Consider the following 72,089-nt stretch of genomic DNA (forward strand, 5'->3'; position numbering starts at 1 on the left):
TCCTGACAGCTGGAGGAGGTGGCGCTGGGAGCATTGTTAGATCTTCTTTGAGACATAACTTGATTCGATTCCGGTGAATGACTTGTGGCTCATACCCAGGTTGTTGCACTTCATAAACATTAGACTCAGGATAGGGTATGGTCATCACTGTGTACGGTTCTGTCTCCCAGATAGAATCTAGCTTGTTGGTCCTTGGAAACTTCTGTAGCCAGACTTTATCGCCCAACTGAAGTGGCTTCTTGGATCCTTCTCTGGTGGTCAGAGACCCATTCTAGGGAGGCTTATGGAGAGTTGTTTAATGGGGCCTGGAGCCCATATGTCCGGTCTTTAGACAGCTGCCCATGTCGCCCCATCGTCAAGTAGAAAGGGGTATACCCTGTAGAACAATGGAGTGTGTTGTTATATATGTTACGCCGAGCGCTCCGGGTTCCCGCTCCTCCCCGGAGCGCTCGCTACACTCTCGCTCCCGCAGCGCCCCGGTCAGATCCACTGACCGGGTGCGCTGCGATACCGCCTCCAGCCGGGATGCGATTCGCGATGCGGGTGGCGCCCGCTCGCGATGCGCACCCCGGCTCCCGTACCTGACTCGCTCTCCGTCGGTCCTGTCCCGGCGCGCGCGGCCCCGCTCCCTAGGGCGCGCGCGCGCCGGGTCTCTGCGATTTAAAGGGCCACTGCGCCGCTGATTGGCGCAGTGGTTCTAATCAGTGTGTTCACCTGTGCACTCCCTATGTATACCTCACTTCCCCTGCACTCCCTCGCCGGATCTTGTTGCCATTGTGCCAGTGAAAGCGTTCCCTTGTGTGTTCCTAGCCTGTGTTCCAGACCTCCTGCCGTTGCCCCTGACTACGATCCTTGCTGCCTGCCCCGACCTTCTGCTACGTCCGACCTTGCTTCTGTCTACTCCCTTGTACCGCGCCTATCTTCAGCAGTCAGAGAGGTTGAGCCGTTGCTAGTGGATACGACCTGGTCACTACCGCCGCAGCAAGACCATCCCGCTTTGCGGCGGGCTCTGGTGAATACCAGTAGTGACTTAGAACCGGTCCACTAGCACGGTCCACGCCAATCCCTCTCTGGCACAGAGGATCCACCTCCTGCCAGCCGGCATCGTGACAGTAGATCCGGCCATGGATCCCGCTGAAGTTCCTCTGCCAGTTGTCGCCGACCTCACCACGGTGGTCGCCCAGCAGTCACAACAGATAGCGCAACAAGGCCACCAGCTGTCTCAACTGACCGTGATGCTACAGCAGCTACTACCTCAGCTTCAGCAATCATCTCCTCCGCCAGCTCCTGCACCTCCTCCGCAGCGAGTGGCCGCCTCAGGCCTACGACTATCCTTGCCGGATAAATTTGATGGGGACTCTAAGTTTTGCCGTGGCTTTCTTTCACAATGTTCCCTGCACTTGGAGATGATGTCGGACCAGTTTCCTACTGAAAGGTCTAAGGTGGCTTTCGTAGTCAGCCTTCTGTCTGGAAAAGCTCTGTCATGGGCCACACCGCTCTGGGACCGCAATGACCCCGTCACTGCCTCTGTACACTCCTTCTTCTCGGAAATTCGAAGTGTCTTTGAGGAACCTGCCCGAGCCTCTTCTGCTGAGACTGCCCTGCTGAACCTGGTCCAGGGTAATTCTTCCGTTGGCGAGTACGCCGTGCAATTCCGTACTCTTGCTTCAGAACTTTCCTGGAATAATGAGGCCCTCTGCGCGACCTTTAAAAAAGGCCTATCCAGCAACATTAAAGATGTTCTGGCCGCACGAGAAATTCCTGCTAACCTACATGAACTCATTCATCTAGCCACTCGCATTGACATGCGTTTTTCCGAAAGGCGTCAGGAGCTCCGCCAGGATATGGACTTTGTTCGCACGAGGCGTTTTTTCTCCCCGGCTCCTCTCTCCTCTGGTCCTCTGCAATCCGTTCCTGTGCCTTCCGCCGTGGAGGCTATGCAAGTTGACCGGTCTCGCCTGACACCTCAAGAGAGGACACGACGCCGCATGGAGAATCTCTGCCTGTACTGTGCCGGTACCGAACACTTCCTGAAGGATTGTCCTATCCGTCCTCCCCGCCTGGAAAGACGTACGCTGACTCCGCACAAAGGTGAAACAGTCCTTGATGTCAACTCTGCTTCTCCACGTCTTACTGTGCCTGTGCGGATATCTGCCTCTACCTTCTCCTTCTCCACTAAGGCCTTCTTGGACTCCGGATCTGCAGGAAACTTTATTTTGGCCTCTCTCATCAACAGGTTCAACATCCCAGTGACCAGTCTCGCCAGACCTCTCTACATCAATTGCGTTAACAATGAAAGATTGGACTGTGCCGTGCGTTACCGCACGGAACCCCTCCTAATGTGCATCGGACCTCACCACGAAAAAATTGAGTTTTTGGTCCTCTCCAATTGCACTTCCGAAATTCTCCTTGGACTACCCTGGCTTCAACACCATTCCCCAACCCTGGATTGGTCCACAGGGGAGATCAAGAGTTGGGGTCCCTCTTGTTTCAAGGACTGCCTTAAACCGGTTACCAGTACTCCTTGCCGTGACCCTGTGGTTCCCCCTGTAACCGGTCTCCCTAAGGCCTATATGGACTTTGCGGATGTTTTTTGCAAAAAACAAGCTGAGACTCTACCTCCTCACAGGCCTTATGACTGTCCTATTGACCTCCTCCCGGGCACTACTCCACCCCGGGGCAGAATTTATCCTCTCTCTGCCCCAGAGACTCTTGCTATGTCTGAGTACATCCAGGAAAATTTAAAAAAGGGCTTTATCCGCAAATCCTCCTCTCCTGCCGGAGCCGGATTTTTCTTTGTGTCCAAAAAAGATGGCTCCCTACGTCCTTGCATTGACTACCGCGGTCTTAATAAAATCACGGTAAAGAACCGCTACCCTCTACCTCTCATCTCTGAACTCTTTGATCGCCTCCAAGGTGCCCACATCTTTACCAAACTGGACTTAAGAGGTGCTTATAATCTCATCCGCATCAGAGAGGGGGATGAATGGAAAACGGCATTTAACACTAGAGATGGACACTTTGAGTATCTGGTCATGCCCTTTGGCCTGTGCAACGCCCCTGCCGTCTTCCAAGACTTTGTTAATGAAATTTTTCGTGATCTCTTATATTCCTGTGTTGTTGTGTATCTGGACGATATCCTGATTTTTTCTGCCAACCTAGAAGAACACCGCCAGCATGTCCGCATGGTTCTTCAGAGACTTCATGACAATCAACTTTATGCCAAAATGGAGAAATGTCTGTTTGAATGTCAATCTCTTCCTTTCCTAGGATACTTGGTCTCTGGCCAGGGACTACAAATGGATCCAGACAAACTCTCTGCCGTCTTAGATTGGCCACGCCCCTCCGGACTCCGTGCTATCCAACGTTTTTTGGGGTTCGCCAATTATTACAGACAATTTATTCCACATTTTTCCACCATTGTGGCTCCTATCGTGGCTTTAACCAAAAAGAATGCCAATCCTAAGTCATGGCCTCCTCAAGCGGAAGACGCCTTTAAACAGCTCAAGTCTGCCTTTTCTTCAGCTCCCGTGCTCTCCAGACCTGACCCATCTAAACCCTTCCTATTGGAGGTTGATGCCTCCTCAGTAGGAGCTGGAGCGGTCCTTCTACAAAAAAATTCTTCCGGGCATGCTGTTACTTGTGGTTTTTTTTCTAAGACCTTCTCTCCGGCGGAGAGGAACTACTCCATCGGGGATCGAGAGCTACTAGCCATTAAATTAGCACTTGAGGAATGGAGGCATCTGCTGGAGGGATCAAGATTTCCAGTTATTATTTACACCGATCACAAGAACCTCTCCTATCTCCAGTCTGCCCAACGGCTGAATCCTCGCCAGGCCAGGTGGTCTCTGTTCTTTGCCCGATTTAATTTTGAAATTCACTTTCGGCCTGCCGATAAGAACATTAGGGTCGATGCTCTCTCTCGTTCCTCGGATGCCTCGGAAGTAGAGCTCTCTCCGCAACACATCATTCCTCCTGACTGCCTGATCTCCACTTCTCCAGCCTCCATCAGGCAAACTCCTCCAGGGAAGACCTTCGTCTCCCCACGCCAACGCCTCGGAATCCTCAAATGGGGTCACTCCTCCCATCTCGCAGGTCATGCGGGCATCAAGAAATCCGTGCAACTCATCTCTCGTTTCTATTGGTGGCCGACTCTGGAGACGGATGTTGTGGATTTTGTGCGAGCCTGCACGGTCTGTGCCCGGGATAAGACTCCTCGCCAGAAGCCCGCTGGTCTTCTTCATCCTCTGCCTGTTCCCGAACAGCCTTGGTCTCTGATTGGTATGGACTTTATTACAGACTTACCCTCATCCCGTGGCAACACTGTTGTTTGGGTGGTCGTTGATCGATTCTCCAAGATGGCACATTTCATCCCTCTTCCTGGTCTTCCTTCTGCGCCTCAGTTGGCAAAACAATTTTTTGTACACATTTTTCGTCTTCACGGGTTGCCCACGCAGATCGTCTCGGATAGAGGCGTCCAATTCGTGTCTAAATTCTGGAGGGCTCTCTGTAAACAACTCAAGATTAAATTAAACTTTTCTTCTGCTTATCATTCTCAATCCAATGGGCAAGTAGAAAGAATTAACCAGGTCCTGGGTGATTATTTACGGCATTTTGTTTCCTCCCGCCAGGATGACTGGGCAGATCTTCTACCATGGGCCGAATTCTCGTATAACTTCAGAGTTTCTGAATCTTCTTCCAAATCCCCATTTTTCGTGGTGTACGGCCGTCACCCTCTTCTCCCCCTCCCTACTCCCTTGCCCTCTGGTGTACCCGCTGTGGATGAAATATCTCGTGATCTTTCCACCATATGGAAAGAGACCCAAAATTCTCTCTTACAGGCTTCATCACGCATGAAGAAGTTTACTGATAAGAAAAGAAGAGCTCCCCCCATTTTTTCTCCCGGAGACAAGGTATGGCTCTCCGCTAAATATGTCCGCTTCCGTGTTCCCAGCTACAAATTGGGACCACGCTATCTTGGTCCTTTCAAAATTTTGTGCCAGATTAATCCTGTCTCTTATAAACTTCTTCTCCCTCCTTCTCTTCGTATTCCTAATGCCTTTCACGTTTCTCTTCTTAAACCACTCATCATCAACCGTTTCTCTCCTAAACTTATCTCTCCCACTCCTGTCTCCGGTTCTTCAGACATCTTTCCCGTAAAGGAGATACTGGCCTCCAAAAAGGTCAGAGGAAAAACCTTCTTTTTGGTTGACTGGGAGGGCTGTGGTCCTGAAGAGAGATCCTGGGAACCTGAGGACAATATCCTAGATAAAAATCTGGTCCTCAGGTTCTCAGGCTCCAAGAAGAGGGGGAGACCCAAGGGGGGGGGTACTGTTACGCCGAGCGCTCCGGGTTCCCGCTCCTCCCCGGAGCGCTCGCTACACTCTCGCTCCCGCAGCGCCCCGGTCAGATCCACTGACCGGGTGCGCTGCGATACCGCCTCCAGCCGGGATGCGATTCGCGATGCGGGTGGCGCCCGCTCGCGATGCGCACCCCGGCTCCCGTACCTGACTCGCTCTCCGTCGGTCCTGTCCCGGCGCGCGCGGCCCCGCTCCCTAGGGCGCGCGCGCGCCGGGTCTCTGCGATTTAAAGGGCCACTGCGCCGCTGATTGGCGCAGTGGTTCTAATCAGTGTGTTCACCTGTGCACTCCCTATGTATACCTCACTTCCCCTGCACTCCCTCGCCGGATCTTGTTGCCATTGTGCCAGTGAAAGCGTTCCCTTGTGTGTTCCTAGCCTGTGTTCCAGACCTCCTGCCGTTGCCCCTGACTACGATCCTTGCTGCCTGCCCCGACCTTCTGCTACGTCCGACCTTGCTTCTGTCTACTCCCTTGTACCGCGCCTATCTTCAGCAGTCAGAGAGGTTGAGCCGTTGCTAGTGGATACGACCTGGTCACTACCGCCGCAGCAAGACCATCCCGCTTTGCGGCGGGCTCTGGTGAATACCAGTAGTGACTTAGAACCGGTCCACTAGCACGGTCCACGCCAATCCCTCTCTGGCACAGAGGATCCACCTCCTGCCAGCCGGCATCGTGACAATATATCTCCAGTAATTCCGGCATCAGTTGGGGCCACTCTTCGTGTCTTGACACAGAGGTAGCTCATAGAGCCCATTCCCCTTGGGATGGTAAGCCGCTGTCCGGAGTTTCTTACATGCTTGGAATTGACATAAATCTTGGAAGAGTTGGGTCTCAAAGGCCGTTCCTTGGTCCGTTGGGGCAGACTCCGGACACCCAAGGGTTTGCACCATATTGGAGTAGAACATCTGGGCCGCTATCTTGGCTGTGAGATCTTTGACGGGTACAACGACAACTCATTTAGAGTAATGATCCACCATGGTGAGAGCATAAGTATATCCGAACCGAGTAGGAGACAATTTGACGTGGTCTAGCGCGACCAATTGGTTGGGCCTTTCACTCTGGATGGAGTGGAGGGGTGCTCTTGTGTCCTTGTGCACATTCTTGGTCACGTTATAGACTGCACATTCACTGCACCATTTCTCAATGTCACTCCTCATTCTGATCCAATAGAATCTTCGCCTGACAGTAGCTTTGGTCTTATGGACTCCAAAGTGTCCCGACTGGTCTTGGTATGCGTTGAGGACCATCGCCACGTCTCTTCCGGAACCAGAATCTGATTAACTCGATCACCAGAGTCCGTATGAAAAGGATTTCGGTACAACAGTCCTTTGTGCAGAAACAGGCGTTTCAACTCGTAGTCACACTGGGCTCAGTGTAGACGGGTCGGCACCTTTTTTGCCAGAAGGTAGTCCAACAGATCCCCCATGACTCGACTTTTGTCTTGAAGAGTCTTCAGGTGTATAGTTCTTCCTTAACTTTTTCGGAACTGGGTTCACCATCCATGAGGGCGGTTACAACATTCTGGATCACGAATCACGGATAAAATGGGGGCATCTCCACATCTTGCCACACGTCTTCGACAGGTGGTTCTTTGCCAGGAGTCATTCGAGACAGTACATCGGCATTGATATTTGACTTGCCGCTTCTGTACTTGATGGTGAAACTGTAATTGCTAGTCTTGAAGCCCATCACTGCTCAATGGCACCCAACTTGGCAGTGTTTAGGTGGGCCAACGGTTTATTGTCCGTGTAGACAGTAAATGGCGTGACAGCCAAATAGTCTTTGAATTTTTTGGTCACGGCCCACACCAGGGCGAGAAGTTCCAACTTGAATGAGCTGTAATTGGCATCGTTCTTCTCTGCTCCTTGCAGGTTGCGACTGGCATAGGCAATTACTCGCTCTTGTCCTTCCTGGACTTGGGACAGGACAGCTCCCAGACCCTCAAAACTGGCATCAGTACACAGCCTGAACGGCTGACTGTAGCCTGGAAACGCCAAGATGGGTGGCTGCATCAGCATACATTTAAGAGCTTGGAACACTGTCTCTTGTTCTTCGGCCCATTCAACAGGTAGTCTTCCATTGTTGTTCTCCTTCGCCGTACCCCTTAAGAGAGCTGTGAGGGGTTCTGCAATCTGGGCGAAGTGGGGAATGAAGCAGCGGTAGTAGCCGGCAAATCCCAGGAAGCTCCTGACATCTTTCACCGTGCGCGGGGTAGGCCAGTTCTTAACAGCTTCCACCTTTTCAGGATTGGGCTGGACCCCTTCTGCACTGACAACATGACCCAAGTAATGGACCTGAGGCTTGAGCAGGTAACACTTGGACGGTTTAATCTTTAATCCATGCTTGGAAGACGTCTGACAGATGACTGAGGTGTTCCTGGTAGGACTTGGAATACACAATGACATTGTCCAGGTACAATAGGACACTTTGAAAATTCAGATGGCCCAGGTACCTTTCCATCAGACGCTGGAACGTAGCAGGTGCATTGCACAGCTCAAACGGCATACTTTTAAATTCGAACAGTCCCATGGGTGTCACAAAGGCAGTCTTCTTCCAATAGTTCCCCCACACTAGGTAGGCAGCATAGTTCCCCCCACACTAGGTAGGCAGCATAGTTACCCCACACTAGGTAGGCAGCATAGTTCCCCCAGACTAGGTAGGCAGCATAGTTCCCCCCACATTAGGTTGCCAGCATAGGTCCCCCCACATTAAGTTGTCGGCATAGTTCCCCCACATTAGGTTGTCGGCATAGTTCCCCCACATTAGGTTAGTGGCATAGTTCCCCCCACATTAGGTTGGCAGCATAGTTCCCCCCCACATTAGGTTGGCAGCATAGTTCCCCCACATTAGGTTGGGAATATACCAGTCTATACCGTGTAGCCGGGCCCTCGGAGGTGACCATTGACTAGTCACTCTGACTTGACAATAGAGTACTGTGACTGACTTGACTGGAGACAGACTAAGCTGTGACTTTAGCTTACTTGTAGCTTGTGGCTGCAGACTTGACTTGAGGCTCCTATGACTCCAGACACACTCTTAGGCTTGACTGCACCTCAGCAAAGACTCAGGAACTAGAGAGAGAAGAGACTCCTCCCAGGGCTTTTATGGGGGAGATTCTCGTGGAGTCCCATTGGTCACCCTTAAAGGAGTAGTCCGGTGCGCACTTTTCTTATTTTATCCGGTCCGGGCTGCAAAAAAAAAAAGGAAAACAAACATTCTCTTGCCTGCCTACGCGCCCGGAGATCCGGTACAGGTGTTCGGTCGCCGGGCTATTTGCTTCTTACTTCCTGTTAGCCCGGTACGTCACACGGAGCTTCAGCCTATCACTGGCCGAGACGGGACATCGCTCCGGGGCCGCGTAGGCAGGCAAGAGAATGTTTGTTTTCTTTTTTTTTGCAGCCCGGACCGGATAAAATACGAAAAGTGAGTGCCGGATTACTCCTTTAAGTCGCCTGGTCACTGATACCTCCTAGGTAACAATCACATGACAACTCACATGACAACTTGTGATCACATGTTAACCTTTCTTATAGATACAACATTATTATATACATAACATAGGGGATAATATACAATTACAGTAGAACAGATGTAGGGGGGCCCAGGGGACACTGCCTGACAGGGCAGCAAGGGTACGGGGTAACAACTCCCATACCGGGTCACACTTATTGCCCACTTTATTAGGTAAACCTTTCTAGTCCCAGGTCGGTCCCCTTTATATTTTTCTACAAGGTGCTGAACAAATTCCTTAGAAATTCTCCCCATATGGACATGATGACATCACACATTTCCCCCATATGGACATGATGGCATCACACAGTTCCTCCATATAGACATGATGACATCACACAGTTCCTCCATATGGACATGATGACATCACACAGTTCCCCCATATGGACATGATGACATCACACAGTTCCCCCATATGGACATGATGACATCACACAGTTCCTCCATATAGACATGATGACATCACACAGTTCCTTCATATGGACATGACATCACACAGTTCCTCCATATGGACATGATGACATCACACAGTTCCTTCATATGGACATGATGACATCACACAGTTCCTTCATATGGACATGATGACATCACACAGTTCTTCCATATGGACATGATGACCTCACACAGTTCTTCTATTGGATGAGATCTGGTGACTGTGGAGGCCATTGGAGTCCAGTGACCTCATTGTCCTGTATGAGATGATGTCATGTGACATGGGGCATTATCCTGCTGGAAGTATAAACAGAAGATGGGTCCACTGTGGTCATAAAGGGATGGACATGGTCAGTAACAAAACTCAGGTAGACTGTGGTGTTTATACGAGGCTCAATTGGTACTAAGGGGCCCAAAGTGTGCTAAGAAAATATTCTCCACACCATTACACCACCACGAGCCTGAACCCTTGATACAAGCAATACCATCTTTAACGCAGGGCAAAAGGGGCAGCTGACGTGGGCCCTGCCATTCCTAGGGACCCAAAGCTGCTAGATGCCGCCGGTCCATCTGCTCCTTTCTTTGGCTGGTACCCCGGCGAGGCCCCCTCTATGGTCAGTTCCCCAGGCCCCGGACGCTGCCATTTTAAGACATCCGTGCGCAGGCACGCCCGACATCACGGACATGTCCCTGCCCCGGCTGCTCTGCAGCAGAGGGAGATCCCGCTGCTGCTGAGAGCTCCAGCTGCTGCTTCTATAAGGTGCTGACAGAAGGATGAGTGAGAGTGGGCTAGTTTCGGCTTGGGATGAATTGTGATAAATGTGGAGGGGGGTGCTGAGGATTATGGAAGATGATGGGGGTGCTGAGGACTGTGGAGGATGACAGGAGGGATGCTGAGGACTGTAGGGTATAACAGGGGGATGCTGAAGACTATGGAGGATGACAGGGGGTGCTAAGGACTGTAGAGGCTGACAGTGGGTGTGGAGGACTGCGGGGTATAACAGTTGGGTGCTGAGGACTTTGGAGGATGACGGGGTTTGCTGAGGACTGTGGAGGATGACAGGGGGAGGTGCTGAGGACTGTGGAGGCTGACAGTGGGGTGCTGAGGACTATGCGGTATAACAGAGGGTGCTGAGGACTGTGGAGGATGACGGGGGGAGGTGCTGAGGACTGTGGAGGATGACAGTGGGGTGCTGAAGACTACGGAGGATGACAGGGGGTGCTGAGGACTGTAGAGGCTGACAGGGGGTGCTGAGGTCTGTGGAGGATAACAGGGGGGAAGCTGAGGACTGTGGAGGATGACAGGGGGAAGCTGAGGACTGTGAAGGCTGACATGGGGTGCTGAGGACTGTAGAGGCTGACAGGGGAGTGCTGAGGACTGTGGATGACAAGGGGATGCTGAGGAATGTGGAGGCTGACAGGGGGTGCTGAGGACTGTAGAGGCTGACAGGGGGGTGCTGAGGACTGTGGAGGATGACAGGGGGATGCTGAGGAATGTGGAGGCTGACAGGGGGTGCTGAGGACTGTGGAGGCTGACAGGGGGGTTGCTGAGAACTGTGTAGGCTGACCGGGGGGGGGGGGGTTGAGGACCATGGAGGATAAGAGAGGGGGATGCTGAGGACTCCGGAGGATGACAAGGAGGATGTGATGAGGACTGCAGAGGATGACGGGGATGCTGAGGACTGTGGAGGATGACAGGGGGGGTGCTAAGAACAGTGGAGGATGACAGGGGGATGCTGAGGACTGTGTAGGATGGCAGGGGGGAATCTGAGGACTGTGGAGGATGACATGGGGTGCTAAGGACTGTAGAGGCTGACAGTGGGGTGCTGAGGACTGTGGAGGATGACAGGGGAAGCTGAAGACTGTGAAGGATGACAGGGGGATGCTGAGGAATGTGGAGGATGACAGGGGGTTGCTGAGGACTGTAGAGGCTGACAGGGGGGTGCTGAGGACTGTAGAGGCTGACAGGGTGTGCTGAGGTCTGTGGAGGATGACAGGGGGGAAGCTGAGGACTGTGGAGGATGGCATGGGGTGCTGAGGACTGTAGAGGCTGACAGGGGGTGCTGAGGACTGTGGAGGATGACAGGGGGAAGCTGAGGACTGTGGAGGATGACAGGGGGATGCTGAGGAATGTGGAGGATGACAGGGGGTGCTGAGGACTGTAGAGGCTGACAGAGGGGGTGCTGAGGACTGTGGAGGCTGACAGGGGGGGTGCTGAGGACTGTGTAGGCTGACCGTTGGGGGGGTTGAGGACCGTGGAGGATAAGAGACGGGGATGCTGAGGACTGCGGAGGATGACAAGGAGGATGTGATGAGGACTGCAGAGGATGACGGGGATGCTGAGGACTGTGGAGGATGACAGGGGGTGCTAAGAACAGTGGAGGATGACAGGGGGTGCGGAGGACTGTAGAAGCTGGCAGGGGGTGCTAAGGACTGTGGGGCATAACAGGGGGGTGCTGAGGACTGCGGAGGATGACAAGGAGGACTGTGAAGGCTGACAGGAGGGTTCTGAGGACTGTGGAGGATGATGGGGGTGCTGAGAACAGTGGAGGATGACAGGGGGATGCTGAGGACTATGGAGGATGGCAGAGGGGTGCTGAGGACTGTAGAGGCTGACATGGGGTGCTGAGGACTGTGGGATATAACAGGGGGGTGCTGAGGACGGTGAAGGATGATGGGGGGAGGTGCTGGGGACTGTGGAGGTTGACAGTGGGATGCTGTGGACTATGGAGGATGACAGGGATGTGCTGAGGACTGTAGAGGCTGAAAGGGGATGCTGAGGACTGCGGGGTATAACAGGGGGTGCTGAGGGCTGTGGAGGATGACAGTGGGGTTCTGAGGACTGTAGAGGCTGACAGGGGGGTGCTGAGGACTTTGGAGGATGACGGGGGGTGCTGAGGACTGTGGAGGATGACGGGGGTGCTGAGGAATGTGGAGGATGACAGGGGGGTGCTGAGGACTGTAGAGGCTGACGGGGGGTGCTGAGGGCTCTGGAGGCTGACAGGGGTTCTGAGTACTGTGGAGGATGACGGGGGGTGCTGAGGAATGTGGAGGATGACCGGGGGGATGCTGAGGACTGTGGAGGCTAACAGAGGGGAAGGGAGGGTGCTGAGGGCTGAGGAGGCTGACAGGGGGGGTGCTTAGGAATGGAGGCTGACAGGGGGGGTTGAGGACCGTGGAGAATTAGAGAGGGGGATGCAGAGGACTGCGGAGGATGACGGGGGGGGGGGGGGATTGAGGACCGTGGAGGATAAGAGAGGGGGATGCAGAGGACTGCGGAGGATGACAAGGAGGGGGTGATGAGGACTGCGGAGGATGACGGGGGGATGCTGAGGACTGTGGAGGGTGAAGGGGGTGCTGAGGACTGTGGAGGATGACGGGGGGTGCTGAGGACTGTGAAGGATGATGGGGAGGGGTTCTGAGGACTGTGGAGGATGACGGGGGGTGCTGAGTACTGTGGAGGATGACAGGGGGGATGCTGAGTACTGTGGAGGATGACAGGGGGGTGTTGAGAACTGTGGAAGCTGGCGGGGGGTGCTGAGTACGGTGGAGGATGACAGGGGTGGATCTGAGGACTGTGGATGCTAACAGGGGGGGTGCTGAGGACTATGTAGGCTGACAGGGGGTGGTTGAGGACCGTGGAGGATGAAAACGGGGGATGCTGAGGACTGCGGAGGATGAAAGGGGAGATGCTGAGGACTGTGGAGGATGATGAAGAGGGGTGCTGAGGACTGTGTAGGATGACAGGGGGTTCTGAGGACTATGGAGGATGACAGGGGGGTGCTGAGGACTGTGGAGGATGACGGGGGGTGCTGAGGACTGTGGAGGACGATCAGGAGGGTTGCTGAGGACTGTGGAGGATGACAGGGGGTGCTGAGGATTATGGAGGATGACAGGGGTGTGCTGAGGACTGTAGAGGTTGACTGGGGTTGCTGAGGACTGTGGAGGATGACAGGGAGGAAGCTGAGGACTGTGGAGGATGACGGGGGGGGTGCTGAGGACTGTGGAGGATGACGAGGGGGGGTTGCTGAGGACTGTGGAGGTTGACGGAGGGGGTCCTGAGAACTGTGGAGAATGACAGGGGGTGCTGAGTACTGTGGAGGATGACAGGCGAGATGCTGAGGACTGTGGAGGCTGATGGGGGGGGTGAGGACCGTGGAGGATAAGAGAGGGGGATGCGGAGGACTGCGGAGGATGACAAGGAGGGGGTCATGAGGACTTCGGAGTATGACGGGGGGGGGGATTGTGGACCATGGAGGATAAGAGAGGGGGATGCTGAGGACTGCGGAGGATGACAAGGAGGTGGTGATGAGGACTGCGGAGGATGGCGGGGGCACTGTAGGAGTGTGGAGGATGACGGGGGCACTGTAGGAGTGTGGAGGATGACGGAGGGCACTGTAGGAGTGTGGAGGATGTCAAGGGCACTGTAGAAGTGTAGAGGATGAATGGGGCACTGTAGGAGTGTGGAGGATGACGGGGACACTGTAAGAGTGTGGAGGATGACGGGGGGCACTGTAAGAGTGTGGAGGATGACGGGGGGCACTGTAGTAGTGTGGAGGATGACGAGGGCACTGTGGGAGTGTGGAAGATGACGAGGGCACTTTAGGAGTGTAGAGGATGACGAGGGCACTGTAGGAGTGTAGAGGATGATGGGAGCACTGTAGGAGTATGGAGGATAACAAGGGCACTTTAGGAGTGTAGAGGATGACGGGGGCACTGTAGGAGTGTGGAGGATGACGGGGGCACTGTAGGAGTGTGGAGGATGACGGGGGCACTGTAGGAGTGTGGAGGATGACGGGGGCACTGTAGGAGTGTAGAGGATGACGGGGGCACTGTAGGAGTGTGGAGGATGACGGGGGCACTGTAGGAGTGTGGAGGATGACGGGGGCACTGTAGGAGTGTAGAGGATGACGGGGGCACTGTAGGAGTGTGGAGGATGACGGGGGGCACTGTAGGAGTATGGAGGATGACGAGGGCACTGTAGGAGTGTAGAGGATGACGGGGGCACTGTAGGAGTGTGGAGGATGACGGGGGGCACTATAGGAGTGTGGAGGATGACGGGGGGCAATGTAGGAGTATGGAGGATGACGAGGGCACTGTAGGAGTGTGGAGGATGGCGGGGGCGCTGTAGGAGTATGGAGGATGATGAGGGCACTGTAGGAGTGTGGAGGATGACAGGGGCACTGCTGCTCTGTGCATACTGCTGAATCACAGCAGTGGAATTCTGCCAATGGAATGGACATACACCCAAAGAATAAACATGGGCATTCTAAGAGGCAGCACACGTCCACGTGGTCCTATTAGGTGGCACCTGCTGCAAGTTTGCAGTTTGGACGAGCTCTTAGGGGTCTGGAATTCTGCCAAACAGACAAAACATTGTCTGGCAGGGTTGTGTTTAGGGGGCACAGTGTATGGTAGTATTATATTCAGGGGGCACAGTATTTGGCAGTATTATAATGATTATTGTTGTCATACAGAGGATGAGGATCTGCTGACATAGTGAGGAACCTATGATGTCTGGGCGTCAGACTCTACAGAGAAGATGGAGCTGGAAGAAGTCCTGACGTTTGGACCAGATGAAGAAAAGAAAAGACAACAGAGAAGACGTCACTCAGTTCATTATATCTTTGTGTATTCTCCTGACTGTCCCATCAGAGCAGTATGAATATACTATAAAGCAGAAAGAGGCAGAGCTTCCCATGGGATGGCATTGCTGGATTCTAGGTGTGTTCATGTAGGAACAAAAACTAGCAAAACTGCTCACCTTTGGTAGTTGGTGTATGAGCCACAACTACTGTGTCCGTAGGTATCCAAGGAAGTGGTGCCGCTTTTCCGGGGTCGATGTGGAGAGATTCCAGGCCGATGGTTATAATGGAAAGAGTCAGGAAAAAAAACGGAATGATAGCGCAATACACTCAGATGTTGGTTTAAATAATAATCTTCTTTATTAAAGCCAAATCACAACGCGTTTCAAGGCTTACACATGCCTCTTCCTCAGGTAAAAACAGGCTTACATACATGCAGAGTAAAAGTGTCTGTTTAAAAGGATTTTCTTGGCGCCAAAAATTGGGAGGCCATGCCCCCTGGGGGCGAGGCTACGGACCTGATGTCAGTTTAATGTTAGATGACTAAACACATATTTAAAACCGTAAGACCACGCCCCCTGGGGGCGGGGCTACGGACCTGACATCAGTTTAATGTTAGATGACTAAACACGCATTTAAAATTGTGAGGCCATGCCCCCTGGGGGCGGGGCTACAAACCTGTTGTCAGTTTAATGTTAGATGACTAAACACATATTTAAAATCGTGAGGCCATGCCCCCTGGGGGCGTGGCTATGGACCTGACGTCAGTTTAATGACTAAACACGCATTTAAAATAAACTTAAAATAGCATAATGGAGTCCAGTGGTTTAGGCATGCAGATAGAACAGTGTGAAAACAGGTTTTGTTAGTGACAATAAACACATGGGTTTTTTTTCCTTGTAATGCGCTCCTGTGTTGAGGAGCCGGTCCTGTTAGGGTACCGGCATGAGAAGCGCTAGCTGGTGCTCCTGCGTATGTGCCAACTGTGAAAAATACTAATGATGACGATTCTTGTGTTACGGCGATCGGAGCTGGAATTGAAGACATGCTGGGCGCTGGTGCGCAGGCGCCATCTGTGCAAGATACTAGTGATGACAGTTTAGATGTTGCAGGGATGGTGTGAGCCTCTGGAGAAGCCATAGCTTGCGCTGTGTGGGGGGGGGGGGGGGGACAACCTGCAACAGTTTGTATAATGAATAAATGAATGAGATGAAAATATATATATAAATACATATATACACATACATTTACACACATACATACATATAAATAAATAAATAAAAAAAATTATAAATAAATGGTCTCCTTATTTGGTGTATGTGTCACGTTTTTTTGAAATTGTGATTTTGAGGAACTGGGTTAGTAGAGGATTTTGGTATGTATACACATGTATAAACCGTAGATGAAAATGGAAGAAAATGTTGGACGGTGGTGCATCACCGGACTACGTCCATACATTTTTTTTCCTGCATCTCTTTCCATCAGAGCAGTAGTCACTTGTAATTTCTTCCCAATCTGTGGCTCTCCAGCTGTTACAAAACTACAATTCCCATCATGCCTGAGGCTCTCCAGGCATGTTGGAAGTTGTAGCTTTACAAAAAACTGGAAAGCCACTTAAACTAATGGGATTTTAGACTATGCAGCCCATTTTATTTTGGTGGGGGGGGGGGGCGACTGTTGAGACCCCCACCACCCAAAAATGGGCTGCATTGTCTTATATGCCCAGGCCTATTTTTGGTCCCAGGCCAGCCCTGCTGGCAGGAGACATTGCGCAAGTGACGTTCCTCCGCAGATCCAAAAAAAATAGCTTGCCCAGGGTCCAATCAAAATTAAACACGGACCTGGATACAAGATAGCATGGATCCATGTTTGCATGTTGTTTACTCCAAATGTTGACCCTCCTGTCTGAATGTCACAGCTGGAATTGACTCATTAGACCAGACAACGTTCTTCTAGTCTTCTAGTGTCCAATTTAGTGAGCCTGTGTGAATTGTAGCCTCACTTTCCTTTTTTCAGCTGATAGGTGTGTCCCCTAGTGCAGTGTTTCCCAACCCAGTCCTCAAGGTACACCAACAGTCCAGGATTTAAATTTTTCCCTGTTCTATTCCAATGAAGTAACTGAAAAAAAACGGAATGTTGGTGTGCCTTGAGGATTGGGCTGGGAAACACTGCCCTAGTGTGTGGTTTTCTGCTGCTGTAGCCCATCTGCTTCAAGGTAGGATGTGTTTTGAGTTCAGAGTTGGTATTCTGCATACCTTGGTGGTAATAGGTGGTTATTTGAGTTACTGTTGCCCGTCATGTCCAATCAGTCTGCCCATTCTCCTCTGATATCAACAAGGTATTTTTGTCCACACAACTGACGCTCACTGGGTATTTTCTCTTTTTCGGACCATTCTCTGTAAACCTTAAAATTTTACGTGAATATCCCAGTAGATCAGCAGTTTATGAAATACTCAGACCGGCCCATCCGGTACCAACAACCATTCAATGTTCTCAGTCACTTAAATCTCTTTTCTTCCCCATTTTGATGCTTGGGTTGAACTTCAGTAACTTGTCTTGACCTGATTAAATATAATAGTGGCAATCATTCTCTTCCTCCGTTTTTTGTGATTGATTCATTATATCATGGACGCCTAGAACTGGAGAACACGTAGGGCTGGCTTCCATGTGAGGCCTGAAGCCTAGTCACAAAGTTCACACCTCAGGCACAGAAGTTCGATGACACATAAAATGAGGTAATATTTTCTCAATTAAAATTTACGGCCTCATTCGGGGACATAAATTACAGTTCAGAGACTGTGAAGAGACATTTTTGTGGCAAGAGGCAAAGTCGCACTGCGAGACCGGGGAATTGTCGGGACCATTTATAGAACTGCATGAAGAGAATATAGTAAATAATGAAGATCAATGTCAGAAAATAAACAGATCGGGGCCGTGTGATGATTGGGACTGTCACCATGTGGCACCACCGGCTCTGCGCCAAGCACAGCACTATCTGTAATGACATCATACACATGGTGCTCCAAGGACTTGTATGGGTTTCCTCCTGTTTTTCCCATAGTGCAGTAATATACAGTATGTGGCTTTTTGGCTTCTAATTGTGTTGACCTTACTGTGTATATGGTCATGTTAAGAGGTGAGGGTTTGGACAACAATTGGTCACATTGAAGGGTAGTGCAAACAATGGCATATCTACCATAAAGGCCAACCATGCACCTGTTGTGAGGTCTGTGGTCAGAGGGGACCTAGCATTGAATTGAATTGGATAAGACATTAATACTAGATAGTTGTAAGAGTGGTAGTCGGACACTAAGTACCCTCACAAATCAGTGCAGTTTGCATGTTCTCCCTGTGTTTGTGTGGGGTGAGGAATTTGGGAAGGATTTTAGTAATTAGTGTACAGCACTGCAGAATATGATGGTGCTATATAAATAAAAATTATAATAGATACAGTATATGTATATTCTAGGAACATACCATTAATTTTCCAGTGACATTTTCTGGAAGTTTGTTCCAAGCATCTACTACTTTTTCAGTAGCGTAATGTTTTCTGACATTGTCAGAACCACATGATTTCTGTCTGGTCTAGGGGGTCTGGCTTCACAGCCACACCTCCCCTCCACTCCCTGTGTAAGGATCTTGGAGAAGTCTACTCATCACATAATGCTGCTCTTTTCCTGCTGTAGATCTTATTACTTACTGCTGCCATTTAGAGAAAGAAAATACATGTACAGTGTGTGCTGCTGACTGTGTTTACAACAACACATTATTCACATAGATAGTAAAAGCAATTGGCTGGCAGCCATTAAACAGAGCCTCACTGACAGGTGGGATTTGTAGTCTGGGCTACAAGCAATGAAAAAGAATATTCAGGAGATAACGGGGCCACAGGAGTTGGCAAAATCACATAGATAACTACAGTGAACACAGTACAGGTATTGTGGTGGCTTTGGGGAATTTTTATTTTTATTAACTTCCCCAGAGCACCCCTTTAAGTACTCACCGATACCAATAACTGATTCCTTTTTGTTAAGTACTCACCAATACTTTTTAAATGTCATGTGACAGCAGGGGAGGCTCTAGACTACGTAAGGCAGTAGGCAAAACATGAACATGAGGCCCTCACTGACTGATAATTAAAATATATCCCTGGTAGGTAGGTAGGAAATCCCTCCTATTAGGTAGAAGCCCTCAGTAGTTGGGTAGGTAAGGAATCCCCCATTAGTTAAAAGCCCCCAGTAGTTAGATAGGTAAGTAAGGAACCCCCCCCCTATAGGTAGATGCCCTCATTAAAGGGGTACTCCGCCCCTGGCATCTTATCCCCTATCCAAAGGATAGGGGATAAGATGTCAGATCGCCGCGGTCCCGCTGCTGGGGACCCCGGGGATCGCCGTTGCGGCACCCTGCCATCATTGCTGCACAGAGCGAGTTCGCTCTGTGTGTAATGACGGGCGATACAGGGGCCGGAGCAGCGTGACATCATGGGTCCGCCCCTCATGACATCACGGCCCGTCTCCTTAATGCAAGTCTATGACAGGGGGCGTGACAACCACCACGCCCCCTCCCATAGACTTGTATTGACGAGGGGTGGAGCCGTGACGTAACGATGCTCCGGCCCATGTATTGCCCGTCATTACGTGCAGAGCGATCTCGGTGCTGCAGCAGCGATCCCCGGGGTCCCCAGCAGCGGGACCCCGGTGATCTGACATCTTATCCCCTATCCTTTGGATAGGGGATAAGATGTCTAGGGGCGGAGTACCCCTTTAAGTAGTTTCTACAGAAAGGTCCCTCTTCTCCTGCACTTTTGTGCCTTTAACGGCCATTCTCGTGACAGGGCACAATGGGCAACAATGGGTCCTGAAAGCTCCTATTTACTATTATGGGGCCAGTTGGATGTCGTTGTTTTTTGATGAGAATAGCGGGAGAAGAAGACGGAGCAAGCTGTATTTTTTCTCCCACTATTCTCCCTGGCTCCCCCGACGGACGTCACACTGCAGTGTCCATCCCAGCTTTCTAGTTGCTTTCCATTCTGGCATCCAGAGTTGGTCCCTAACATATATCCTTGATGGACACTATGAGAAAGATCTTGTGAAAGATCCTGTTCTTGGCGCTATTAAGACCTTAAATGGGCACTGTCATTAAACGTGATTTTTAATATTGGATTCCTCGTGCCAAATAAATAACTTTTGTAATTGGCTTCCATAAAAATAAAAAAACACATTCCGTCTGGTCAAAATCTCAAATTTTGGTCTCCTGCTTGTAATGGCAGAAGACCAAGCTCAGGAAGTGTTTCACTGCACTGAGCTTGATTAACAGCTGCAAAGAGCCTCACTGAAAGCTGAACAGATTAAAAGCTGCACAGACTAAAAGCTGCACAAAGCCTCACTGAAAGATACACAGACTGAAAGCTGCACAGAGCCTCACTGAAAGATACACAGACTGAAAGCTGCCCAGAGCCTCACCGAAAGATACACAGACTGAAAGCTGCACAGAGCCTCACTGAAAGATACACAGACTGAAATCTGCACAGAGCCTCACTGAAAGATACACAGACTGAAATCTGCACAGAGCTTGAGGTCATCACAGCACTGCAACAAAGCAGGCTTCAGTGATGTCATGCCTGCTGGGAAACACCCACTTTCTTCTGCTGGGAGATTGTACTATGTGAGCAAGAAGAAAAGTAAGATACACAGCTTTTTAAAGCTCTGATTTTTTTTTTTAAGGGTAGGAGGAGTGTTAGGATTAGTTAGGGAACATAGCCTGCGTTAGTTTAGAAAAGTTGGTTTCTAAAGGACTCAGCCCATTTTCACCTTAACCTCTTAAGGACCGAGGGCGTATCCATACGCCCGTGGGAATTCCGGTCCCCACCGCTAGCCGGTTGGGGACCGGAGCCGGATGCCTACTGAAATCGTTCAGCAGGCATCCCGGCATATCGCCCAGGGGGGTCATTATGCCCCCCCATGTCGGCGATGGCCACAGTCAATTCAGTCCAGCGATCTGCGGCGATTCCGGGTCAATCGGGTCTCCAGTGACCCGGTGACCCGGAATTACTGACTGATCGGGGCCGTCTCTGACGGCCCCAAACAGCCATAGCCTGCAGGGGTGAGGTGGCACTGGTGCCACCTCACGATTGCCCTGATTCGTCGGCCGGATTACCGGCCGACCAATCAGGGCACCTGCTGCGGGTGTCACTCCCGCAACCCGCTCTGCCCCTCTTCCGGAGGACGTGAGCGGGTGCGGGACGTGCACCCCGGGTGCTGAGAACCCCGATCCCCGGCGTCAATGTTGGGATCGGGGCCCCAGAAGCGGCGACGACGAGGGCTGACCTGTGTGCCGGCAGCAGCAGGAGGTGAGTGACAGCCTCCTGCTGTTGCTTAGCAACAGCTCCCAGCATGAAAAAAGGGCATGCTGGGAGCTGTAGTTATGCAACAGCAGGAGGCTGACCACCACAACTCCCATCATTCCCTTATGGGCATGCTGGGACTTATGGTTTTGCAACAGCTGGAGGCACATTTTTTCTATGGAAAAGTGTACCTTCAGCTGTTGTATAACTACAACTCCCAGCTTGCACAAACAGCTAAAGTGCATGCTGGGAGTTGTAGTGGTGCATCTGCTGGTTGCATAACTACAACTCCCAGCATGCCCGTTGGCTGTCGGTGACTGCTGAGAGTTGTAGTTTTGCAACAGCTGAAGGCACACTGGTTGTGAAACTCAGAGCTAGGTCACAAACTCAGTGATACATAACCAGTGTGCCTACAGCTGTTGTAAAACTAAAACTCTCAGCATGTACAGTCTGTCAGCGCATGCTGGGAGTTGTAGTTTTGCAACAGCTGGATGTTCCCCCCCCCCCCCCCCCCCCATTGTGAACGTACAGGGTACACTCACATGGGCGGAGGTTTACAGCAAGTATCTGGCTGCAAGTTTGAGCTGCGGCAAATTTTCTGCCACAGCTCAATCTGCCTGCGAGAAACTACTGTGAACCCCCGCCCGTGCGACTGTACCCTAAAACACTACACTACACTAACACAAAATAAAATAAAAAGTAAAAAACACTACATATACACATACCCCTACACAGCCCCCCTCCCCTCCCCAATAAAAATGAAAGCGTCTGGTACGCCACTGTTTCCAAAACGGAGCCTCCAGCTGTTGCAAAACCACAACTCCCAGTATTGTCGGACAGCCGTTGACTGTCCAGGCATGCTGGGAGTTTTGCAACAGCTGGAGGCACCCTGTTTGGGAATCACTGGCGTAGAATTCCCCTATGTCCACCCCTATGCAAGTCCCTAATTTAGGCCTCAAATGCGCATGGCGCTCTCACTTTGGAGCCCTGTCGTATTTCAAGGCAACAGTTTAGGGTCACATATGGGGTATCGCCGTACTCGGGAGAAATTGTGTTACAAATTTTGCTTTTACCCTTTTTAAAAATGTAAAATTTTTGGGAAAACAAGCATTTTAGGTAAAAAAAAACCTGAGGGGTCTAGTTTCCAAAATGGTATGCCATGTGTTTTTTTTTTTTTTTTTGCTGTCCTGGCACCATAGGGGCTTCGTAAATGCGGCATGCCCCCAGAGCAAAATTTGCTTTCAAAAAGCCAAATGTGACTCCTTCTCTTCTGAGACCTGTAGTGCGCCAGCAGAGCACTTTTCACCCCCATATGGCATGTTTTCTGAATCGTGAGAAATTGGGCTTCAATTTTTAGGGGTATTTTCTGCTATTACTCTTTTTAAAAATGTTAAATTTTTGTGAAAACAAGCATTTTAGGTAAAAATTATTATTATTTTTTTTACATTTGCAAAAGTCGTGAAACACCTGTGGGGTATAAAGGCTCACTTTATCCCATGTTACATTCCCCGAGGGGTCTAGTTTCCAAAATGGTATGCCATGTGTTTTTTTTTTTTTTTTGCTGATCTGGCACCATAAGGGCTTCCTAAATGCAACATGCCCCCCAAAAACCATTTCAGAAAAACGTACTCTCCAAAATCCCCTTGTCGCTCCTTCCCTTCTGAGCCCTCTACTGCGCCCGCCGAACACTTTACATAGACATATGAGGTATGTGCTTACTCGAGAGAAATTGGGCTACAAATACAAGTAAACATTTTCTCCTTTTACCCCTTGTAAAAATTCAAAAATTTGGTCTACAAGAACATGTGAGTGTAAAAAATTAAGATTGTGAATTTTCTCCTTTACTTTGCTGCTATTCCTGTGAAACACCTAAAGGGTTAAAACGCTGACTGAATGTCATTTTGAATACTTTGGGGGGTGTAGTTTTTATAATGGGGTCATTTATGGAGTATTTCTAATATGAAGACCCTTCAAATCCACTTCAAACCTGAACTGGTCCCTGAAAAATATCGAGTTTGAAAATTTTGTGAAAAATCGGAAAATTGCTGCTGAACTTTGAAGCCCTCTGGTGTCTTCCAAAAGTAAAAACTCATCAATTTTATGATGCAAACATAAAGTAAACATATTGTATACGTGAACCAAAAAATTTTTTATTCGTAATATCCATTTTCCTTAAAAGCAGAAAGCTTCAAAGTTTGAAAAATGCAAAATTTTCAAATTTTTCATAAAATTTACGGATTTTTCACCAAGAAAGGATGCAAGTATCAAAAAAATGTACCACTATGTTAAAGTAGAATATGTCATGAAAAAACAATCTCGGAATCAGAATGATAACTAAAAGCATTCCAGAGTTATTAATGTTTAAAGTGACAGTGGTCAGATGTGCAAAAAACGCTCCGGTCCTTAATGCCAAAATGGGCTTGGTCCTGAAGGGGTTAAAGGGGTACTCGACTGGAATTTTTTTTTTTTTTTTTTATTACTGATGTCAGAAAGTTAAGCAGATTTGTAAATGACTTCTATTAAAAAATCTTAATCCTATATAAACTATATGTTCCACAGGAAATTATTTTCTTTTTGAATTTCCTTTCTGTCTGACCACAGTGCTCTCTGCTGACACCTTTGTCCATTTTAGGAACTGTCCAGAGCAGGATAGGTTTGATATGGGATTTGTTCCTACTCTGGACAGCTCCTAAAATGGACAGAGATGTCAGCAGAGAGCACTGTGCTTGTGAGGTCAGCAGAGAGCTCTGTGTTCCAAAATGAAAATAATTTCCCCTGTTGTATTCAGCACCTGATAAGTACTGGAAGGATTAAGATTTTTAAATAGAAGTAATTTACAAATCTGTTTAACTTTCTGGCACCAGTTCATTTAAAAAAAAAAATGTTTTCCAGTAACCCTTTAATGACCCCTTCTAAAAATCATAACACTTTCAATTTCGCACCTATGGACCCATATAAGGGCTTGTTTTTTGTGTCACCAATTGTTCACTGTAATAACATCACTTATTTTATAACATAATTTGCGGTTAAAAAAAAACAAAAAAAAAAACAAAAAAAACATTATTTGTGGGGTGAAATTAAAAAAATTGGAATGTTTAAAATTGTCAATTTCTGACCCCTATAACTTTTTTATTTTTCTGCATACAGGGGAATATGAGGGCTAATTTTTTTTGTGCCTGGGTCTGTAGTTTTTATCGGTACCATTTTTGTTTTGATGGGACTTTTTTATCCCTTTTTATTCATTTTTTTTATGGTATATGAAGTGACTTAAAGTGCACAATTTCGGACTTTGGTATTTTTTTACATGCACGCCATTGACCGTGCGGTTTAGCTAACCTTATATATTAAAGAGTACCTGTCACCAAAAAAACGTTTTATATTTTGTTAATCAATGTATTAGAAACAACTTTCTAATAACATGTGATCAACAAAAATGTATCTTTATAAAAAAAAAAATTTAACTTTTCAAAACCGACCATTAGGGGTCTCCCTACATGTCCCGGCTCATTGATTTTGGACTCATGGAGGCCAGGCAGCATTAGTCATTCAGAAAGGCGGGAGCAGCGGAGTGCACTGCAGACAGGCGGGAGCAGCGCTGTTCATGGCAGACACCCTCCCGCAGAGCCCGAGGACCCCATCACCAACCCCCCCCCATTAGTACGAGCAGCGCATCAACACCCCCACCCCCATGAGTACAAGCAGGACTGCGGTGCCCGAGTCCACATCAGGATCGCGGCTCAGGACACCCCCACCCGTCCGGCACCAATTACAAGCAGGATAGTGAATGGCATATGGATGTATATACTTACAGTGTATTGCCCAGGTAAATTCAACTCCATCCCCATGTATGGTATAGGTTCCCCTCCCACCAACCTGCAGCAGAAGAAGGGCGGAAGTGAGCCCCGTCAGGCTTCAGCTGACGTCACACCTGCTGGGCCACTCCCCCTTCCTCTCTCACAGAGGGCAGCAAACGGAGCAACAAAGAAGGGACTGATGAGGTAGGAAAAGGGCTTTTAGAAAAAAAAAAAAAAGGTAGGATTAGAGTCAGGAAGAGTCAGGGACAGATTTGGGGGGGGGGGAATTAGGGACAGATGAGTTCATGATAGGTACTCTCTAACAGTTCAGACATTTACGCACCCAGCAGTACCACAGATAATTATTTTTTATTTAAAAAATTGGAAATGGAGGGTGATTCAAACTTTTATTAGGGGAGGGGCTTATTCACATTTATTAACGGTTTTACACTTTTTACCTTTTTTTAGCTCCCATAGGGGGCTATACCATGTACTGATTTGCATATGCTATGCCACTGCATTGAACAGCAAGACTGATTGAACAGCAAGGAGGCAGGTAAGGGCCCTCCTGCCATCCTCTCAGCTGATCGGGACATCGCAATTTCATCGTGATTGTCCCGATCAGCTCCACTGAGCTGCCGGGATGGTTTTACTTTCATTTTAGATGCTGCACACAACTTTGCTCTCGACGTCTGAAGGGTTAATGCCAGGCATCGGCCCGATCAGTGATGCCCGGCATTAATCCTGGGTCCTGGCTGCTGATAGCAGTCGGTACCCACCGGGTTTAACCCATGCTCAGCCTGTCAGCGTGTTTTAAATGTCAGTAACGGGACCAGGGTGTACATGTCCCCCCTGTATCCTTGACAGGTTATATTTTAACATATTTGTAAGCAGGACCTGGCGCTGGCTTATGTAGCTCCCTTTACTGAAAACTTTTTGGCATCCTCCAAGCTTTGTTAGGCCAGGTTTGCCTTTTTGCCGATGACACAATAGTTTGTAATAGGGTTGATATTTCTAGAAGTGTCTCTTACATGGAAAATGATTTATCTTCTTCTGGAAAAAATGTCTAAACAATTGAAACTGCAGTTTCCAAATGTAAAATAATCCACTTGGGGAGATATCATTTTTTTGTCTGAGTATCACATTGGCCATTCCAGGATTTCATAAGAGAAAGATGTTAGGGGGGTTCCCCAATGTATAGAGGGTCCCTCAACATACGATGGTAATCCGTTCCAAATGGACCATCGTTTGTTGAAACCATCGTATGTTGAGGGATCCGTGCAATGTAAAGTATAGGACAGTGGTCTACAACCTGCAGACCTCCAAATGTTGCAAAACTACAACACCCAGCATGCCCGGACAGCCAACGGCTGTCCGGGCATGCTGGGAGTTGTAGTTTTGCAATATCTGGAGGTCCGCAGGTTGAAGACCACTGGTATTGGAGGTTATATTCACGTGTCCCCGCCACTCCGGACTGTCACCGCTGCCCGGCATGTCGCCTTCCATCGCTGTCGCCGCATCCCTGGGGTGTCCCCGACGCTCCGGCAAGGCCTCTGCTTCCCCGGCATCCGCGCTCTCCATCGCCGTCATCACGTTGCTACGTACGCCGCTCCTATTGGATGACGGGACGGCGTGCGCAGCGACGTGATGACGATGATGGAGAGCGCCGACGATGCAGGGGATCCCGAAGAGGACGCGCCAGATCCCCAAGGACAGGTAAGTGATCGTCAGCGGACCACACGGGGCAGCGTAAATGGCTATCCGGTGGCAGCTGAAGCAGTCTGCGCTGCCGGATAGCCGTTTATGCGATGGCCCCGACATACAAAAGCATCGTATGTTGAAATGATCGTATGTCGGGGCCATCGTAGGTCGGGGGGTCATTGTACATCCAACAAAGGCTACACAGTGGCATCCATCACCCATAGGCACTGAAAATAAGTGGGTTTTTAGGTGGTCAATTGTCCTTTTCTCAGGAGTCTTTCCAATATATTCTTTTCTACAGACACAGGTGTCATGGTGTCAGGGCTATGACTGGGCACAGGAAAAAGGGCAGCTTTAGGCATCGTCTACTAGAAGAGAGACCAGATGGAGCCAGATCAAGAATTACATTGTACCTGTATGCTGGTACCCAGGCTGTGAGTGATAGACCCAGTTGGGTTTAAATAGCCAGGCCTTCATGAGCTCATCAACAGAGCCCAGGACTAGGAAATAGAGATGAGCGAATTTACAGTAAATTCGATTCGTCACAAACTTCTCGGCTCGGCAGTTGATGACTTATCCTGCATAAATTAGTTCAGCTTTCAGGTGCTCCCGTGGGCTGGAAAAGGTGGATACAGTCCTAGGAAAGAGTCTCCTAGGACTGTATCCACCTTTTCCAGCCCACGGGAGCACCTGAAGGCTGAACTAATTTACGCAGGATAAGTCATCAACTGCCGAGCCGAGAAGTTCGTGACGAATCGAATTTACTGTAAATTCGCTCATCTCTACTAGGAAACATAAGAAAAAATGTGGTTGTTGTCATACAACAGAGACTGAACTGCAATGCACTGAACTGAGATTTGCTATGATGGGACTCTTGTCTATGGCAGAGGTCCCAAACCCAGTCCTCAAGGCCCACAAACAGTCCAGGATTTGAACTTTTCCATGTTCTATACTAATGGAGTAACTGACAAAAACTGAAGAGTATTGTCAAATCCTCATACCAAACCCCTCCTGCTCTGGACAGTTCCTGACATGAACAAAGGTGTCAGCAGAGAGCACTGTGGTCAGACTGAAAAGAACTACATAATTTCCTCTGGAGCATACAGCAGCTGATAAGTAGTGAAAGGATTAAGATTATTTAATAGCACGTAATTTACAAAACACTTCTACTATATACCCTGTGACACAATGACAGGAATGGTCAGGAATGACAGCAATCACTATATTTCCCCAAGGTGTCTGTCATATGTAGCTACTATGTTTCAAGAAGAGCATATTTCATCCCAGAAAATCTGGGTGAGATATGAGGAATCCAGAAATAGTTGAATCCATAGGAGGCCATAGCTGCTGAGTAGTGTTGCTCGCGAATATTCGCAATGCAAATTTTATTCACGAATATAGCACCATATATTCGTAATTACGAATATTTTTTCTTCACAGTACACATCACAGTGATCATCCCTCTCTGCTTCCAGTTTGTGTGGTGTAAGAAGGCTCTAATACAGTGGTCCCTCAACATACGATGGTAATTCGTTCCAAACGAGCCATCGTTTGTCGAATCCATCGTATGTTGAGGGATTCGTGCAATGTAAAGTATGGGAAGCTGTACTCACCTGTCCCCGCCGCTCCCAATGGTGTCCCAGCCGCTCCCGATGGTGACCCCGGACCTCCGCTGGGCTCTCCTGGTCTTCTCCGGTCCTCCGCTGTCTTCTCCGGTCCTCCGCTGTCTTCTCCGGTCCTCCGCTGTCTTCTCCGGTCCTCTGCTGTCTTCTCCGGTCCTCCGCTGTCTTCTCCAGTCCTCTGCTGTCTTCCGCAAGGCCTTACTGGGCCTGCGTAGTGACGTCATTACGCCGCTGCGTACGCCATTCCTATTGGATGACGTGCGCAGCAGCGTATTGACGTCACCGGAGAGGGCCGAGAAGACACCGGAAGACCAGCGCTGTACCTGGAGGGCACCCCGGAGCATCGTGGAGGGGTAAGTAATACTTACTGCACCACACGGGGAACATTAAGCTGCTATCCAGCAGCAGCTTAAGCATTTTGCGCTGCCGGATAGCACTCGGATGTCCCCGACATAAAAAAGCATTGTATGTCGATGCTGACATCGACATGCGATGGCCTCTGAGAGGCCATCGTATGTCGATTTGATCATATGTCGGGGCCATCGTAGGTCGGGGGTCAATGTACTACTGTGTGAGACTGCCGTGCAAATTTTCGCATATGAGAAAATTAGCATATGCTAATTTTCGCATAAACAAATTTTCGCATACGCTAATTTTTTTATATGCTAATTTTCGCATATGTTGATTTTCGCATAAGCGAATTTTCACATATGCGAAAATAAAACGCGAATATTACGAATATGCAAATTTTGCGAATATATGACAAATATTCGTCCATATATTTGCAAAATATTGTGAATTCGAATATGGCCTTTGCCGCTCAACACTACTGCTGAGGACTTTGGTAAAGTACATTTTTTGGCCTGGATTTTTTAAGAATGAAAGGAAGGTTTGTTGTGGGGCTTTTAATTCCTGGCCAGCTCAGTTTTTTAGTTGGGCCCATATGAGCACAGGTGCTGAAGACAGCAGATTACTGGGTTTTAAAATAAGCTGTAACTCAATCTGCAGGAGTTGGAGTCCTGATATCTGGAGGCTCAAAAGGGGACATCTTGACATGTGTGAGTAACACATTTAATGATTGTTTTATTTGGTGGCTGGTTGTTAACCACCTGTATAAAGTGACAGGAATTACTATATTTCCCCAAGGTACTTATCATATGTAGCTGCCAGGCTTCAAAAACACATATCTTCTCCAGGAAAAGCTGGGTAAGATATGAAGAATCCAGAGATAGGTAAATCTCCAGGAGGCACAGTTTACAGAAAAAAATTATATAATGGTTTTGGTAGGAGGCCATAGCTGCTGAGAACTTTGGTAAAGTCTATTTTTGGGCCTGGATTTTTTGGGGTTTGTAGTGGAGCTTTTCATTCCCTTCCGGCCGGTCCCAGTTTTCAAGTGAACCCAAATCAGCACAGGTGCTGAAGACAGCTGCTTACTGGGTTTTAAAACAAGAGATAACTTAATCTTCAGGCTGAGGCTGTGAAGAACTTGAACCTGCGATGGGACATAATATCTGCAGCCTCTAAGGGGGACATTTTGATAACTGTTTTGTTGGGTGGCTGGTTGTAAGCCGCCTGTATAGAGTGACGGGGATCGCTGTATTTCTGTCATATATAGTTACCAGGTTTTAAGAAGTGCCTAACTCATTCAGGGAAAGCTGGGTGACATATGATTAAACCATAATTTGTTGAATCCCTAGGAGGCCATAGCTGCTGGAGTCCTGATACCTGCCTCCTCGTAGGGTGACATTTTGACGTGTCCCAGTAACACATTTAATGACTGTTTTGTTGGGTGGCTGGTTGTAAGCCACCTGTATAGAGAGAGAGAAGATTATTGTAGATAGTGCTTGCATTTTGAAGACTGGATTTGTTTTGGTGCTGAAAAATGAAAACAGGAGAAGCCCCTTTTGAACTTGACTTCTGTGTAACTGTCCATGACAGTTTTTTGCTGCTATTCGCCTGGTTCTGTGGAGCTAATCTCCCACAAGCCTTTAACATACATTGTGTATTTTAATCCGTCAAAGTCCGCTTTCTGACAAACTCAGCTCCGATACACATAAGAACATGAGTAAAATCCAACTATACAAAGTAAAGAAAATCTGATACGCACGTGCACTAAATTAATGGCTTGAAATTTTTTTTATTTGTGTTCTTGCAAGAGACGACATCACGTGAAATGAATTTAGCGCAGAGCGGCCTTTGCACAAACAAAGATCCTGGAAAAAAAAACGACCTTTAGCCTGGATCAAGGTGTTAATGTGTGGGTTATGTATTTGAAGTCTTGGCTTGTTTTTGTTTTAATCTCTTAAGCGCAAAAGTTGGAGGCCACCGCCATATATTATACTTGGAAGACCTCCCGGTGATGTCATCGCAGGTATCCTTCCACTCATCCCCCTCTTGCGCTGATTGTAGCGATGATGTCACCTGGAAAGCGGCCAGTTACGGGAGCGCGGTCGTACCATCTGCTGTGATAGTAAACATTGAACTGATCTGAATAGATGACTTTCTTTCCAAATCCACTGTGAAATGTAATTCTTTATTTGCTACATAAAACCAGCATGGGTCTGGCCCGGAGCTGCGGCAATGATTTCTACATTAGAGTCTTTATTGTCCCAGAGACTTGGAAATCTGAAAGTGACTCAATATCGACTTTTGCGCGCTGACATAGCACATGTTGCCAGTATAAAATACTTTAACCCTTTAAGTTGCCAGCATGGAGCCAAAAGTCTAGAACAGTGCTTCCTAACCTGTGTGCTTCGAGCAGTTGCAAAACTACAACTCCCAACATGGAGTAACTGAGTGATGTCATCATGTCCATATGGAGGAACTGTGTGATGTCATCATGTCCATATGGAGGAACTGTTTGATGTCATCATGTCCATATGAACTGTGTGATGTCATCATGTCTATATGGAGCAACTGTGTGATGTCATCATGTCTATATGGAGCAACTGTGTGATGTCATCATGTCCATATGGATGAACTGTGTGATGTCATCATGTCCATATGGAGCAACTGTGTGATGTCATCATGTCTATATGGAGCAACTGTGTGATGTCATCATGTCCATATGGATGAACTGTGTGATGTCATCATGTCCATATGGAGAAACTGTGTGATGTCATCATGTCTATATGGAGCAACTGTGTGATGTCATCATGTCCATATGGATGAACTGTGTGATGTCATCATGTCCATATGGAGCAACTGTGTGATGTCATCATGTCTATATGGAGCAACTGTGTGATGTCATCATGTCCATATGGATGAACTGTGTGATGTCATCATGTCCATATGGAGAAACTGTGTGATGTCATCATGTCCATATGGAGGAACTGTGTGATGTCACCATGTCCATATGGAGGAACTGTGTGATTTCATCATGTCTATATGGAGGAACTGTGTGATGTCATCATGTCTACATAGAGGAACTGTGTGATGTCATCATGTCTATATGGAGGAACTCTGTGATGTCATCATGTCCATATGGAGGAACTGTGTGATGTCATCATGTCCATATAGAGGAACTGTGTGATGTCATTATGTCCATATGGAGCCAAAAGTCTAAAACAGTGCTTCCTAACCAGCGTTCCTCCAGCTGTTGCAAAACTACAACTCCCATCATGCCCGGACAGCCTTTGGCTGTCCGGGCATGATGGGAGTTGTAGTTTTGCAACAGCTGGAGGAACGCTGGTTAGGAAGCACTGTTTTAGACTTTTGGCTCCATATGGACATAATGACATCACACAGTTCCTCTATATGGACATGATGACATCACACAGTTCCTCCATATGGACATGATGACATCACAGAGTTCCTCCATATAGACATGATGACATCACACAGTTCCTCTATGTAGACATGATGACATCACACAGTTCCTCCATATAGACATGATGAAATCACACAGTTCCTCCATATGGACATGGTGACATCACACAGTTCCTCCATATGGACATGATGACATCACACAGTTTCTCCATATGGACATGATGACATCACACAGTTCATCCATATGGACATGATGACATCACACAGTTGCTCCATATAGACATGATGACATCACACAGTTGCTCCATATGGACATGATGACATCACACAGTTCATCCATATGGACATGATGACATCACACAGTTGCTCCATATAGACATGATGACATCACACAGTTTCTCCATATGGACATGATGACATCACACAGTTCATCCATATGGACATGATGACATCACACAGTTGCTCCATATAGACATGATGACATCACACAGTTGCTCCATATGGACATGATGACATCACACAGTTCATCCATATGGACATGATGACATCACACAGTTGCTCCATATAGACATGATGACATCACACAGTTGCTCCATATAGACATGATGACATCACACAGTTCATATGGACATGATGACATCAAACAGTTCCTCCATATGGACATGATGACATCACACAGTTCCTCCATATGGACATGATGACATCACTCAGTTACTCCATGATGTCGGCCACTCCTGCGTCTCTCTTAGCCATTTCGGATTGGGCCAAAGAGCACGAGACAGCCTTCCAAGTCCTGAAACACCTATTGACAGAGCCACCCGTCCTGGCGTAGCCAGACTACACTCAGCCGTTCTGGCTGTACACCGATGCAAGCTTCGAAGGTTTGGGGGCGGTCCTATCCCAGGTCCAGGAAGAACAAGAGCGAGGGATAGCCTATGCCAGTTGTAATCTGCGCGGAGCAGAAAAGAATGATGCCAATTACAGCTCCTTAAAGCTGGAACTCCTTGCCCTCATATGGGCTGTGACTAAGAAGTTCAAAGATTACTTGGCTGCCACGCCATTCACTGTCTATACGGATAATAATCCGCTGGCCCACCTGAACACCGCAAAACTGGGTGCCATTGAGCAACGATGGGCTTTAAGGTTGGCCAATTATGACTTCACCATCAAGTACAGAAGCGGCAGGTCCAATGTCAATGCTGATGTATTATCTCGAATGTCCCCAGTGAAGAACCACCTGTCGAAGACGAGTGGGAAGACGTGGAGATGCCCCCAGAATACTGCTACCACCCTCGAAGAGGGCAAATCTAGGTCCAAGAATGTCCAGAAAGACTTATACACCTGGAGGACTCTGCAAGACGGAAGTTGAGTCATGGGGGATCTGTTGGACTACCTTCTAATGAAAAAGGTACCAACCTGTCTACGTCAGGCTTGGAGCGACTACGAGTTGAAGCGTCTGTGGCGACAAAGGAAGCGACTGTACGTGACGCCAAAATTGTGGTGAGCCACGGTGAATGGCGGGACCACGGGGTGTAGTGGTGTAGGTGGAGGGGGCAAGATGGTATCAATCCCAGGGGCAAGGTGTTGTTAACCCCTAATGTTCGTGACGCCAGAGTGGTTTTTGAGTTCCGGAACCACACGAACAGTATCTCCACTATTCCAATGGCTAGGCAGTGAAAGGAGCGTCCACAACCAGGTTATGGTTTAATGGAGGCTTTACTGAGTTAAGACAGGTGTTAATATCTTCACTGCTAGGCCAGAATCACGGAAGAGTAGACCAGTAACATGGAAAGGGCCAAGCAGCTTGCTGGGACTTGTAGTTATTGTAATAGACTTTAGTTCAGTGGAGGCCATTGGATTCATGTGACCTCATTGTCCTGTATGAGATGATGTCATGTGACATGGGGCATTATCCTGCTGGAAGTATCATCAGAAGATGGTTCCACTGTGGTCATAAAGGGATGGACATGGTCAGTAACAATACTCAGGTTTGCTGTCATGTTATTTATCATGATCAATTGGTACTAAGGGGCCCAAAGTGTGCCAAGAAAATGTGTGGTGTTCCAGCACCAAAGGCTGTCCTGTGGGCTAAAGAGTGCATCAAGCATCCCTGCTGTCTCTGCGTTGGGCCCTATGCTTCCTAGCCTGACCTGTCGTAATGTGATATATTGTTATGTCATGCTATGCCTTAATGGTGCACTGTACCTTTAAGGGATTTAAGTGACCCTTATGCCCCAATGGGGGACCCACAAACCTAGCCCTTATGTAATGTGGGGGGGGGGGAAGCTAGTCAGTCTAGAGTTGCAGTTAGGAGAGAGAAGAGTTCAGGAGTGGAGTGCAGGTACTGTGAGGTGAAGCCTAAGGAAAAGAATATCTCAAAATTCTACAGCCACGCCAATGTCAAGGAGGCCCTGGCGCACAGGCGAATGTCAAAGTGTGGCTGGAAGCGAAGCTCTTGAGGGAAAATCACATCTACAGTCAGTCAGTCAAGTTAAGTCTCAAGTCAGCGTGGGCTACAAATAATCTAAAAGCTACAGCAACTACAACTCCCAGCAAGGCGTGAGGTTCCCCGGGTTACCCTCTACAAATCCATCTGCACTAAAGCCTGTATTGATTCAGTCATTTCAGCAACAGTAAAGATAGTTATCTGTAACCGTGCATCAGGGCATTCATTACCCCGCGCCTGGCCCAGGAGAGGCTATCTCATCCTCGGACCGTGGAGGTTAACGGTGCCCTGGTGTCACAAACTTTACCTTACACCCTACCTTCAATCACTCCTATTACCATTAGAGGCACCACAGCCTTGTTTCTGGGGTCACAAACTGTGTGTTATAGCACCCACACTGTGGGCACCACAAATGTCCCCCCACACCATTACACCACCACCAGCCTGAGCCGTTGAATCATAGCAGGATAGATCCATGCTTTCATTTTGTCTATGCCAAATTGTGACCCCGCCATCTGAATTTCACAGCTGGAATGGAGACTCCTCAAACCAGACAATATTCTACCATCTTCTATTCTCCAGTTTTGGTGACCCATGTGAATTGTAGCCTCAGTTTTCTGTTCTTAGCTGACAGGAGTGTCACCTGATGTAGTCTTTTGCTGCTGTAGCCCATCTGCTTCAAGGTTGGGCGTGTTGTGTGGCCAGAGATTGTATTCTGCAGACCTTGTTTGTAACAATTGGTTATCTGAGTTACTGTTGCCTTTCAGTTATCTCAAACCAGTCTGCCCATTCTTCTCTAACATCAACAAGTGATTTTTGTCCACACAACTGCAGCTCACTGGATATTTTCTCTTTTTCGGACCATTCTCTGTAAACCCTAGAGATTGTGGTGTGTAAAAATCCCAGTAGATCAGCAGTTTCTGATATTCTCAGACCCACCCGTCTGGCACCGACCACCATGCCACAGTCACTTCCTTCCCCTTTCTTCCCCATTCAGATGCTCTGTGTGACCTTCAGCATGTTGTGTTTGCCATGTTTACATGCCTAAAGTTGCTGCCTTGTGATTGGCTTATTTGTTTTTTCTGATAACAAGCAATTGAATAAGTGTACCTAATTACGTGGCCAGTGAGTGTATAGCGACTGTGTGGCACAAAGGGGGAGATTTATCAAAACCTTTCCGGAGGAGTTGCTGAGTTGCCCATAGCAACCAATCAGATCGCTTCTTTCATTTTTGAAAAAGCCTCTGAAAAATATAAGAAGCGATCTGATTGGTTGCTATGGGCAACTCAGCAAATTTTCCTCTGGAAAGGTTTTGATAAATCTCCCCCCAATGTACATAAATGTGGTCTAATCTAAGGTCCAGGCTTACTTACTTACTGTTTTTGTTTTATGAGTTTAGTTAGATGGTGTTTATCTAGAATTGTGTCTTAGATAACAATCAGATGACATATGTTATTGTTATTTGTGATCAATGTTTAAATTCAGGTAATTCTCAAGCTTTTACTTATTTTTTCCCCCTGCACTATGGATGTTTACCTAATGTGTAAAAAAAAAAAAAACTTTTAAATAAATAAAAACAAATAAATAAACAGTACAACTATTTGTGCGTGGCAAATGTAACTATATTGTGTGTTTGTCAATAATTGTTTAATGACATAGCAATCAAACTAGAGGGTTCACTTACTTTTTCTTGCAGCTGAACATACGTGTTACAGTGCATTTATAGAGGTCATGTTTATGCATCATGCAAAGTGTGTGTATAGACCAGTGTTTCCCAACCAGGGCACCTCCAGCTGTTGCAAAACTACAACTCCCAGCATTCCCGGACAGCCTTCAGCTGTCCGGGCATGCTGGAAGTTGTAGTTTTGCAACAGCTGGAGACGCCCTGATTGGGAAACACTGGTATAGTCCCTTTATAGAGTCTGATACATAATACTGATTAGTACATAAAGGTCAAGATGTAGCAGAGCTGAGTTACTCATTAAAGGGGTACTCCGGTGGGAATTTTTTTTTTTTTTTTTTTTAAATCAACTGGTGCCAAAAAGTTTAACAGATTTGTAAATGACTTCCATTAAAAAATCTTAATCCTTCCAGTACTTATCAGCTGCTGTATGCTCCTGAGGAAGTTCCTTTCTGTCTGACCACAGTGCTCTCTGCTGACACCTCTGTCCATGTCAGGAACTGTCCAGAGCAGGAGCAAATCCCCATAGCAAACCTCTCCTGCTCTGGACAGTTCCTGACACGGACAGAGGTGTCAGCAGAGAGCACTGTGGTTAGACAGGAACAAAATTCAAAAGGAAAAGAACTTCCTCTGCAGCATAAAGCAGCTCATAAGTACTAAAAGAGTTAGGATTTTTAAATAGAAGTCATTTACAAATCTGTATAACTTTCTGGCACCAGTTGATTTAAAATAAATTGTTCTTCACTGGAGTACCCCTTTAAAGGTCAAGATGTAGCAGAGCTGAGTTTGTCATTGAACTTACTGAGGCCGTATGATAACTTTATCACTTAGACTAATGAGGTGGCTATACCTGCAGCCTATGTTAAAAAAAAAATACCATTAAAGGGTTTTTCCGGTGAAAAAACATTTATTTTATTTTTTTAAATGAACTGATGCCAGAAAGTTAAACAGATTTGTAAATGATTTCTATAAAAAAAAAATCTTTACCCTTCCAGTACTTTTTAGCAGCTGTATGCTACAGAGGAAAATATTTTCTTTTTTTTCTTGTCCACAGTGCTTTCTGCTGACACCTCTGTCCATGTCAAAAAATTTCCAGAGTAGAAGAGGTTTGCTATGGGGATTTTCTCCTGCTCTGGACAGTTCCTGATATGGGCATCAGGTGTCAGCAGAGAGCACTGTGTACAAGACAAAAAAGAAATTTAAAAAGAAAAGAATTTCCTCTGTAGCTTACAGCTACTAATAAGTACTAGTACTAGTAAAAGGTAAAGATTTTTTAATAGAAGTCATTTACAAATCTGTTTAACTTTCTGGCACCAGTTGATTAAAAAAAAAAAATGTTTTCCACCGGAGTACCCCTTTAAGATAACACTATGAGTTGTACCCAATGGAAAACTCAGCTCTGCCGCATCAGGAAAACCATTCAAGCTGTGCCAAACACTTTAGTGAAAAATAAAAGGGGGGTTATTATTGTAAACAGAAGGGTTGCCGGGCCCATAACCTTGCGTTTCATGAGTCTTAGTGGCTCAGGTGAAATGAGATCAGCATTCATAACTTTACTGAGGTTTCCAGCATGATGCAAACTTGGCACCGGGAGCCTATGTACAAACAGGCAAATGTTTCCCTCAAAATTTTTTCCCCCATAAATTATTCTGTCCGTTCATATGTCATCATTAGTGATTTCTGGGAGACTTCGGGGTGGTATCATGTCTATGCATTTTCACACCTCCATGTAATTACCCACAATCCTTTCATTAGCGGTTCTACAGGCTTTAAAGGTGTCACTGGAAAAGTAATGAGCAAACATGACAACATTTAGCACTTTCGAAACCTCCCAGTTGTTAACGTCTTAAATAAATAGATAATAAATACGTACTTACTCAGTCCGGGACAGGGGAGAAAAATGCATAGGCGGCGACGTTGGAAGGGGGTCAACGGTAAGCAGATGGTAAGGAGGCCACACACGGAGCACATGTATGAATACACAATGGGTCATGTGTTAGTCTTAGGTCACGGATTAATTTAGAGCATCTATAAAGCTACAGTAAACCTCTTCTCGACGTGTTTCAGGGGTCCCGACACTTATTAGTACAAACATGACAATGGATGCCGGCACCATCTCACAGAAAGTCATTCTTCGTTTACGTATGATTTGCTGCAAAAAGATCATAGCAATGTATAAACCACGCAAAAATAATACATGGAATGTGGATAAAACAACCGACATGTTTCTGAACCATAGCCCCTTACTCAGGATGTATCGATCTATAATACATTGATCATTTCATTTGCATGTTCCATGCATTATACTTTTTTCTTCTTTTTTTTTTTTATACCTGTTACTTTTTTTATGAACTTCTATCACCTTTTTTATGAACTACTAAACTTCTTATTTTTTTCCTTTGCTCTTTGGATGTTTACTTATTTTTTTCCCCTGCACCATAGATGTTTACTTAACATGTCAAATATAAGAAATGAACACTACAACTATTTACATGTTGCAAGTTTAGGTGTACAGTGACCCCCCGACCTACGATGGCCCCGACATATGATCAAATCGACATACGATGGCCTCTCAGAGGCCATTGCATGTCGATGTCAGCATCGACATACGATGCTTTTTTATGTCGGGGCCATCGCATTAAGTGCTATCCGGCAGCGCAAAATGCTTAAGCTGCTGCCAGATAGCAGCTTAATGTTCCCTGTGTGGTGCGGTAAGTATTACTTACCCCTCCACGATGCTCCGGGGTGCTCTCCAGGTCCAGTGCTGGTCTTCCGGTGTCTTCTCGGCCCTCTCCGATGACGTCAATACGCTGCTGCGCACGTCATCCAATAGGAATGGCGTACACAGCGGCGAAATGACGTCGCTACGCAGGCCCAGTAAGGCCCAGGAAAACAGCAGAAGACCGGAGAAGACAGCAGAGGACCGGAGATGATCAGGAGAGCCCAGCAGAGGCCCGGGGTCATCATCGGGAGCGGCGGGGACACCATCGCGAGTGGCGGGGACAGGTGAGTACAGCTTCCTATACTTTACATTGCATGAATCCCTCAAAATACGATGGATTCGACAAACGATGGCTCGTTTGGAACGAATTACCATCGTATGTTGAGGGACCACTGTATTGTATTTGTCTATAATTGTTAGACAGCAATCAGACCAGAGGGTTTACTTAATTTTTCTTGCATTTGAACATATGTGATACAGTACATTTGCCCTCGCAATGCCGGTAAAGGTCATAACCATGGCAAAGTGTGTTCATAGAGTCTATAGAAGTGGTCTCAACCTGTGGTCCTCCAGGTGTTGCAAAACTTCAATTCCAGAATGCCTGAAATGTGGATAAAACAACCGACGTGTTTCTGACCAATAGCCCCTTACTCAGGATTTATTGATGCATTATACTTTTTTCTTCTTTTTTTTTTTTTTACACCTTACTGTCACCTTTTTTTTATAAACTTCTAAACTTCTTTAAATAATCAGTTAAATCCATACTATATATATATATATATATATATATATATATATATATTATTATTTTTATTATAAAAGGGTATATATATATATTCAAAAACAATGCAGCACTACTTCACCATTAGATGCCCGGTGCCAGCGCCCCGACTCGATCAAAGTCCATGTAATAGAAAACAATGGCGCAGCACTCCAAAATTGCAAAAAAGTGTAAAAATTTATTCCTTCATGTCAAAATTCAAAGCGACGTTTCAGCTCCCCACTGGAGCTTTTTTCAAGCATGCTTGAAAAAAGCTCCAGTGGGGAGCTGAAACGTCGCTTTGAATTTTGACATGAAGGAATACATTTTTACACTTTTTTGCAATTTTGGAGTGCTGCGCCATTGTTTTCTATATTTATATATATATATATATATATATATATATATATATATATATACACACACACACAGTACAGACCAAAAGTTTGGACACACCTTCTCATTCAAAGTTTTCTTTATTTTCATGACTATAAATATTGTAGATTTACACTGAAGGCATCAAAACTATGAAGTAACACATGTGGAATTATATACATAACAAAAAAGTGTGAAACCACTGAAAATATGTAATATTCTAGGTTCTTCAAAGTAGCCACCTTTTGCTTTGATTATTGCTTTGCACACTCATTCTCTTGATGAGCTTCAAGAGGTAGTCACCTGAAATGGTCTTCCAACAGTCTTGAAGGAGTTCCCAGAGATGCTTAGCACTTGTTGGCTCTTTTTGCCTTCACTCTGCGGTCCAGCTCACCCCAAACCATCTCTATTGGGTTCAGGTCCGGTGACTGTGGAGGCCAGGTCATCTGGCGCAGCACCCATCACTCTCCTTCTTGGTCAAATAGTCCTTACACAGCCTGGAGGTGTTTGGGGTCATTGTCCTGTTGGTCCAACTAAACGCAAACCGGATGGAATAGCAGCCGCTGCAAGATGCTGTGGTAGCCATGCTGGGTCAGTATGCCTTCAAAATAAATCCCCAACAGTGTCACCAGCAAAGCACCCCCCCCCCCCCCCCACACCATCACACCTCCTCCCCCACACCATCACACCTCCTCCCCCACACCAGCACACCTCCTCCCCCACACCATCACACCTCCTCCTCCACACCAGCACACCTGTGAAGTGAAAACCATTTCAGGTGACTACCTCTTGAAGCTCATCAAGAGAATGCCAAGAGTGTGCAAAGCAGTAATCAAAGCAAAAGGTGGCTACTTAGAAGCACCTAGAATATGACATATTTTCAGTTGTTTCACACTTTTTTGTTATTTATATAATTCCACATGTGTTAATTCATAGTTTTGATGCCTTCAGTGTGAATCTACAATTTTCATAGTCATGAAAATAAAGAAAACTCTGAATTATATATATATATATATATATATATATATATATATATATCTGGTCAATCAAACAAAGATCCAAGAAATCTTACTATTAAGGGGAACATTTACCAAGGTATTTAGAGCCTTGTTTTGCATACAAGAGTCACACAAAAAGTCTCACCTGCGTCTAAGCACTTTTTTGTGCGACTTTTGTGAATAAGCAAAAAGTTACAAACAGCCTTACCTAAGCAAATTTCAGTTTTCAGGTGTTTATGATGTGCAAGAGTCGCACGTAGGCAAAAAAAAGCTGCAAACCCCCTTCAAAATGTCCCAAGTCTGCTCCCGGTCTGACCTGGAGTACAAACAGTGGCGTTGCTAGGGTTGGTGTCACCCGGTGCGGTAGAAAATGGTGTCACCCCCATACCTACCCCCTCCCCCCAGTAAGTTTTTAGCCTGTTGTGACAGACACCACTGTTGTAGCGCATTGTGAAAAATTCCAGTATAATAATCAGATATACCAGTTGCCACAGAATAGGAAAGTGTTAAGGAAGTTTTCACCATTTAAATATACAGCTCCCAGAATTACTTAAAGGGGTACTCCACTGGAAAACATTTACTTTTATATCAACTGGTGCCAGAAAGTTAAACAGATTTTTAAATTACTTCTATTTAAAATATTAATCCTTACAGTACTTATCAGCTGCTGTATGCTCCACAGGAAGTTGTGTAGTTCTTTCCAGTCTGACCACAGTGCTATTTGCTGACACCTCTGTCCATGTCAGGAACTGTCCAGAGCAGGATAGGTTTGCTATGGGGATTTGCTCCTACTATGGACAGTTCTTGACATGGACAAAGGTGTCAGCACAGAGCACTGTGGTCAGAAAGAAAATAAATTAAAAAAGAAAAGAACTTCCTGTGAATCACTTATACAGCAGCTAATAAGTACTGGAAGGATTAAGATTTTTAAATAGAAGTAATTTACAAATCTGTTTAACTTTGTAGCACCAATTGATAAAAAAATAATGTTTTCCAGTAGAGTACCCCTTTGAGCAGTGGTGAGGTTATGCTGGGAGTTGTAGTTTCACTCACCATAACTGTAGAACTTACAAGTGACTACAGCTCTGATAGGACATAGTGAGGAGAATGTACAATGATATCAGTGACTACAGGTGACGTCTTCTCTATAGTGAGGAGAATACACAATGATATCAGTGATTACAGGTGACGTGAGTAGAATGTACAATGATATCAATGATTACAGGTGACGTCTTCTCTATAGTGAGGACAATACACAATGATATCAGTGACTACAGGTGACGTCTTCTCTATAATGAGGAGAATACACAATGATATCAGTGACTACAGGTGACGTCTTCTCTATAGTCAGGAGAATACACAATGATATCATTGACTACAGGTGACGTCTTCTCTATAGTGAGAAGAATACACAATGATATCAGTGACTACAGGTGACGTCTTCTCTGTAGTGAGGAGAATGTACAATGATATCAGTGACTACAGGTGACGTCTTCTCTATAGTGAGGAGAATACGCAATGATATCAGTGACTACAGGCGACGTCTTCTCTATAGTCTTCCCTTATCTAATTCAGATGGTACATACCGCCAGGACTTGTTCCAGCTAAAACTTCTGTCTGCAGAATGTGACGCCCAGACGTCTCCTCTCTATGTCAGCGCATTCTCATCCTCTATATGGAAACAGTTATTATTATAAACCTGCCAGACACTGTATCCTCTAAATATAATACTACTATACACTATACTCTTTGATTATAAATCTTCCATACACCATACCCACTGAATATAATACTACCACACACTGTACATTCTGAATATAATACCAACATATACTGTACACTCTGAATATAAATCTGCCACATACTGTAACCCTGAATATAATACCGCCACACACTGTACCCTCTGAATATAATACTACCACCCACTGCGCCCTCTGAATATAATACTACCACCCACTGCGCCCTCTGAATATAATATTACCACCCACTGCGCCCTCTGAATATAATACTACCACACACTGTGCCCTCTGAATATAAATCTGCCACATACTGCACCCCTGAATATAAATCTACCACATACTGTACCCCTGAATATAATACCGCCACACGCTGTACCCACTGAATATAATACTACCACATATCGTACCCTCTGAATATAATACTACCACCCACTGCGCCCTCTGAATATAATACTACCACAAACTGCGCCCCCTGAATATAAATCTGCCACATAGTGTACCCTCTGAATATAAATCTGCCACATACTGTACCCCTGAATATAAATCTGCCACATACTGTACCCCTGAATATAATACTACCACCCACTGCACCCTCTGAATATAATACTTAGAGATGAGCGAACTACAGTAAAATCGATTCGTCACGAACTTCTCGGCTCGGCAGTTGATGACTTTTCCTGCATAAATTAGTTCAGCTTTCAGGTGCTCCCGTGGGCTGGAAAAGGTGGATACAGTCCTAGGAGAACTAATTCACGCAGGATAAGTCATCAACTGCCGAGCCGAGAAGTTCGAGACAAATCAAATTTACTGTAAGTTCGCTCATCTCTAATAATACTACCACAAACTGCGCCCTCTGAATATAATACTACCACAAACTGTGCCCTATGAATAACATTGCCATACAGTGCACCCTCTGAATATAATACCACAACCGCAGTAACACCCCTCAACATCCGTTAGCTGATGCTATTACCACGGGAGGGGGGGTATTGGTGGTGTTGCTAGTGGATGATGGGGGTGCTACTACTGGGGGGTGTTGCTGGAGGATGATGAGGGTGCTACTGGCCATCCCCCCTGGCAGTACCACCCCCATCATCCATCGGCAGGATCATCCTCCTGGCAGGAGCACCGCCATCATCCACCACCAGGATCTGCTGATGGAGGTGCTGCTGCTGGGGGGTGGGTGTTGCTGGTGGATGATGAGGGTGCTACTGCCAGGGGGGAGCATTAGGTAGGCAGCAGTTCCCCCACATTAGGTAGGTAGCAGTTTCCCCACATTAGGTAGCATCTTTTCCCCACATTAGGCAGCATAGATTCCCCACATGTGGTACCAGTTCCCCCACATTAGGTAGGTACCAGTTACCCCACATTAGGTAGCAATTTCCCCACATTAGGTAGCACAGATTCCCCACATTATGTAGCAGTTTCCCCACATTAGGTAGCATAGATTCCCCACATTTGGTAGCACAGATTACCCACATAAGGTAGCACAGATTACCCACATAAGGTAGCATAGACTCCCCACATAAGGTAGCACAGATTTCCCACATTAGGTAGCATAGACTCCCCACATTAGGTAGCATAGACTCCGCACACTTGGTAGTAGTTTCCCCACATTAGGCCGCAGGTTCCCCACAATGGGTCAAAGTCTCCCCACATTAGATCGCTGGTTCAACTGCCATGCAGTGTGACGTCAGGCCGGCGCAGACGTGGGAGCGGAGGCCGGGCACAGTGCTTGTAACGGCGAGGGGATGTGATGACGGACGGGCGCACAGTACAGGTGAAAGAGGGGGGGTTTCTGACGGACGGAAGGGCGCACCGCACACACAGCGCGGGGGGGGGGGGGGGTGCTGACGGATGGGTCAGGCACAGATGGGGGGTGTCTGTGTAGCGGGGGGGGGGGGGGGTGCTGCGGAGCATCTTGGTGTCACCCCATTAGGTTGGTGTCACCCGGTGCGGGCCGCACCCCCCGCACCCGGGTCGCAACGCCACTGAGTACAAAACTCCAGTACATGAGCAAATTTTAAAAGTCTCACAAAAGTCTCAGCTGCAACCTTTACATTTTGCTTATGTGCTCCAAATGTATCAACCCCCTGAGTCAGTATAATAAATATGTAGCAAGAAAATGAATGCCTTCAGAACTTGCTTACCAAAACAAACAATGATAAATGTCCCCCTATGTTCCTACATATGTCACCACCTCTTCCATAGATAATAATTATTTTAATCCCCATTGTGGCCAAGTCACCGCCATGAAAATCCCTAATGCTTGGGAAAGGCTGACAATATTTTGATGACTTTTCTGAATTTGTCCGCATGTTTTTTTTCGTCCAGTAGATTAGTTCCAATAGTCCACATCCACATCTGAAGTACCACAATTAAAGGGGTACTCTGCTGCCCAGCGTTTTTGAACGCCCCTCAATGCAAGTCTATGGGAGGGGGCGTGACGGATGTCACGCCCCCTCCCATAGACTTGCATTGAGGGGGCGGGGCGTGGCATCAAGAGAGGGCAGTACTATGACGTCAAGAGTTCCCAGCATCAGCTCCAGCGTTCCGAACAGTTTGTTCCAAACGCTGAGCAACGGAGTACCCCTTTAATGTTCACCTGTTGCGCATAATGATGCAAAGGTGGGACCCTTCAGACAGTGGCCTATCTCTAGCATGGAAGGACATAGGCCTCATCATCTGTCAGAACAGGAATCTGGGTCCCCCCATAAACGTAATTTGGTTGTCCTATCCTGCTGAAATTGACCAACTTTTCTTAAAGGGGTACTCCGCTGGAAAACATTTTTATTTAATTTTTGTTTTCAAATCAACTGGTGCCAGAAAGTTAAACAGATTTGTAAATTACTTCTATTAAAAAATTGCTGTCGCTGTATGCTCCACAGGAAGTTCTTTTCTTTTTGAATTTCCTTTCTGTCTGACCACGGTGCTCTCTGCTGAAACCTCTGTCCATTTTAGGAACTGTCCAGAGTAGAAGCAAATCCCCATAGCAAATTTCTCCTGCTCTGAATTCCTAAAATGGACAGAGGTGTCAGCAGAGAGCACTGTGGTCAGACAGAAAGGAAATTCAAAAAGAAAAGAACTTCCGCTGGAGCATCCAAAACTTATAAGTACTAGAAGGATTAAGATTTTTTAACAAAAGTAATTTACAAATCTTGATTGAAAAAAAATGTTTTCCAGTGGAGTACCCCTTTAACCCCTTAAGGACCCAGGACGTACTAGAACGTCCTGGCACCCTGGGCTTTAAGGACCCAGGACGTACTAGTACGTCCTGGTGTTTCTCCGGTCTCTGCCGTGCCCCGGGCAGAGATCGGAAGCAGATGCCTGCTGAAATGCTTCAGCAGGCATCCAGGGCAAACGCCGAGGGGGGCCATGTAGGCCCCCCATGTCGGCGATCGCCGCAAATCGCAAGGGAAATCGCCCTTGCGATCTGCGGCGATACCGGGCTGATCGGGTCTCTGGGAACCGACCACCCGGTAATTTCGCATGATCCCGGCTGTCACAGACAGCCAGGACCATGCTAATGTATACCTCCTCCCATACCCTCCGATCTGTCGGTTAGTTAACCGACCAATCGCAGGAGGGGGGGCGGTTACTTCCTCCCGTCCTGCCCGGCCCCTTGAAGTCCGGAGAGGACGGGAGGAAGACCGGAGGACGCGGCGGGGGACGGGGGAGTGCTGGGGACCGGCCCCGGTACTTACCTCGTCCCTGAAGACCCGGATCCCGGCGAGGAAGATGGCAGCGGCGGCGACAGGTGAGTTGATCTTCAGCCGCGGTCGGGCCCTTTACAGCAATGCACGTCGCCGTAAAGCGACATGCATTGCTGTAATGGGACCCTGTAAACAACAACTCCCAGCATGCCCAGACAGCCCTTGGCGTCTGGGCATGCTGGGAGTTGCAGTTTTGCAACATCTGGAGGTCCACAGTTTGGAGACCACTGTGCCATTCCAGATGTTGCAAAACTACACATCCTCAGCATGCCCTTACTGTCCAGGCATGCTGGGAGTTGTAGTTCTGTAACATCTGGCCCTTCAGATGTTGCAGAACTACAACTCCCAGCATGCCTGGACAGTTTTGGCATACTGGGAGTTGTAGTTTTGCAACATCTGGAGGGCTGCAGCTTGGATACCACTACACAGTGGTCCCCAAACTGTTCTCCTCCAGCTGTTACGTAACCACTACTCCCAATATGCCCTTCGGCTGCCTGGGCATGCTGGGAGTTGTGGTTTTGCAACAACTGGAGGCACACTGGTTGGGAAACATTGTCTGTTTCCTAACTCAGTGTTTCCCAACCCGTGTGCCTCCAGCTGTTGCAAAACTATAACTGACAGCATGCACTGATAGACTGTGCATGCTGGGAGTTGTAGTTTTGCACCAGCTGGAGGTCCCCCCCTGTGAATGTACAGGGTACATTCACATGGGCAGGGGGCTTACAGTGAGTATCAGGCTGCAAGTTTGCGATGCAGCAAATTTTGCGCTGCAGCTCAAACTCGTAGCGGGAAACTCACTGTAATCCCCCGCCCGCGTGACTGTATCCTAAACGCTACACTAACACAAAATAAAATAAAAAGTAAAAAACACTACATAAACACATACCCCTACACAGCCCCCCTCCCCTCCCCAATAAAAATGAAAATGTCTGGTACGCCACTGTTTCCAAAATGGAGCCTCCAGCTGTTGCAAAACAACAACTCCCAGTATTGCCAGACAGCCGTTGACTGTCCAAGCATGCTGGGAGTTTTGCAACAGCTGGAGGCACCCTGTTTGGGAATCGCTGGCGTAGAATACCCCTATGTCCACCCCTATGCAAATCCCTAATTCAGGCCTCAAATGCGCATGGCGCTCTCACTTCGGAGCCCTGTCGTATTTCAAGGAAACAGTTTAGGGTCACATATGGGGTATCTCCGTACTCGGCAGAAATTGCCTAACAAATTTTGGGGGGCTTTTTCTCCTTTCACCCCTTATGAAAAGGGGAAGTTGGGGTCTACACCAGCATGTTGGTGTAAAAAAAAAAAATTTTACACTAACATGCTGGTGTTGCCCTATACTTTTCATTTTGACAAGAGGTAAAGGGGAAAAAAGCCCCCTGCAATTTGTAATGCAGTTTCTCCTGACTACGGAGATACCCCATATGTGGGCGTAAAGTCCTCTGGGGGCGCACAACAAGGCCCAGAAGGGAGAGTGCGCCATGTACATTTGAGGTGATTTGCACAGGGGTGGCTGATTGTTACAGCGGTTTTGACAAACGCAAAAAAGAAAAAAAAAACACATGTGACCCCATTTCGGAAACTACACCCCTCACGGAATGTAATGAGGGGTGCAGTGAGAATTTACACCCCACAGGTGTCTGACGGATCTTTGGAACAATGGGCTGTGCAAATATAAAAATTTGTACAGCCCACTGTTCCAAAGATCTGACAGTGGGGGGGTAAATGCTCACTGTATCGCTTGTTACGTTCCTCAAGGGGTCTAGTTTCCAAAATGGTATGCCATGTGGGGGTTATTTTGCTGTCCTGGCACCATAGGGGCTTCCTAAATGCGACATGCCCCCGAGCAAAATTTGCTCTCAAAAAGCCAAATATGACTCCTTCTCTTCTGAGCATTGTAGTTCGCCCGTAATGCACTTCATGCCAACTTATGGGGTACCTCCATACTCAGAAGAGATGGGGTTACAAATTTTGGGGGATATTTTCTGCTATTAACCCTTGCAAAAATGTGAAATTTGGGGGGAAACACACATTTTAGTGAAATTTTTTTTTATTTTTTTTTTTCACATATGCAAAAGTCGTGAAACACCTGTGGGGTATTAAGGCTCACTTAATTCCTTGTTACGTTCCTCATGGGGTCTAGTTTCCAAAATGGTATGGCATGTGTTTTTTTTTTTTTTTGCTGTTCTGGCACCATAGGGGCTTCCTAAATGCAACATGCCCCCCAAAAACCATTTCTGAAAAACGTACTCTCCAAAATCCCCTTGTCGCTCCTTCCCTTCTGAGCCCTCTACTGTGCCCGCCGAACCCTTTACATAGACATATGAGGTATGTCCTTACTCGAGAGAAATTGGGCTACAAATACAAGTATACATTTTCTCCTTTTACCCCTTGTAAAAATTCAAAAATTGGGTCTACAAGAAAATGCAAGTGTAAAAAATGAAGATTGTGAATTTTCTCCTTCACTTTGCTGCTATTCCTGTGAAACACCTAAAGGGTTAAAACGCTGACTGAATGTCATTTTGAATACTTTGGGGGTGCAGTTTTTATAATGGGGTCATTTGTGGGGTATTTCTAATATGAAGACCCTTCAAATCCACTTCAAACCTGAACTGGTCCCTGAAAAATAGTGAGTTTGAAAATTTTGTGAAAAATTGGAAAATTGCTGCTGAAATTTGAAGCCCTCTGGTGTCTTCCAAAAGTAAAAACACGTCAATTTTATGATGCAAACATAAAGTAGACATATTGTATATGTGAATAAAATAAAATAAATATTCGGAATATCCATTTCCCTTACAAGCAGAGAGCTTCAAAGTTAGAAAAATGCTAAATTTTCTAATTTTTCATCAAATTTTGGGATTTTTCACCAAGAAAGGATGCAATTTACCACAAAATTTTACCACTATGTTAAAGTAGAATATATCACGAAAAAACAATCTTGGAATCAGATTGATAAGTAAAAGCATCCCAGAGTTATTAATGTTTAAAGTGACAGTGGTCAGATGTTCAAAAAATGGCCGGGTCCTAAGGTGTAAAATGGCTGGGTCCTTAAGGGGTTAAATATTCACCAACCATCATATGTTTATTGGGTCAGCCTGACTTTCTTCCAACTGTACATGATGCGGAAAGGAATATACAGTAGGATTTAAACATGGCAAGATGTTGTGACCTTTTGTAGATTTGAACCCAATCAATAAGATTTAAGTTCCACAGATGAAAGGTCACCTTAACTTGTAAGTCAACATGGACCCTATTTTTAAAGGGGTACTCTTAGGATAGGGGATAAGATGTCTGATCGCGGGGGTCCCGCTGCTGGGCACCCCAGACATCCGGTGCACGAAGCGAACTTTGCCCCGTGCCGGATGACTGGCGATGCAGGACAGAGGCTCACGGTGTCACGGCCACGCCCCGTATGTGACATCACGCCCCATCCCATAGACTTGTATTGAGGGGGCGTGGTCGTGACGTCTCGAGTGGGGCGTGACAATGACGTCACGATCCTCCGGCGCTGCACTCGATGCTCTAAACGAATGCTGGGTCAGAAGGGAGATTGCGGGGGTCCCCAGTGGCAGGACCCCCGCGATAAGACATTTCATCCCCTTTCCTTTGGATTGGAAATAAGATGTCTAGGGGCGGAGTACCCTTTTAAGCTTTTCAGATACATGGAACCAGTAAGTCAACATGGACCCTATATTTAAGCTTTTCAGATATAAGGAACCAGTAAGTCAACATGGACCCTATATTTAAGGTTTTCAAATATAAGGAACCCGTAGGTCAACATGGACCCTATACTTAAGCTTTTCAGATAAAAGCAACCAGTAAGTCAACATGGACCCTATATTTAAGGTTTCCTGATACAAGGAACCAGTAAGTCAACATGGACCCTATATTTAAGCTTTTCAGATACAATAAACCAGTAAGTCCACATGGACCCTAAATTTAAGCTTTTCAGATACAAGGAACCAGTAAGTCAACGTGGACCCTATAGTTAAGGAATGCACATATCATGCAATGAAGATAAAATACCTGATTTTTCCGAATTAAGGAAAGCTAAGATCACTTCTGCCGTTCCCCTACTATGGAAAATGTTACAAAGGCCGGCTCTGCTGCGGAGCTTGTTTTTACTCGGTCTTTAAACATCCTCTCGGTGAGTAGAAACATTGAAACTTCATAAAATTATCATTTAAGTAAATATCTCTGTTAATTTGTTTATAACTCTCAGTTGTAGCAACGACCCATAATATTAGTAATCGGGCGGAAACCGTGATAGCGCGACGGAGAAAAGCAAAGATTTTTTCCATGCAGAAATTAAAGTTTTGTGGTAAAGCTGATAAGACGGATTAAGGAAACAGGCTTTTTTACAGACTACAATGTCCACCATTGACAGATACTTATATTAATCTGGTAACTGTCAAGATCTGAGATAAGGACCTGTTCTCAGCCAAACTCGTGTTAGAGAAAGACACAAGGAGCTGCATCTGGCTATCTTTATGGGAGAAATTCAGGATCTACAAAAAAACCTAGCCTAGTGGCAGAGGCGTAAGTTAAAGCTCCTGGGCTTCAATGATAAATACGTAACTGTACCCAACCCATCGTGTCCCCTTTATAGTAGTATAAAAATCATTCTATGTAGTATGGTTACACCTTATCTCACCATAGGGGATGACTGAACCTCTGTACTTTCTACCACTATGCCCTGGTCGAGAAGTGAATGGGGACATGCTAGGATTGATATTGTAGAACAGTGGTCCCCAACCCAAGTCTTTAAAGGGGTACTCTACCACTAGACATGTTATCCCCTATCCAAAGGATAGGGGATAACATGTCTAATCGCAGGGGTCCAGCCGCTGGGGAACTCTGCGATCGCCGCCACAGCACCCCGTGCATGGAGCGAACTCCACTCTGTGGCGGATGACTGGCAACCACAGCCGTCACGCCCCCTCCATTCATGTCTATGGGAGAAGGTGTGACGGCTGTGTACTAGCCATCAAGCCACCTCCCATAGACATGAATGGAGGGGGCATGACGTGACGTCACAAACACGGAAGCCCCAGCTTCCGTGTTCATGAACACAGCAGCACCAACCCTGAGATCACAGAGGGTCCCAGCGACCGGACCCCCTTCGATTAGGCATCTTATTCCCTATTCTTTGGATACGGGATAACATGTCTAGGGGCAGAGTACCCCTTTAAGGCCCACCAACAGTCCAGGATTTGCATTTTTCCCTGTTCTATTCCAATGAAGTAACTAATAGAGCACTTTGAAAAAAATGGCACAAAAAGTCACAACTGTGATTTTTTTGGTCAGTAAAGTCGCAGAGCAGAGGAGGAATCCTGCACAAGGGTGTTTTTGCGTATGTGAGCTAAATTGATCAACCACCCTTGCAATAGTATGATAAATACCGTATTTATCGGGGTATACCACGCACCAGCCTATAACACGCACCCTCATTTTACCAAGGATATTTGGGTAAAAAAAGTTTTTTACCCAAATATCCTTGGTAAAATGAGGGTGCGTGTGTGTGTGCGTGTGTATACCCCGATACACTGTTTCTTACCCCGCAGAAGCCCCCAGGAAAGGCAGGGGGAGAGACGCCGTCGCTGCCCACTTCTCTCCCCCTGCCTTTCCTGGGGTCTAGAGCGCTGCTGCCGCCGCTTCTTTCCCCCCTGGCTATCGATGCCGCTGCCCCTTCTCTCCCCCTGTCTATCGGTGTCGCTGCCCCATTGCCAGCACCAACAGACAGGGGGAGAGAAGGGGCAGAGGCACCCATTGCCGGCGCCGCTGCCTCGTTGCCTCCCCCAACCCCGGTTGTATAATTACCTGTTGCCGGGGTTGGGTCCGCGCTGCTTCAGGCCACCGGTGTGGCGTCCACTGCGTCGTTGCTATGCGCTGCGAGACGCAATGACGAGTGACGTCAATGACGAGAGAAGTCCTATCAAAAACACAAGTCTCCCCTCCACAGTATATAGGGATGCTGTATGCATCATTTCTTACTTTACTGAGGCAATGGAGTGTCAGTTGTGTTGCCAAGCGTAACCATATACACTCGTTACACTCACTGGGCTGGGTGCTGTGCATGTGGCCAACAGAACCCAGGATTCCCAGCCAGTCCCCTTACTGGGTACTTCGCCCCTAGACATCCAAAGGATAGGGATAAGATGTCTGATCCCAGGGGTCCACCGCAATCTCTCCTGCAGCACCCCCTGCAGGAGAGATCGCAGGGGACCCCGCCCCCATGATCAGACATCTTATCCCCCATCTAGAAGATTTTTTTTCTAATGGATTCACCAGTTTGATTCGGATTTAGTGGCCAATTCAAATTCAGCCCAACACTTGCTGATCTCCCATACTGGTACTTGTCGGGCCTTAAACTGTGTAGTAGTCTGCAATCCGACAATGACGCATTCAGATTAGAATGGTCATTGAGAGCCATTCTAGCTGGATCGCAGACTGCTACACAGTTTAAGGCCTGACAAGTACCAGTATGGGAGACCAGCAAGTGTTGGGCTAAATTTGAATTGGCCACTAAATCCGAATCAAACTGGTGAATCCTTTAGAAAAAAAATCTTCTAGATAGATAGACAGATAGATAGATAACCATCAAGTCTAGTACACAGTGTTTCTGTAATCTTTGTGCCTCTTCTCTGCTTCATCCCTATTGAGGCCCAATAACTATGTCAGGGGCCACATACAAAACTGACCCTCTAACAAGATTAAATACATTCTTTAAAATCCCTAAAACACATAACCACACTGTTGTAGTTTTATTTCATTTTTGTAATATTCACTTCCAATTTTCCTATTATTTTTTGTTATTGAGACGGACACTAATTTGTGGAATTTTCCCAAATTTATGAAAAATATCAAATCCGATTAATAACAAAGAAAACCAACTTTCACTTTGATTATAGCGAGACGCCTCAGCTGGGAGCATCAAAGTGTTTTTACAGCTCCCACCTAGACCATATGTAACATTCCTGTACAAACCCATGTGACTATTAAGGCAACAGATGTCTTGGTCTATAATATTCCCTGCTGGAATGTATGGTTTTTTTGGGGGGCAATTATTCAGGCAATTTTAAATGTGATGTCTAAGGCAACGACCAAGACTCAAGTCATTCTTATTTCATAGTATCCGTATGGTAAAACTTATAAATATACACACACATATATTACAATTGTTGACTATACTACTTTATTGCCTTGTTCACAGGTGCAAAACCATGCTGAAATGATGCTATCATCATATGCAACTTCATGCTGCCATTTCATGCCGCCGTGGGTTAAACTGCATGCGGTATCTGTAACATTAGAACTTACCCATTCCATTTGGAGTCTACAGCTCCTAGACGAGTGATGGCGAACGTATGGCACGCGTGCCACAGTTGGCACGCTGAGCCCCCTCTGTGGGCACGCGGCCATAGTTCACCAGCCGGGGCAAACCGTGACATCTCTGTGTCCAGTAAGATCTTTTCGGAACACAAGGATGTCCAGGTTACCTTTCTGCAGCCCCGTGTTAACTTTAAAAACGCAGGGGCTGACGGGAGGTAGCGCACACAGGGACGTCACTGAAGTCCCATGCGTGCGCCCATAGGAACGGAGGAGCGGAGCATCAGAGCATCGAGGAGGAGGACGCGCGCTGACCAGCATGGTAAGTTACCAGCTACACTTCAGCTTCGGTGCTCCGACCACCGCTCCTCGGGTCCCGGGACCTACTGCTATGACCTATAGGCCATAGCAGTAGGTCGTGGCCCCTGACCGGAGTAGCGGTGGACGGAGCACTGTGAGGCAGTACACAAACATACAGCCTCCAGCCATACACTGTATATGGATGAAGGCTGTATGTCTGTGGGGGAACTATACTGCACCTAATGTGGGGGGACTACAACCTAATTGTCACGATGCCGGCTGGCAGGTAGTGGACCCTCTGTGCCAGAGAGGGATTGGCGTGGACCGTGCTAGTGGACCGGTTCTAAGCCACTACTGGTTTTCACCAGAGCCCGCCGCAAAGCGGGATGGTCTTGCTGCGGCGGTAGTGACCAGGTCGTATCCACTAGCAACGGCTCACCTCTCTGGCTGCTGAAGATAGGCGCGGTACAAGGGAGTAGGCAGAAGCAAGGTCGGACGTAGCAGAAGGTCGGGGCAGGCAGCAAGGATCGTAGTCAGGGGCAACGGCAGAAGGTCTGGAAACACTGGCAAGGGACACACAAGGAACGCTTTCACTGGCACTAAGGCAACAAGATCCGGCAAGGGAGTGCAAGGGAAGTGAGGTAATATAGGGAGTGCACAGGTGATAACTCTAATTGGAACCACTGCGCCAATCAGCGGCGCAGTGGCCCTTTAAATCGCAGAGACCCGGCGCGCGCGCGCCCTAGGGAGCGGGGCCGCGCGCGCCGGGACAGAACAGACGGGGAGCGAGTCAGGTAGGAGAGCCGGGGTGCGCATCGCGAGCGGGCGCTACCCGCATCGCGAATCGCATCCCGGCTAGCAGCAGGATCGCAGCGCCCCGGGTCAGAGGACGTGACCGGGGCGCTGCAGCGGAGGAGGTGAAGCGAGCGCTCCGGGGAGGAGCGGGAACCCGGAGCGCTCGGCGTAACAGTACCCCCCCCCTTGGGTCTCCCCCTCTTCTTGGAGCCTGAGAACCTGAGGAGCAGACTTTTGTCAAGGATGTTGTCCTCAGGTTCCCAGGATCTCTCTTCAGGACCACAACCCTCCCAGTCTACTAAAAAAAAATTTTTTCCTCTGACCTTTTTGGTAGCCAAAATCTCCTTGACCGAGAAGACGTCCGAGGAGCCGGAAACAGGAGTGGGAGGAACAGATTTGGGAGAAAAACGGTTGAGGATGAGTGGTTTGAGAAGAGAGACGTGAAAGGCATTAGGGATACGAAGAGAAGGAGGAAGAAGAAGTTTATAAGAGACAGGATTAATTTGACACAGAATTTTGAAAGGACCAAGATAGCGTGGTCCCAACTTGTAGCTAGGGACACGGAAGCGGACATATTTAGCGGAGAGCCATACCTTGTCTCCAGGGGAAAAAACGGGGGGAGCTCTTCTTTTCTTATCCGCGAACCTCTTCATGCGTGAAGAAGCCTGTAAGAGAGAATTTTGGGTCTCTCTCCATATAATGGAAAGGTCACGAGAAATTTCATCCACAGCGGGCAGACCAGAGGGCAAGGGGGTAGGGAGGGGGGGAAGAGGGTGACGGCCGTACACCACGAAAAATGGGGATTTGGAGGAAGATTCAGAGACCCTGAAGTTATACGAGAATTCGGCCCATGGAAGGAGATCTGCCCAGTCATCCTGGCGGGAGGAAACAAAATGTCGCAAATAATCACCCAGGATCTGGTTAATTCTTTCTACTTGTCCATTGGACTGGGGATGATATGCAGAGGAAAAATTTAATTTAATCTTCAGTTGTTTACAGAGAGCTCTCCAGAATTTAGACACGAATTGGACCCCTCTATCCGAGACAATCTGCGTAGGCAACCCGTGAAGACGAAAAATGTGTACAAAAAATTGTTTAGCCAACTGAGGCGCAGAAGGAAGACCAGGAAGAGGAATGAAATGTGCCATTTTGGAGAATCGATCAACGACCACCCAAATAACGGTGTTGCCACGGGAAGGGGGTAAATCAGTAATAAAATCCATACCAATCAGAGACCAAGGCTGTTCGGGGACAGGCAGAGGATGAAGAAAACCAGCGGGCTTCTGGCGAGGAGTCTTATCCCGGGCACAGATAGTGCAGGCTCGCACAAAGTCCCCAACATCCGTCTCCAGAGTCGGCCACCAATAGAAGCGGGAGATGAGTTGCACAGATTTCTTGATGCCCGCATGACCTGCGAGATGGGAGGAGTGACCCCATTTGAGGATTCCGAGGCGTTGGCGTGGAGAAACAAAGGTCTTTCCTGGAGGAGTCTGTCTGATGGAGGCAGGAGAAGTGGAGATCAGGCAGTCAGGTGGAATGATGTGTTGCGGAGGGAGATCAACTTCTGAGGCATCCGAGGAACGAGAGAGAGCATCGGCTCTAATGTTCTTATCGGCAGGACGAAAGTGAATCTCAAAATTAAATCGGGCAAAGAACAGAGACCACCGGGCCTGGCGAGGATTCAGCCGTTGGGCCGACTGGAGGTAGGAGAGGTTCTTGTGGTCGGTGTAGATAATAACAGGAAATCTTGATCCCTCCAGCAGATGCCTCCATTCCTCAAGTGCTAATTTAATGGCTAGAAGCTCTCGATCCCCGATGGAGTAGTTCCTCTCCGCTGGAGAGAAGGTCCTAGAGAAAAAACCACAAGTGACAGCATGCCCGGAAGGATTTTTTTGTAGAAGAACAGCTCCAGCTCCTACTGAGGAGGCATCAACCTCCAATAGGAAGGGTTTGGAAGGGTCAGGTCTGGAGAGCACGGGAGCCGAAGAAAAGGCGGACTTGAGTTGTTTAAAGGAGTCTTCTGCTTGAGGAGGCCAGGACTTGGGATCAGCATTTTTCTTGGTTAAAGCCACGATAGGAGCCACAATGGTAGAAAAATGTGGAATAAATTGCCTGTAATAATTGGCGAACCCCAAAAAGCGTTGGATAGCACGGAGTCCGGAGGGGCGTGGCCAATTTAAGACGGCAGAGAGTTTGTCTGGATCCATCTGTAGTCCCTGGCCAGAGACCAAATATCCTAGAAAAGGAAGAGATTGGCATTCAAACAGACATTTCTCAATTTTGGCATAGAGTTGGTTGTCACGAAGTCTCTGAAGAACCATACGGACATGCCGGCGGTGTTCCTCTAGATTGGCAGAAAAAATTAGGATATCGTCCAGATATACCACAACACAGGAGTATAATAGATCACGAAAAATTTCATTGACAAAGTCTTGGAAGACGGCAGGGGCATTGCACAGTCCAAAGGGCATGACCAGATACTCAAAGTGTCCATCTCTGGTGTTAAATGCCGTTTTCCACTCGTCCCCCTCTCTGATGCGGATGAGGTTATAGGCGCCTCTTAAGTCCAATTTAGTGAAGATGTGGGCACCTTGGAGGCGATCAAAGAGTTCAGAGATGAGGGGTAAGGGGTAGCGGTTCTTAACCGTGATTTTATTAAGACCGCGGTAGTCAATGCAAGGACGTAGGGAGCCATCTTTTTTGGAGACAAAGAAAAATCCGGCTCCGGCAGGAGAGGAGGATTTACGGATAAAGCCCCTTTTTAGATTCTCCTGGACGTATTCGGACATGGCAAGAGTCTCTGGAGCAGAGAGAGGATAAATTCTGCCCCGGGGTGGAGTAGTACCCGGGAGGAGGTCGATAGGGCAATCATAAGGCCTGTGAGGAGGTAGAGTCTCAGCTTGTTTTTTGCAGAAAACATCCGCGAAGTCCATATAGGCCTTGGGGAGACCGGTTACAGGAGGAACCACAGAGTTACGGCAAGGGTTACTGGGAACCGGTTTTAGACAGTTCTTGGAACAAGAGGACCCCCAACTCTTGATCTCCCCAGTGGACCAATCCAGGGTTGGGGAATGAAGTTGAAGCCAGGGAAGTCCAAGGAGAATCTCCGAGGTGCAATTGGGGAGGACCAAAAGTTCAATCCTCTCATGATGAGATCCGATGCTCATAAGAAGGGGCTCCGTGCGGAAACGTATGGTACAGTCCAATCTTTCATTATTTACACAATTGATGTAGAGGGGTCTGGCGAGACTGGTCACTGGGATGTTGAACCTGTTGACGAGAGAGGCCAAAATAAAATTTCCTGCAGAACCGGAGTCCAAGAAGGCCACTGTAGAGAAGGAGAAGGCAGAAGCAGACATCCGCACAGGCACAGTAAGACGTGGGGAAGCAGAGTAGACATCAAGGACTGTCTCACCTTTGTGCGGAGTCAGCGTACGTCTTTCCAGGCGGGGAGGACGGATAGGACAATCCCTCAGGAAGTGTTCGGTACTAGCACAGTACAGGCAGAGGTTCTCCATACGGCGTCGTGTCCTCTCTTGAGGTGTCAGGCGAGATCGGTCGACCTGCATAGCCTCCACGGCGGGAGGCACAGGAACAGATTGCAGGGGACCAGAGGAGAGAGGAGCCGAGGAGACGAAACGCCTCGTGCGAACAGAGTCCATATCTTGGCGGAGTTCCTGACGCCTTTCAGAAAAACGCATGTCAATGCGAGTGGCTAGGTGAATAAGTTCATGTAGATTAGCAGGAATTTCTCGTGCGGCCAGAACATCTTTAATGTTGCTGGATAGGCCTTTTTTGAAGGTCGCGCAGAGGGCCTCATTATTCCAGGACAATTCTGAAGCAAGTGTACGGAATTGTACGGCATACTCGCCAACGGAAGAATTACCCTGGACCAGGTTCAACAGGGCAGTCTCAGCAGAAGAGGCTCGGGCAGGTTCCTCAAAGACACTTCGGATTTCCGAGAAGAAGGAGTGTACTGAGGCAGTGACGGGGTCATTGCGGTCCCAGAGCGGTGTGGCCCATGACAGGGCTTTTCCGGACAGAAGACTGACTACGAAAGCCACCTTAGACCTTTCAGTGGGAAACAGGTCCGACATCATCTCCAGATGCAGGGAACATTGGGAAAGGAAGCCACGGCAAAACTTAGAGTCCCCATCAAACTTATCCGGCAAGGATAAGCGTATCCCAGGAGCGGCCACTCGCTGCGGAGGAGGTGCAGGAGCTGGCGGAGGAGATGACTGCTGAAGCTGTGGTAGCAACTGTTGTAGCATAACGGTCAGTTGAGACAGCTGTTGGCCTTGTTGCGCAATCTGTTGTGACTGCTGGGCGACCACCGTGGTGAGGTCAGCGACAACTGGCAGAGGAACTTCAGCGGGATCCATGGCCGGATCTACTGTCACGATGCCGGCTGGCAGGTAGTGGACCCTCTGTGCCAGAGAGGGATTGGCGTGGACCGTGCTAGTGGACCGGTTCTAAGCCACTACTGGTTTTCACCAGAGCCCGCCGCAAAGCGGGATGGTCTTGCTGCGGCGGTAGTGACCAGGTCGTATCCACTAGCAACGGCTCACCTCTCTGGCTGCTGAAGATAGGCGCGGTACAAGGGAGTAGGCAGAAGCAAGGTCGGACGTAGCAGAAGGTCGGGGCAGGCAGCAAGGATCGTAGTCAGGGGCAACGGCAGAAGGTCTGGAAACACTGGCAAGGGACACACAAGGAACGCTTTCACTGGCACTAAGGCAACAAGATCCGGCAAGGGAGTGCAAGGGAAGTGAGGTAATATAGGGAGTGCACAGGTGATAACTCTAATTGGAACCACTGCGCCAATCAGCGGCGCAGTGGCCCTTTAAATCGCAGAGACCCGGCGCGCGCGCGCCCTAGGGAGCGGGGCCGCGCGCGCCGGGACAGAACAGACGGGGAGCGAGTCAGGTAGGAGAGCCGGGGTGCGCATCGCGAGCGGGCGCTACCCGCATCGCGAATCGCATCCCGGCTAGCAGCAGGATCGCAGCGCCCCGGGTCAGAGGACGTGACCGGGGCGCTGCAGCGGAGGAGGTGAAGCGAGCGCTCCGGGGAGGAGCGGGAACCCGGAGCGCTCGGCGTAACACTAATGTGAGGGAACATACTGCAAACCTAATGTGGGTGAACACACTGCCAACCTAATGTGGAACAACATACTGCCAACCTAATGTGGGGGAACTATACTGCCAACCTAATGTGGGGGAACATACTGCCAACTTAATGTGGGGGAACTGCAAACCTAATGTGGGGGAACATACTGCCTACCTAATGTGGGGGAACATACTGCCTACCTAATGTTGGGGAACATACTGCCTACCTAATGTGGGGGAACTACAACCTAATGTGGGGGAACTGCAACCTAATGTGTGGGAACTACAACCTAATGTGGGGGAACTACAACCTAATGTGGGGGAACTACAACCTAATGTGGGGGAACTACAACCTAATGTGGGGGAACTACAACCTAATGTGGGAAACTACAACCTAATGTGGGGGAACTGCAACCTAATGTGGGGGAACATACTGCCTACCTAATGTGGGGGAACATACTGCCTACCTAATGTGGGGGAACATACTGCCTACCTAATGTGGGGGAACATACTGCCTACCTAATGTGGGGGAACATACTGCCTACCTAATGTGGGGGAACATACTGTTTACCTAAGTTGTTTTTTCTAAACTTAAACCTCAGTATTCTGATTTAATTGCTGTGCTGGCAAGTTGAGGGAAAAAAGTTGGTGTGCATTACGATTTGGGCACTCGGGCTCAAAAAGGTTCGCCATCACTGTCCTAGACAGACAAACATAGTAACATAGTTTGTAATGTTGAAAAAAGACAAGAGTCCATCGAGTTCAACCTAAAACCCTACTGTGTTATCCAGAGGAAGGCAAAAATAAACCATGAGGTTTATACCAATTGCCCTATGACAGAGGAAAAATTCATTTCTGACCCCAATATGGTGATCAGAATAAATCCCTGGATCAACGTCCGATCCCCATGAATCTACTATCCATAGCCTCTTAAGTTTTTTACTCCCTAGAAAAACATCCAGGCCCCCCTTGATCTTGTTTATTGAGTCAGACATCACAACATCATGTCGCAGAGAATTCCATAGTCTCACTGCTCTTACAGTAAAGATTCTCTGTCTCTGTGATTATGGTGAAACCTGCTTTCCTCTAGACATAGAGGATGCCCCCTTGTCATGGTTACCGGCCTAGGTATAAAAAGATCACTAGAAAGATTTCTGTACTGTCCATTCATATATTTCATATATTTATACATAGTATACAGTAAACAGTGAAGAAAAAATAATCAGCAATATTTCTGGCTCCCAGTTGACTTTTATACAGGTAACAAGTTGAGATTAGGAGCACTCCCTTTAAGGGAGTGCTCCTAATCTCAGTTTGTTACCTGTATAAAAGACACCTGTCCACAGAAGCAATCAATCAGATTCCAAACTGACCACAATGGCCAAGACCAAAGAGCTGTCCAAGGATGTCAGGGACAAGATTGTAGACCTACACAAGGCTGGAATGGGCTACAAGACCATCGCCGAGCAGCTTGGGGAGAAGTTTACAACACTTGGCAAATGGAAGGAACAAAAAATAATTGGGCTCCATGCAAGATCTCACCAGGTAGAGTTTCAAAGATCATAAGAACAGTGAGGAATCAGCCCAGAACTACACGGAAGGACCCTGTCAATGATCTCAAGGCAGCTGGGACCCTAGTCACCAAGAAAGCAATTGGTAACACACTACGCCGTAAAGGACTGAAATCCTGCAGTCCTCCTGCTCAGGAAATCTCATGTACAGGCCCATCTGAAGTTTGCCAATGAACATGTAAATGAAAGAGAAGAACTGGGTAAAAGTGTTATGGTCAGGTGAGACCAAAATTGAGCTCTTTGGCACCAACTAAAGTCACCGTGTTTGGAGGAGGAGGAATGCTGCCTATGACCCCAGGAACAACATCCCCTTCATCAAACATGGTGGTGGAAACAATATGCTTTGGTGGTGTTTTTCTGCTAAGGGGACGCATCAAAGGGAAGATGGATGGGGCCATGTATTGTCAAATCCTGGGTGAGAACCTTCTTCAGTCAACCAGGGCATTGAAAATTAGTGGTGGATGGGTATTCCAGAATGACCCAAAACACACAGCCATCTTGTAGAGGTAGCAGGTCTTTTAACTCAGTGTTTGACTCTGATTAGAAGCTACAGAACATGACTGGGGGCGTAACCCAAATGACAAAACTGCCTAGAAGGGGGGGGGTTACCCAACTGTAGACCTCTGTATTGGGGGTTATTGCCCCCCCCCCTCATCAGTACTGAGCAGGGTGCTAGCTGCAGAGACGCCTATCATTGTGGGACGAAAGAGTTAATGTTATCTTCATTAGGCTTTTTCTAGAGGCTCTGTGGTTTTCCCATTATAGACAAGAAGTTAAAGGGGTACTCCACTGCCCCGGCATTCGGAACATTTAGTTCCGAACGCTGGGTGCGGACTGCGGGGGTTGTGACATCATGGCCAGGCCCCTTGTGACATCATGCCACGCCACAGCCGTCACACCCCCTCCTATAGACTTGCATTTAGGGAGCGTGGCGTGACATCACGAGGGCATGGCTGTGATGTCACGACCCCCACAGCCCACACTCAGCGTTCGGGAACTAAATGTTTAAAACGCCGGGGCAGTGGAGTACCCCTTTAAGCAGAGCCAACAGTACTAAGTAATCACTGTAAAATTAAGTGTATATATATGCCACACCTCAAGGGGTCCCTTCCTGGAACCTATAAGTGGACATTTTGCAGGAAGGGGTTAAACAAAATGACTGTCTCTCCCGTTTGTATGAATCCCCACATTCTCCAAAATGTAATTTTCAGCGGAGGGTGGAGGCTATGTAAATATCAGCTTATAATACTATATCCTCATAATACAGCACAACTGTTGCCAAAATCCCGGTGGACAGCAATCTCCTGAAGCGTGTATCCTTGCCATAAAGGATTACCTATAACATACACCCGAGCCGAGAAATGACACAAATGTAATGAAAAGGTGGCCCATAGACAAAACAACGTACGCAGGAGTCCTGCAAATAACCTGCAGCAAAATACAAGTGACAAATGTTTTGACTTGAGGAAGAAGATGCATTGAGGCTATAATTGGGAAAGCATGTTGTGCGTCAGCGGTAGTTTTTGTAGACAGTCAGGTCCATCAGTAGATGAGCCTTCAAAATGGAAATGAATGTGGAGCCTTTATAGACAGTGCACAATCGCCTGGGAATGATAAGGTCAGCTGCGGGGGTGAAGTAGTATTACTTGGCGGCCATTCAGATGAACGGCCATCTATGTAATACTTGGACAGCTAGAGTGGGAGCAGCTCTTCATTTTGGTCAAAGGGGGGCCTCCTGACTAGGGGACCCCCCACGATATCTATATGCTCTGATAGGGTGCATGAAAGTCATAAGAGTTATTACTTTAAAGGGGTAGTCCAGGGAAGTAAACTTTTTAGACATCTATTTCCTATACACAGCATAGGGGAGAAGTGTCTGATTGTGAGGGGTCCGATCACTGGGACCCCCCGCGATCTCCTGTATGGAGCAACTTACACATCCTCACCACACTCTAGCCCTCACTTTCTTGGGCGGACACAAAAAATAGACTGTTCACCGGCTGAGGTGGGACATTGCTGCGGCCGGTGATTGGCTGAGTGGGCAGTCTCTTGCATCTGCTTAGGAAGGTAAGGGGTGGAGCACATCGAGGATGCGTAAGAAGCTGGGGCTATGTAAAGAAGATTGCGGGGGGAGTCATATCGGACCCCCATCATCAGACTCTTCTATCTTGTGCTACTGCTGCTCTTAAGGTGGCAGTGGTCCTGCCCCAGCTTATTGGACTTTGTGCTGGCCCAGAGGGGGGTCCCCTCCAGTGCACAGGCTGAACAGAGTGGCAAATATTGTTTTTTTAAGTCTGGCATCGGGTCAGGCCCACCGTGCAAATGCTCATGGGTCCGATGACCAGTCCAGGGCCTGGATGCATAAGTATTCCTCCACACATTCTATTTAGTTTTCCTCTACCTGCTTAAGAGAAGCATCGCCACAGCATGATCCCATTACCATCATGTGCCACTGTAGGGATGATGTGCTTAGGGTGATGGGCAGTGTTGGGATTCAATCACACATATTGTTTTGCACTGAGGCCAGAAAGTTCGATTTTGCCCTCATCTGACCAGAGTGCCTTCCTCCACATGTTTTCTGTGTCTCCCACAGCATGGATGGTGGCAAACTCCAAATGGGATTTCTGGTGGATAACTTTTAACAACAGCTTTCTTTTTGAGATTTGTCCATAAAGGGCTGATTTGTGGAGTTCACAACTAATAGTTGTCTTGTACACCGATTATCAGCTGTTGATGTTTGCAGCTTCTCCAGAGTTACTCCAGGTTTGCTTCTCTGATAACTTTTCTCCTTGCACATCTTGTCAGTTTGGGTGGACGGCCTTGTCTTGGTAGGTTTACGGTTGCTCCAAATTCTGATGATGAATTTTATGGTGCTCGTGAGATGTTCAAAGTTTTGGATATTTATTTATAATCTAACCCTGCGTTATACTTCTCCACAACTTCATCCCTGGCCTGTTTGGTGAGCTCCTTGGTCTTCATGCTGCTGTTTGTTCAGTAATGCTCTCTACCTAACTCTGAGGCCTTCATAGAACAGGAATATTTGTTCTAAGATTACATTTCAGAAGGGAGGACCCTATTTACTCATTATGTGACTTGCGAAGGCATGGGTGGCACCAGATCTTTGTTTAAGCATATAAATACATATGCGCTTAACACTTTTCAGATTTTCTATTTGTAACAAATTAAAAAAATTCATGATGAACTATTTTGTGTTCATTAAACCAATTTTATTCTGTGGTTGTACCATGAAAAAATGTAGAACAGTCTAAGGAGGTGAATACTTCTGCAAGGCACTGTGTATATGTAGCACATTTATTTTGACTCTTGGACCTCTTAGTTGAGCTAATCTCCAAAAAGTTTCCCTTTACTTTCTAATTTTTTCCATTTGAATCGCTGCATTGTGCCGTGGACATCCAGCCTCTTCCAATTAGTTTTCAACACTGCCGAGTACATTTCTTTAACTAGTAATCCCAATGTAAATTATATGTGAACAGAGTGTACGCTTCACCCTTAATGGTTTAAACAGAGGAGCTTTACAGAAAACCTGTAAATGCTTTTTCCACAGGAGCCCCTCTGCACCGATACCATTCCTCTTCATTAATTCTGGTCGCACAGAGCTGACATTGGGCATTAACCCTTTTTTCAGCAACTGGTTTTCAGCTCTTGGTTGGCGTCTCGTTGAATTGGTCTTTGACTTGAAATCCGGAATATCTCCAGAAAGAGGAAAAAAGAGCAGGTGAGATCATGTCCCGCAGTTCACGTAGTGACAATAATGAAAAGCACACTGCTGTATGATAAAACCAGATGCGGCTCGGTACAAGGTAACTGCGACATCCATTGCAGAAGCCCCCCCCCGTGAACGGCGGTGAACTGTACAGAACACTACGCTCCACCAGCACTGGGTTTTCAGAAATGACTGTAAGTTACCTACAACTTTTTTCCATTTATCATTTAAAGGGGTTATCCACCATAAGGGGATTTTAGTACAAACCTGCCAGACAGTAATGGACATGCTAAGAAAGGATCCGTGCTAGTCTTGGGGCTAAATGACTGTGTGGTGTCCCAGTACCACATTCTATACGGTACTTGTTTATTTATGGGTCCCCATAGCCAGAGTCCCTAGGACTTAGGGATCCCTCTTAGCCAGCCTACCCCTAGTCGCCTCTATTCTAGTGTATAAATCTCTAATTTATCCATAGGTTAATGTAAATAGGATAGTATATGTAAATAAATGGTTAATTACTTGTTTCCATGGCGTCGCAGGGCCTTCGGGTCATGTGATGCGTTCCAAGTCTCACTATTGATGCGTTCCAGGCCTCACTTTGATATTTCTAGCCTCGTTTTGGTTTTATTATGTGTATAGGACCTGTATAGGAAGTCAGATGATCACCCAGAAGCCTGTGTGATGGTGAGTGACAGCTGACCTTGGACCTATCAAATTAGGCTCTGCCCCCTATCCATATAAGGGACGCGGCAGTCATTTTAGTTCTCTTTGTTCCTGGGTTGCTAAGCGAGCAACATCTCTCTATAGAACCTGTGCTGCTAAAAACCGTGAGTTAAGCCCAAGCCTTGGCAAATATAGTGCAACGGCCGATCCTTAGCAAATATAGAGTGTATCAATCCCCAAACACTCTGCAGGACCACCGAACCTAATCTACCCCTAAATCCGGACGGATCCACGCACCAAGAGACTGTTACTGTATTCTGAATGTACCGCAAGTTTAAGAGTAAAGTTTACTTCAGTTCAAGTTTAACTCCAGTGTACCTTTAGTCATTACCTGCATACGCCTGTCGTTTCTGGGAAGGGCGGCGATAGGCCAAAGCTATACCTCAGTAATACCAGCCCTCCCCCTGGCGTCACCAGTGACAGGGTTAAAATTAACCCCTCATATACCGATACCATACCACCACCACCATACACCCCCCCAAGGGCTACCACAGCTGTGTTGTGAGTCCACCGTAACACTGAGGCTATCTTTTTGTGAGCTGGTTATTTCCTGTTAGAGTTCATTCCCTCAAACTACAAGACCCAAGATTCCTTGTTTGTAAGTGTGAGTTCACTTTTCTCTCTTCCACACATTGGCCACCCCACCCATTAAAATACACCTGTGATTCTTTCCATGCAACAGACCAGGGTTTTCTGACCAGGGTGCCTCCAGCTGTTGCATAACTACAATTCTTGCATAATGATCTCCCTCCCACCAAGCGGTCGCTCCCCCTATTGAAGCACAGACAGACTCCCTCTGAACACCTGACTAGTGATATAATGTCTCGCATCGCACTGCAACCTGGGAAAACCTGAGACGACACTCATTTTGTATGCTTTTAAAAATGAACATTGGGGCAAAAATCACATAAGAATTGCGAGACCACCATGAAACACAGATACAGACACCATATTATGAATTACACTAACTTTACAGCCCCTGTAGCATAGTCAAATAAAAAAAAAATCCCAGAATACCCCTTTAACAATCTTGTGAAGTAGTAAAGTTTTGTTCACATATGCATCATGCAAGGGTATACGTACCATAGCGGGGCCCTTGGAAAGAGGGGGCACCATCTTGGTTGGTCCCATTCCTTTTTGTACTGGTAAGAAGCTGTACAGAACTCTTCTCTCCAGGGGGCTGCATTGTCAGCAAATGAATCGAGGGGAGTATTAACCAATGGGCCATGGAAAGTAAAGGGGAAATATATGTGTTGAGCCACGGGGTGCAGGTGTAGGGGCAGATGGTGTTGCCCAGGGGTAGATGGTGTTAACCCCTTAGTTTTCGTGATGCCAGGGCGTGGTTTGCCTATGTAACCACCCAAAGGTAATCCCGTTACTCCTAGGTTAGGCAGGGATAAATAATAGTCCAAGGCTAGGTTAAGGTTAATGGTAGCTTTACTGAAGTTGAACAGGTCTAACAGTCTTTACAGGGCAGTAAAGTTCCCAGACATGTGACCAGTAACAAGAGGGACCTCGCAGCTTGCTGGGACTTGCAGTGACTTGACAGACTTTAGCCACGCTGACTATAACTGATTTGACTTGACTAAAGATAGTTACAGCCGACAAAGATTTGACTTACAGATCTGTGGCTGTAATTTAGGCTTGAGGCCACCAGATGTGCTGGACACTGGCTCTGAGACGTCTGGACTGGACTTGACCTCAGCAGAAAGTGATACACAAGAGAGAAATAGTAGTACCTCCTCCTTTTATAAAGGGGGGCTGAGCAAGAAGCCCATAGGACAACTGCGGGTCACCTGGTCACCTGGTGCTCTCTGGGTAACAAAACATATGACTTGAACATGTGAAAACCCTTATCATGTGACTAACAATCATGTGACCATATCAAAGGTCCTTTACCCCTAATATATAACTTATACACATTATGGGGGAACACTGCAGGTGAGCCCTGAGGACGTACAGGGACTCAACCAGAGAGGACTATAGGAGCATATTCCGTACTGGGACATCACAAATACCCCAGACCTTTCTGTTCTGGGGGACAAAATCAGATGCCACAATAGGAGGCCCATTTCGATTTTTGATATTGTGCCCCCTTCTTCAATGCACCCCACTGGTGTCTGGCTTTCATTCACAAGGATGTGTCATATTCATTGTATGGCAGGCCCCCATCGATGGAAAAGAGAATCCATTGTCTTAAAACGGGGTGTATTGGGGCTCCATCATGATTATGTCATCTTGATAGCTCAGCTTTCTAGGCTTACAATCAAGTGAGAATTCATCCTAACATCCATCAACCGTATGCCGTATGCTGTCATCAGCAATCTATCATGTGACTGCCAGAAATGGGGAAGACAGGGTGTGCTGTATGCAGTGGCGTATTCATCAATTGGCAAACATGACCCAGGCCTAGGGCGTCAGTTTAAGGGTGGTGGCAGAATGTTGCTCCTTGATACCCTTGAGCCGGGAGCTCATCCTACTGCTGAAGCCTGGAGAGCTAAGCCTTGGGACCAGGTGGGAGATGGCCTGCTTCAGTGTGGACTAGGGTTGCCACATTTCTTGCAAAAAAAAAAAAATACCGGCCATGGTAATTTGCATAATTAATTATATATGCGTGACTTCACAGGACACACATATGCGGGGGAATATAATTTTTTTGTTTCTCCTTATACGGGGATGTATGAGGGCTAATTTTTTGTGCCCCAATCTGCAGTTTTTACCAGTACCATTATTGTTTTGATGGGACTTTTTGATTGCTTTTTTTTTAAATTAAATTCGGTAGTTACAGTTAGTTACTAACTACAACTCCCAGCAGCTGCCCGAAACAAAAACTACAACTCCCAGCATGTTGGACTTTTTAGTAGTATATAGTATAGATCAGTATTTCCCAACCAGGGGTGCCTCCAGCTGTTGCAAAACTAAAACTCCCAGCATGGCATGCTGGGAGTTGTAGTTTTGCAACCGCTGGAGGCACCCCTGTTGGGAAACACTGACCTATACTATATACAGTGACCTCCGACCTACGATGGCCCCGACATACGATCATTTCAAGATACGATGGCCTCTCAGAGGCTATCGCATGTTGAAGGCAGCATCAGAGGCATAGCGTGGGGGGTGCAGGGGGGCCCGGCCGCACCGGACGCAACATCTGGGGGGGCGCGCTCGCACTTGCAGCTCTCTGTCCTTGCCTGTCTCACTCACTCTCTCTGCAGTGCTGGCTGTCCCGCTCCACCACCCCTTTCTCACGCCCGTCACCTTGCTATCACACGCCGCGGCTGCTCCATTCCTGCAGTCAGTGAGAGCCAATCACGGCAGGCCGGCGCGATGACATCACATCATCACGTCGGCGCCCGGAGATCACGTCCCCGGGGCTCTCACTGACTGCAGGAATGGAGCAGCCGCAGCGTGGGAGAAAGGTGACGGGCGTGAGAAAGGGGAGGGGGGAGTAAATTATAAGTGAGAGGGGTAAATTATGAATAAGGGGCACATGTCAGGGGGGCATTACATGTGGGGGCACATGACAGGACCCCCCTGTCATGTGCCCCTCATATATAATACCCCATGTCCTGTGCCCCTCACATATAATGCCCCCCCTGACATGTGCCCTTCACATATAATGTCCCCTGTCCTGCCCCCTCAGGGGGCATTATATGTGAGGGGCACATGTCAGGGGGGGCATTATGTGTGAGGGGCACAGGACATGGGGTATTATATATGAGGGGCACATGACAGGGGACATTATAAGTCAGGGTCACATGTCAGGGGGGCATTATATGTGGGGGCACATGACAGGGGGGCATTATATGTGAGGGGCACATGTCAGGGGGCAATATATGTGGGGGCACATGACAGGGGCCCCCTGTCATGTGCCCATATAATGCCCATATAATGCCCCCCTGACATTTTCCTCTTACTTATAATACCCAAAGTCATGGGCCCATCACTTATAATACCCACTGTCCTGTGCCCCTCACATATAATGCCCCCCTGTCATGTGCCACTCACATATAATGCCCCCCTGTCATGTGCCCCCCACATATAATGCCCCCGTCATGTGCCCCCACATATAATGCCCCCTGACATGTGCCCCTCACATATAATGCCCCTCTTATAATGCCCCATGTCCTGTGCCCCTCACATATAATGCCGCCCTGTCATGTGCCCCTCATATATAATACCCCATGTCCTGTGCCCCTCACATATAATGCATTATAAGTCAGGGACATATGTCAGGGGGGCATTATATGTGCATTATATGGGCATATGACAGGTGGGCTGTCTTGTGCCTCCACATATAATGCTCAATGTCCTGTGCCCCTCACATATAATGCCCCCTGAGGGGGCTGGACAGGGTGCATTATATGTGAGGGGCACAGGACAGAGGACATTATTATTATTATGTGGGGGGAACAGGACGGGTTATAATTATTATATGTGGGGGCACAGGATGGGGCATTATTACTATAAGTGAGGGGCACAGAGTGTTTTGCATTTCAGAGGTATAGTAATTCAGAGGTAAACAATACATGTGCTTAGGGGGTAAGGGTTTCTTTAACTAATCTAGTGGAAGAGACTCGAGTGCTAAAATCCACAGGTTAGGGGGTGCAAATTACTTGCCTTGCCCCGGGTGCTGACAACCCACGCTACGCCACTGGGCAGCATCAACATACAATGCTTTTGTATGTCGGGGCCATCGCATAAAAGGCTATCCGGCAGCGCAGCCTGCTTCAGCTGCCACTGGATAGCTGTTTACGGTGCGCCGTGTGCCCCGACAATCACTTACATGTCCTCAGGGCTCCGGCGCGTCCTCTTCGGGATCCCCTGCTACGCTGGCGCTCTCCTTCAACGTGGAGTGGCGTGCGGAGCGTCGTGATGGCGGCGAGGGAGAGCGAGGATCCCGGGCAGCAGAGACGTTCCGGAGCGACGGGGACACCCCGGGGACGCGGCGACAGCGATGGAGGGCGACATCCAGGGCAGCGGTGACGGCGGGGACACGTGAGTATTACCTCCTGTACTTTACATTGCACGGATCCCTCAACATACGATGGTTTCAACAAACGATGGCTCATTTGGAACGGATTACCATCGTATGTTGCGGGACCACTGTACTACTATATAGTCCAACATGCTAGGAGTTGTAGTTTTGCAAAAGCTGGAGGCTCCCCTGGTTGGGAAGCACTGGTATAGTATATGGTGCAACATTCTAACCAATATATGGTTGGATAAATACCGGCCAGTATTTTTTATATAAAAATGACTGCCAGGTGGCAAGCCTAGTGCGGACCAGAAGGTAAGGACACACATGGTATATACACACAGTATACACCGTAGTATATGCTTTGTGGTTATAGTATGTTTACTACCGTGTGTATATCCTCTTGGATGTTGTTTGGGGGGTGCATCAATAAGGGGATTCTCACTGGTTGTGGTTTGTTCGGCTAGGCCTAGGGCAGCACAAAACTGAAATACACCACTGTCTGTATATATTAGTGGCACCCATGAGATGCTCCATTCCCTATGTGGCCCATTGTATTTACTGTGCATAGTGGGCAGAGAATAGGCAGAGTGGGCAAGTACAGTACACGGCAGTGCAACCCACGTGTGAAACAGAAAGTGCTACTGATGTACCAGATGTGAGATCCAGGCACCGAAACGGCTCTTTCAGGGCATAAACACATGTGAGTGTGGTGAACCACGGGGTGTGATGAGGTGAGATGTATGGGGCAGATGTTGTAGCTCAGGGGAAGATGGTGTTAATAAATGTTCGTGACGCCAGGACATGGTTTTCCTAAGTAACCACCAGAAGGTATGTCACGGATCGGCAGGCTGGCGGTGGATCCTCTGTGTCAGAGAGGGTTTGGCGAGGAGCGTGTCGGTGGACCGGTTCTAAGTAGCTACTGGTTTTCACCAGAGCCTGCCGCAAAGCGGGATGGTCTTGCAGCGGCGGTAGCAACCAGGTTGTATCCACCGGCAACGGCTCAACCTCTCTGACTGCTGAG

The sequence above is a fragment of the Hyla sarda genome, chromosome 3, assembly GCF_029499605.1.
Source record: "Hyla sarda isolate aHylSar1 chromosome 3, aHylSar1.hap1, whole genome shotgun sequence".
NCBI classification, from domain to species: domain Eukaryota; kingdom Metazoa; phylum Chordata; class Amphibia; order Anura; family Hylidae; genus Hyla; species Hyla sarda.